Source organism: Phascolarctos cinereus, unplaced genomic scaffold (genome assembly GCF_003287225.1).
Source record: "Phascolarctos cinereus isolate Bilbo 61053 unplaced genomic scaffold, phaCin_HiC Scaffold_726;HRSCAF=1367, whole genome shotgun sequence".
Taxonomy (NCBI): domain Eukaryota; kingdom Metazoa; phylum Chordata; class Mammalia; order Diprotodontia; family Phascolarctidae; genus Phascolarctos; species Phascolarctos cinereus.
Window position 1 is genome coordinate 421562750 of NW_027556098.1, and position 71299 is coordinate 421634048.

The 71299-nt window shown below is 42.2% G+C and overlaps 3 protein-coding genes across 8 annotated transcripts; all 3 read right to left on the bottom strand.

The window, feature by feature from the left end:
* Positions 1-1408: 1408 nt before the first annotated feature.
* LOC110219829 (leukocyte immunoglobulin-like receptor subfamily A member 3) lies at positions 1409-51481 on the bottom strand. The gene is made up of 16 exons (XM_078146271.1): positions 51085-51481; positions 50795-50830; positions 46322-46621; positions 45617-45904; positions 45329-45370; positions 45043-45138; positions 37806-38105; positions 18835-18870; positions 6981-7280; positions 6262-6549; positions 6003-6032; positions 5715-5804; positions 5532-5559; positions 5320-5393; positions 5179-5216; positions 1409-4979 (listed from the first exon to the last, which is right to left on the bottom strand). Exons 1-16 carry the CDS (start codon positions 51116-51118, stop codon positions 4821-4823), a joined length of 2139 nt encoding a protein of 712 aa, XP_078002397.1. The 5' UTR covers positions 51119-51481; the 3' UTR covers positions 1409-4820.
* LOC110220232 (platelet glycoprotein VI-like) lies at positions 34438-37896 on the bottom strand. 4 transcript variants are annotated; one of them, XR_013482660.1, is made up of 6 exons: positions 37806-37896; positions 36822-37110; positions 36030-36059; positions 35736-35828; positions 35171-35246; positions 34438-35087 (listed from the first exon to the last, which is right to left on the bottom strand). XR_013482660.1 is itself a non-coding variant. In XM_078146031.1 (5 exons), exons 2-5 carry the CDS (start codon positions 37012-37014, stop codon positions 34859-34861), a joined length of 339 nt encoding a protein of 112 aa, XP_078002157.1. In that variant the 5' UTR covers positions 37015-37110; positions 37806-37896; the 3' UTR covers positions 34438-34858. The 4 variants fall into 4 exon arrangements, 3 of the variants coding, with proteins under 3 accessions (XP_078002157.1, XP_078002156.1, XP_078002158.1); XM_078146031.1 differs by lacking the exon at positions 35171-35246 and having other exon boundaries at positions 34438-34881; XM_078146030.1 differs by lacking the exon at positions 35171-35246 and having other exon boundaries at positions 34438-34884.
* A 9302-nt stretch (positions 51482-60783) lies between the features above and the next one.
* LOC110220209 (osteoclast-associated immunoglobulin-like receptor) lies at positions 60784-68318 on the bottom strand. Of its 3 annotated transcripts, none has more exons than XM_021004175.2 (11): positions 67947-68318; positions 67664-67699; positions 64336-64632; positions 63378-63665; positions 63085-63114; positions 62817-62903; positions 62602-62629; positions 62328-62404; positions 62197-62234; positions 61842-62009; positions 60784-61096 (listed from the first exon to the last, which is right to left on the bottom strand). In XM_021004175.2, exons 1-10 carry the CDS (start codon positions 67978-67980, stop codon positions 61878-61880), a joined length of 1047 nt encoding a protein of 348 aa, XP_020859834.1. In that variant the 5' UTR covers positions 67981-68318; the 3' UTR covers positions 60784-61096; positions 61842-61877. The 3 variants fall into 3 exon arrangements, with proteins under 3 accessions (XP_020859834.1, XP_020859833.1, XP_078002152.1); XM_021004174.2 differs by having other exon boundaries at positions 60784-61128; positions 67947-68317; XM_078146026.1 differs by lacking the exon at positions 64336-64632 and having other exon boundaries at positions 60784-61128; positions 67947-68154.
* Between the last annotated feature and the right edge of the window lie 2981 nt (positions 68319-71299).

Sequence of the window (71299 nt, forward strand, 5' to 3'; positions counted from 1 at the left end):
AAAAAAAACTAAGTAAAAAGCGTGCTTTGATCTACTTTCTGACTCCATCAGTTCTTTTTCTGAAGGTGGGCAACATTTTCCATAGGTCCTTCAGAAATGCCTTGGATCATTGTATTACTCAGAATAGTGAAGTTATTCACAGCTGATCATTATAAAATATTGCTGTTACTGTGTACAATGTTCTAGTTTTGCCCACTTCACTTTGCATCAGCTCAGGTATCAGTTCATGCATCAGTTTCTAGGTTTTTCTGAAATTATCCTGCTTGTTATTTCTTATAGCAAAATAGTATTCCATCACAATCATATATCACAACTTTTTCAGCCATTCCCTAATTGGGAGGCATCCCCTCAATATCCAATTCTTTGTCACCTCAAAAAGAGCTGCTATAAATATTTATGTATATATAGGTCTTTTTCTACTTTTATCTCTTTGTTGGTCTCAGAATCTTGATATTATCATAAAGAAAGGAGTTGACTTTGTAGCCTGCCACTTTGCTGAAGCTATTGTCTCAGTAAATTTCTTTATTGATTCTTTACATTTTCTATGTAAGTCATCATGTTATCAGAAAATATTTCTGTGTTCTCTTTGCCTGCCTTCGTGGGTTTTTTATGAATTTAATTATCTTGACTTACTGCTTTCATTAGCATTTCTAAAACTATATCATATAATATTGGGGATAGGAGCATCCATATCTTATTCCTATATTTATTGGGAAAGATTCTAATATTATACCCAATGTATATAATACTTGCTTTAGGTTTTAGATATATTGTTTTTGACCACATTAAAAAGACCCCTTGTTATTTGTATTTAGCATAAAAGTATGTTGTACTTTTTCAAAAGCTTATTATCCATCTGTTAAGATAATCATGTATATTCAAAAGTTTCTATGTATAAAATGATTATTTATATTGATATTTTTCCCTAATGTTGAACCATCCTTGCATCCCCAATAAAAATCTAACTTGATATAATGAACGTTCTTTTTTTTCATAAATCGCTATAGTCTTGCCTGGATTGTATTTAAATTTTTTAATTGATATTCATTAATGATATGGGCCCATATTGCTCTTTTGTTGATTTCTCTTTCATTGATTCAGGTGTTAGAACTATACTGGCCACATAAAAGGAGTGTGATAGTATTCTCTTTCTCAAAAACTGAGAATAATTTAAATACAATAGGCATGAATTGGCATTTGAATATTTTATAGAATTACCTGGTACATTCTTCAGTTCTGGGAGTTTTTCACCCTTTCTTTCACATTTACAGCTAATCCAAGATATTTTTCTGAGAATAGATTATGTCACATCTTTCTTTGGTCTTCTGTTACTTCAAGTATTTTATGTTTTTTAGCAATCTCATTTTATATTTTCTCATTTTGTTGTCATGTAATTATGCATAGTAGATACTGATGATCGTTTTTATTTCTTCTCACTTTGTGATTTCACATGGTTAATTTGGACAACTCTAATGGGCTGGCTATGTTGTTCAAATGCAAAGCATCTGCTTGTCAAAAAGACTGTGTTACGGAGAACTCACACAGGGCAAATATTCACATGGTGGTCAGAAGAAGCATACAAAAACACTCTCAGGGTCACTCTACGGAACTTTTGAATTGATTGTGTGATGTGGGAGATACTGACACAGGACCACCCAGCGTGGTGTGCCCATATCAGAGAAGGTGCTGTGCTCTATAAACAAAGCAGAATTGAAGTAGCTCAAAAGAAAAGCTAGATGCATAAATTCAGAGAATCCACCCCAAATGTTGACATGGACTACTTGTGCCCATCCTATGGTCGAGCATTTTGAGCTCATTTTGGTCTGATCGGCGACAGTAGGATACACAGTAACTTGCATAGTGTTGTCATTTTGATCCTCTTTGAGAGCAAAGGACAACGACCAACCATTTTATATTTTTTAAGCAATCTCTCATTTTATGTGTTTTCTCATTTTGTTGGCATATAAGTATGCATAGTAAATACTGATGATCTTTTTTATTTCTTCTGGTTTTGAGATTTCACATGATTAATTTGGTATTTTATTGATTTTATTTTCTGCCCTCTTCCTTTTAATAAGACTAACTCAAGGTTTATCAATTTTGTTAATTTTTTTTAAAGAATCAACTTTTAATTTTATTTATCAGTTTGATGTCTTTTGGGGTTTTCAGCTTATCTATTTCTCCTTTAATAATCAATTTCCTAATTCTTTCTTACTTTTGTTTCTTGGGTTTCTAATTTTACTTACTACATAATAAATTCACTAATCTTCTATATTTTGTTCATGCATTTTTAGGGATGTGATTTATTTCCTCAACAGAAAAAAAAATTCCTTATGTATCACTGTTTATAGTGTGTTTATTTTATTTTTATGTTGTCTGACAGTTTGATTGCAATTCTTTTTTTAATTACCTAATACATAGTAAATTTTGCTCCCACCTTCCATTTTTTATTATACATATGTCTTTGTTTTTAAGAAGTATTTCTTATAAGCAGTAAATTATGGGATTTTATTCTCTTGTCCAATCTCTTACTCTCCCTCTGTTAGATTGTTTGATGCATTCACTTTTAAAGTTATGAGAATTACGCTTGTTTCTTTTAGAATACTACTTTTAATTAGGAATTTTTGTCTCCCTACTTATTTTAAGTAAAAATTGTATTCCTTTCATTAGTTTTACATAATATACTTTAAAATAAATCTGTCCTATACACTCTCTTCCCCTGTTAGCCTCACTCTCATTTTTCACTCCTTCCTATGGTCTCAGAGTTTTATCTGTATCACTGATTTCTTTTTTATTTCTTTTGAGTATTTAGCTAACAAATAATATTTTGTTTTCCCCTCTGAGTTGTGGTTAATTCAAAAACCCTCCTTCTTTACTCCCCTCCAACTTCTTTCATAGCATTTTTGAAACATTTTCACCTTGTTCTCGCCATTAATTTTCTTCCCTTCCTGTCTATTCTGAAATTTTATTCTTTGATCCATTGTCTATATACTTTTTTTATCCCTTCCCTAATCTCTTTGTGTTCATCATAGAATGAAAACTTCTGAAGTTCCCTCTTCTCATCAATTTCTATGTTATTGCCTTGAGATACCTTGGTTCATTTTCCCTCTTTTCTGTTATGTCTCACATTTACAAGTATCAGTTCATGAGCCTAGAAAGAGTATCCTATAGTAGAAAATGCCCTATGCACCAATAGTGTGGTCTAATTATACCCTCTACTCTCCCTAAGATCATTCTCTGTCCCAGCTGCATTGGAATAATCCCTATAGTCCATGTGCTCCCCACCTTCCAGGGAATACTCAAGCCTAGTAACTCCAATTTCTTGTCTCCTGGAGCAAAATGTTGTGGAGGCACATTCCTTCAGAAGAATACATGTTCTCCTGAGGTTGGATTCTCCCCAAACTAGACTCAATGTAAGTTCCCAGTATTTTATTATAGACATAGACTTCTCCCATGAGAGTATTTTCAGTGGAACTCCTGCCACTATGCAGCTGAGACTTCCCCTTTCATTCCCATTCCCTTCCCTCCCTTTTGCCACCTTCACTATTCTCTTGTGGATTCACCCACGAACATGTTGTGGGATATAGTCCCCTATGTTCTACACCTGCTCCTCCACCATCCACCTCTTAGTTCTTTAACTTTTACTTTCATGTTTATTCCCTTGTGTACTTTAAAACAAATAAATAAAAACTTGTCTCTTGCCTTCTTTTCCCATTCAGTTCTGGAAAACTTCTTACCATAGAAAACATCCCACCACCATGTCCAGCAGCCTTTTATCACCCTGGAACATCCCTCCACCTTGTGGCCCCTTCTTCTTGAAAAAAAAATTGATTACTTCTTGGAACTTCCACTGTAAGGAAATACAAAGGCCACCATGTAAACTCCTTCATGTCCCAGTAGATACCTCCCAACCTGGCTTTTCTATGGAGAAGGTGGAGGAGGAAATGGCAAACCCCTCCAGTATCTTTGCCAAGAAAACCCCAAGTGGTCACATGAGGAGCCAGAAATGACTGCAAAACAACAAGGGCTAAGGAAACGGGCAGCCTGTCAGACGTGACTGATGGATCTTGGATTAGGAGGTGTCTGTGGTGAAGAAATGCCAGATGTTCATTTCCCACCACTTAGGAAAACCTAAGCTTAGTCAGAGTAAAGATAAAGAGTATATGAGATGCTGAGAGCCTTAAATGCCAGGCCAAGGAGCTCCATTTCCCTTATTGGGCTGCAGGGCATTGCCTTTCCCCATGCCTCTCCCCACTGAGTTTGATTCTGTGTCAACACCATCACGTTTTATAATTCCCCTTAAACTCACCAGAGAAGAGAAAGATTAAACATACATTGAGTATGACCCTCTATTGGAAGTTATAGGGAATACAATATTATGGATGCTAAAAAGCCATCTTATATTTTTGCAACTCTGGTCCTAAAACTATTGTTCCAAGATGAGAAAACAGATATATGCTTCCAGAGGTAGGACAGCTAGGTGACACCACAGTGCACAGTGCCAGGCCTAGAGTCAGGAAGACTCATCTCCCTGACCCTGGTCTCTTCACCTTGTTTGCTGCAGTTCCTCATCTGTAAAATGAGCTGGAGAAGGAAATGGCAAACTACTCCAATATCTTTGCCTAAAAAATCTGAAACGGGGTCACAAAGAGTCTCATACAACTGCAAAATGACAGAGCAACACCATTCAGACTCCAGGTCCAGTGCTCTCCTCCCCCTTGCTATCAGATGTGTCCTCCCAACCAGATGTTCCATATAGGACAAAGGAATTTATTTTTGATTGTTTCTTCTCCCCTGGCCATGGATGACATGCTCACTTTTCAGGGATGGTCCCGCTCTGCCCCACAATGCATGGCAACAGTAGCATATACGATGGGCTCCAGTAGTGGCTTAGAAGGGAATACTATCTGTGCCTCACTGAAGATCCCTTTATTCAACTGAATGTAGGTAATTTCCTGGGAATCTTCACCCTCTGGGACCTGAAAGGGAATTAAAATGTTGAGTAGTCAGTAAGGGAGAAAACGGGAGTTGAGGGGGTGGGGGGAAGAGAGTTTAGAAAAGGGAGATGAAACAGAGAAAGACAGTTTTTGTGAAATGAAAAAAACAAAAATGAGAGTTTCTGTGATGAGATTGGGATCAAGGATGAGACAGGATTCTCCAGGAACAGGATTAACTCACAGTCATCCCTCTCTGTCTCCATTCATTAGTCTGTGTATCTGATGGAGAAGAGAAGCTTTAGTTGGTTTGTGAGCTCATGGGACAAGCCCTTCCCCAGGACATGCCCAGGATAGCTGCCTCCCTCCTGCCTGATTCACTTACAAGCAGACTCCTCTTGGGGGGATCCAGGGTTGTAGGAAGAGCAATGTTGAGAGAGACACAGGCAATCTGGCAATCTGTAGAGAGAACAGGATGGGGGCGGGAGGCAGGGAGAAAGTCGTGCTGAGATTCCAACGTATTTATTGTGGATGATGCCAGGTCGCATCAGAGTACTAGACCAGCGAGATTGGGGAAAATCAGCCGAGGCTCCTTACCTTCTTGGAATCTGTCCATGTGAAGTCACTGGTGAGGAGTCGGGGGAGGGACAGAGACAGGGAGCTAGGATTAGTGTAAATCAAGTCAAGTCCATAGATTCACAGATTTGGAAAATGAGGCCCCTGGTCTCACCCAAATACTCATTCCCTCCAATCTCAGGAGACCACCATCTCCAAACTCACCAGTCTGGGTGTGTTGATGGACTAGGAAAGCCACAAGGAGAAGGAAGAGAATGGAGATGCAGCTCAGTATGATCAGAAGATTTCTGGACGCTGAGATGTGGGATAGGAGTGAAAATCAATCCCCAAGCATTTCTTCCCTTTCTTCTCTGCCCATCATGACCAGTTTCTCCTGCTCATCAACACCTTCCCATCCTTCAGGACTTAGTGCTGGTCTTGGACCAGTGAGGTCTGGGAACATTGCCTGTCTTCCCCAAACAATGAATGGCTGCTTCTTACCCTGCATCTTACCTGTGTGCTGAGAGGGTATTCCCTGCTCCCCTGAAAAACAGAATGTTTTCTACTGAAAAGGGAACAGGACAAATGCTCATATCCCAGGATCTACCCAATGCCCCAATTGCCCTAGGAAAGACACCAGAGAGGCTTTGCCTCTTCTCCCATGTCTATGAATAAGAGTCGTGGGGAGGTACTGAGGCTAGACTCCTAATCTTGGGGTAAGCAAATAGTCATGGGTATCCTCCAGAGAATCCTTCCTTCCTCTGCTCCTCACCTTGCACTTTAAGTTCCAAGGGATCACTGGGTGGTGCCAAGACATGGCTGTCTGGTCCAAGGTAATAGCAGCAACTGTAATTCCCTGTATTGGTGACGTTCACATGGCTCAAGTGGAATTCAGCCCCACCTTGGGTGGACTCTCTGATGCTCACAAAACTTTCCTCTCCTTCCTTGTAGAGAGCAAATTTCACACCTTGAATTTGCCCCCAACACAGGAAGGTCACATTCCCTCCTGAAACCACCAGCTGGCTGGGTTTCACTGAGAGGAAGGGCTTAGGTAGGATATCTGAAAGTCAAAGCACAGATATTAGAGGGTGAAGGTCCCCTCTGAGGGACAGAGGAGCTGGCCACCCTGGGTAAGATTTCCAGGACCCTTTACTAATCACTCTTAAGCCTTCTTTGTCGTGCCCTTCTCAAGGGACCCCCCCCAAGGGACCCTCCCCAAGAAAGGAGATATGCAAATTCTCCTATTCCTAGGGCCTCCCTGGCAGCTTGGTCCTGTCTCCATCCATTACCCCAGGTACCTGGGTCATGCAGTGTGAGCTGAGGCAGCCCATCCCCATATCCCCTCTGTCCCTCTCAGGGCCCCAGACTCTCTGCTCCACAATGCTCACACTAGCCCCTCATGGTAACCCCTCCCATACTTTCTTGTCTCACATGTAGCCCATAGTTCCAGGCCTTCTGCTCTGTGATTCCCAGTCCTGGAACCCTTCTCACCTGTTACCCAGAGCTCCAGAGTGTCACTAGGTTCTGAAACCCTGTAAAAACCTGTAGTCTCACGGTAGATGCAACTATAATTCCCAGTATCCTGTGGCCTCAGAGAAAAGAGGCAGAAATCAACCTTCATCCCTTCTCCAGGCTTGATTCGTAAGGGCTCCATGTTCTGTCCCTTTTGCAGAATGAATGTCATGGCCTTGAGGTATGAGTGTGGTGGCATGCTGCATTGGAGGGTCACATCTCCTCCTGGGGCCACCACAGGAGCTGGAAGGGCTTGGAGGTGGGGCTTAGAGAGAGATCCTAGGAGAGAAAGATCACTGGGCTAGGAGTCAGGATCTGGGTTCAAGTCCCAGCTTTGTCCAGAATGAACTGAGTGACCTTGTACAAGTCCTTTACCCTTTCCGTGCCTCAGATTCCTCACCTATTAAATGACAAGATTGGAACAGATGGCCACTCAGGTCCCTTCTACTTCTAACAATGTTAGAAGGATCTTCTTAAAAGGTGCACCCCAACCCTCTCTTACCTGAATCTGAGGACTCAGAGGAGGAACTCGTTGGAGTATTCCCTCTCACCCAACCTGGATCATGGAGAAGCTCCAGACAGTCTCAGCTGAGCCTGCATGCAATGCTGAGGGAGTCAGGGCTCCTGGGGTCATGTCCCTAGCTTTGCTGCCACCTGTTTCTTGTTCTGTCACGTGATGAGCATGGACTCCATCACTTCAAAGATTCCTCCCAGCTCAATTCCCCTGGGATTTTATTTCTGACCCTAAACTCTGTCCTCATCCTCAATCCCATCTACCAGAGCCTAGCAAATTTCCCAGCTTTGAGCAGCCTGTATGGACTGCTAAAATCTACTAGATCTGATGCCAGACCCAGTCATTCCAAGGAAAATCTGTAACTGAGGCAAAGTGATCAGTACTTAGCCCAAGGGCACCAGAATTGGAGAACACATTAAAATCACTAGCACTTTTTCAGCCACTAGACACAATGACACTTAGCACAAAGTTAAACAATAAAAAAGACAAAATATGAAGCTAGCAGATGGTCCCTAAGCCTACTTCATAGCCCCATAGGGAAATGAAATCCTGCCTGACCTGCTTGGCTCTCCCCTCCTGCTTCCCTGAGCCAGGATGGCACCTCCCAAGTGGTAGACAAGAGTGACTATCTTCTTCTGAGTCTCCATAGGCCAGTGCCTGGAGCTCACTACCTGCTTTAAAAGTTGATTTAGGGGCATCTAGGTGGCACAGTGGATAGAGAACTGGCCCTGAAGTCAGGAGGACCTCAGTTCAATACAGTCTCAGACATTTGACACTTACTAACTGTGTGACCCTCGGCAAGTCACTTAACCCAAATTGTCTCACCCAAAAAATAAAAGTTGATTTGAGGGCATAATTGTTGCCTCCTGCCTCATGTGCCAAGATGGCAAATTATGACTCTATTCTCAGCCCAACAGTAGCCTCGGGGCTTCACTGTGCTAGGATGCCCTCTTCAAGGCAACCTTCCCTAATAATGGAAGCTTTCTATCCTACCATCATCCTGCATACATAACTCACAGATGCTAGGCAGAATGAAGCTCCCTTTTCTATTGGCCTCAGGCTCAGAGGGAGCTTTGAGGTCACCATGATTAGCATATGGAACTTCCCCTCTTGGAGGGAAGACTGCATCAGAACCAGACCTGAACCACCACAGGACTGGGCTGGACTTAGTGGAGGGGATTAGAGGAGCCTAAAAGAAAAGACGGTAGCAGAGAGATGCCCCAAGTCCCCATTGCTCCCTGACCAGGATGTGAGAAGATGAATTCTCACCCCATTCAGTAATGCAGTGCTCTCCAACCCAAATGCTTCTTGACTGACTTTTTGGTAGGTTTGGTTGGTTATCTTTTCAATAAAAAAATGTTTTGAGCACATGCCCCTAATAGATGCAAATTGATTCACTTATAAATGGTATTCATGTACATGAGCGCACCATGGCAACACTAGTGGTGGGCCTTGGGGATTGCTGTGATGGCAATAGAAATAGCTTTGGGAGTTCTCAGTTCAGAGACAGAAAGGGAATTGGACAACTGGTCAGAAAGACATCATATCAGACCCCTGTGCTAGCACTGGGCACAGAACCTGATGCTGTTTGGCAACTCCGTTGCCAATATCTAGTCCCAGGTCATACTTCCAGGAGAGAGAGGACCACTGGCACTAGAACTTGAAGTGGCAAGGGAGCAAAGACTCTTCCTGAGTAAAGACCAGAGCACAGATCAGGAAAAGAATCACCACACCTTTTGTTAAAAAAAAAAAACACCATAGACAATGAAGTAATATCAATACTAGATAGATAGATGGATGGATGGATAGATAGATAGATAGATAGATAGATAGATAAATAGATAGATAGATAGATGATACATAGATATAGACATATATGCACTAAATGGCAGAGCATCCAAATTCATAAAGGAAAGGCAAATGAATTATAGGAGGAAATAGTAAAAATATGTTATGGGGGGAGCCTCAACTTTCCCCTGTGAGAAACAGACAAATCTAGCCATAAAATAAATCATAAAGAAGTTACAGATAAATAGTTGTGATACACCTCTGGAGAACAATTAAATGAGAATAGAAAGGAGTACACATTTTTCTCAGCTGTGCATATTCACAAAAATGGATGATGTATTAAGGCATAAAAACCTCATGAACAAATGCAGACAAGCAAAAATATTAAATGCATCACTTTCAGATAACAGTGCAATAAAAAATACATTCAAAAAAGGGCCTTGGAACCATACATGGAAAATTAATTAGAAACTAGATAAACTAATCCTAATGAATGAGTGGGCCAAAGGACAATCATAGAAATAATCAATAATTTCGTTAAAGATAGACACAATAATGAGACAACATACCAACATTTGTGGGATGAAACCAAAGCATCACCTTACACAAAATTTTCATCTCCAAATATTCACATCAATAAAAGACAGGAGGAATAGATCAATGAGTTCAGTATAAGAGTAAAAGAACACTAGAACAACAATAGTGTTAGTACCTCCAATTAAACATCAAAATTGAAATCCTGAAAACCAAAGCAGAGATTAGTAAAACTGAATTTTTTTTTAAAAAATTAACTAATAAATAAAACCAGAAGCTGGTTTATTTTTTAAAAAATTAGATAAACCATTAGTTAATTTAGTTTTTAAAAAGAAAGACAACCAAATGACCAGTATCAAAAATGAAAAAAGTAATTTCATCACCAATGAAGAGGAAATTAAAGTAATTGTTAACATTAATTTGTCCTATTATATGTCCATAGAACTGACAACATAAGTGAAATGGATGAGATATTTATAAAATATAAATTGACCAAATTAACAAAAGAGGAAATAGAATACTGAAATAACCATATCTTAGAAAAAAATTGAGCAAGCCATCAATGAGCTCCCTAAGAAAAAATCTCCAGTACCAGATGAAATCATAAGTGAATTCTATCAAACATTTAAGAATAATTCATTCTAATACAATATAAGGTATTTGAAAAATAGGTAAAGAAAGAGCCCTACTAAATTTTTTCTATGATACAAATATAGTTTTGCTGCCTAAACCAGGGAGAGCAAAAACAGAGAAAGAAAACTATAAACAAATTTCCCTAATGAATATGGATGCAAAAATTTAAATAGAATACTAGCAAGGAGATTACAGCTATGTATCAGAAAGAATATACACTATGACCAAGCAGTATTTATATGAGGAACGAAAGGCTGGTTTAATGTTATGAAAAATATAATTGCACATATAGATTCCCTTTGACCTATAATTGGCCATACCGATAACAAAATTTACTGTATCAATAATAAAAGCAACAAAAATCATACGATTATATCAATAGATGAAGAAAAAGCCTTTGATGAAATACAACTATTCCTATGAAAAATGTTAGAAAGCAGAGAGATACATGGAGCCTTTCTTAAAATAAACATTATCCATCCAGTAAATCACAGAAAAATATGGCTGCCCAGAGAAGTTCATCAATATTGTACATCGGGTTCATAATGGCATACTAGCACACGTTCTGGATAATTCACAAGGTTCTCGTGGCTTCCCAGTCATCAATGCAATAAAGCAGGGCTGTGTGCTTGCTCCCATTCTTTTTAACATGATGCTTTCAGTGATGTTGTCAGATGCCTTCAACAAGGACAAAAGTGGCATCAAGATCAACTACCACATTGACGGTAAACTATTTCACTTGAAAAGGCTACAAGGCAAGACTAAAGTAGAGACAAAATTGGTGTGTGACTTTTTGTTTCCAAATGACTGTGCATTCAATGCAGCCTCTGAGGCTGAGGTGCAACAGATTATGGATCAATCCTCCCCTACTTGTGCTAATTTTGGCTAGACAATTCACAACAAGAAAATAAAGGCTCTCCACCAGCCAGCAGTGCACCATTCACACACTGAGCCATCACTTTCAGCAACTGGAGAAATTCTGAATGCTGTGAACAAGTCACTTACCTTGGCAGTATACATTTCAGGAATGCACACCCAGATGATGAGGTTGACACACTCATCACCAGAGCTAGACCAGTGTTTGGCAGGCTTCAAAGGAAAGTGTGGGAGAGGAGAAGTATTAGTCTGATTATCAAGGTGAAGGTCTACAGAGCCACTGTGTTGACATCACTGTTGTACACCAGTGAGACCTGGACAGATACCAGCATCTTGCCAGGAAACTGAATCATTTCTATTTGAATTGTTTTAGGAAGATCCTGAAGATCACCTGGCAAGATGAGGTGCCAGACATTGAGTTCCTTTCTCAAGATGTACTGGCAAGCATTCAGACTCTACTGCAGAGAGCAGGACTCTGATGGGCTGGTCACATTGTTCTAATATCAAATGTATGTTTACCTAAAAGACTATTTTATGGAGAACTCATCCAAAGCAAGCACTCACATAGAGGTCAGAAGAAGTAATAAAAGCACATTCACAAGGTCTTTCTGAAGAGCTTTGGAATCAATTGTGAGCCATGGAAGACACTGGCACAGGACTGACCACCCAGCATGGCATGCCCACATCAAAGAAGGCATTGTTCTCTATGAGCAAAGCAGAATTGCAATAGCTCCAAAGAAATGTGAGATGTTCAAATTTAGAGACATCTCCACTTCAAATGTTTACATGAATGATTAATTCCAAATCAATGGTAGAGCTTTCTGAGCTCCTATTTGTCTACTCATCGTCAGTTGGACACATTGTATCTTGACCCCAACACAGTGATATCATTTCCATCTTCTTCAAACATAAGGACAACAACCAACCAACCAATATCCATCCAAAACCAAGAGCAAGAATCTGTAAGGGGGATAAACTAGAAATCTTTCCAATAAGATAGAGGGGGAAGCAAGTATGAGCATTATCACTACTGTTATTCAATGTTGTACTAGAAATGTTAGCTATAGCAATAAGACAAGAAAAAGAAGTTGAAGGAATAAGAATAGGCAACAAGGAAATAAAATATGAAGGCATACTGACAGAACCCTAGAGAGTCAACTAAAAATTAGTAGAAACAATTAACAACTTTAGCAAAGTTGCAAGATATAAAATGATACCATATAAGTCTCAGCATTTCTATAAATTACCAACAAAACTGAACAGGAAGACATAGAAAGAGAAATTCCATTTAAAACAACTGCAGACGATACAAAACACTTGAGCGTGTACCTGCCAAGACACACCCATGGACTATATGAACACAATTACTAAATGCTTTTCGTATAAATAAAATCAGATCTAAATTACTGGTGAAATATTAATTGCTCATGGATAGACTGAGCCAATATAATTAAGATGACAATTCTCCCTGAGATGGTTTACTTATTCAGTGTCATATCAATTAAACTACCAAAGAATTGTTTCATAGAGCTAGAAAAAAAATAAAACAATATATCCAAAAGTTCAAGAACATCAAGGAATCAAGGTAGAACAAAGATGGCAGAGTAAAGTCAGGGACTTGCCTGAGGTCTCCCTCAAACTCTCCAAATACCTTTTTTAATGACTCTAAACTGATTCTGGGGCAGCAGAACACACAAAAAGATAGAGTGAAACAAATTTCTAGCCCAAGACACCTTGAAAGGTCAGCAGGAAAGGTCTGTTGAACTCAGGGTGAGAGTGGAGCACAGTCCAGCACAGGCCATGCCACCATAGTCCCAGCCTCAGCAAACCAGCAGCAGACATTGGGAGACACTGAATCAGTAGTGGCAACAGCCAATCAGCAGTGGCAGCGTCTGCTTCCAGAGCTCTCAGCCCATAGATGGGAAGGGAGTTGAACAACTGGATGTAAGGAGTTGGGGAGGTCTCTTGGCTAGCACTGAATCAGGACTCTATTGCTTTGCTCATACTCGGATCTGGGTCCCAGTCCTGCGTGACAAAGCAACAGTGAGGAGGAGCACTAGCATGGCAAAACTGGTGTCCACAGTGGCAGGGGCACTCTCCTCACAGTTCCAGGGCAGGAAAGAGTGCTTGTGATCACACATAGACTAGAGCACAGGCCAGGAGAGGAGGAAACATCTCCTTAGATCATACCACCTTGGAAGAATTGAAAACTTACAGGTCCCTAGAAGTATCTCTGAAAAGAGCTGCATAAATACGCTGAACCTTGGGACAGTGTGCCCTCTGCCCTAGAAGAAGAGCCCCATTTTAACAAAAAGCTAAAAGCCAAGTAATATGCTGAGAAAACTAGCAAACAATAGAAAAACTCTAGACTATGTAAAGTTACTATGGTGACAAGGAAGATCAAAACACACACTCGTAAGAAGAAAACAAAGTCAAAGCTCCTACATCCAAAGCCTCCAAGGAAAAAAAAAATGAATTGGCCATGAAAGAGCTCAAAAACAATTTTAAAATTCAAGTAAGAGAGGTAGAGGAAAAATTGGAAGAGAAATGAGAGTGATGAAAGAAAATAATGAAAAACAAGTCAACAGCTTCATAAAGGAGATACAAAAATACTGAAGAAATAATACGTTACAAAACAGACTAGGCCAGATGGGAAAAGAGGTCCAAAAAGCAGTGAAGAAAAGAATGCCCTGAAAAGCAGAATTGGCCAAATGGAAAAGGAGGTCCAAAAAATCACTGAAGAAAATAATTTCTTGAAAATGAGAAAGGAGTAAAGGAAGCTAATAATTCATGAGAAATCAAGAAACAATAAAAATAACCAAAAGAATGAAAAAATAGAAGACAATGTGAAATATTTCATTGGAAAAACAACTGACCTGGAAAATAAATCTAGGAGAGAGAATTTAAAAATTATTGGACTACCTGAAAGCCATGATCAAAAAAAGAGCCTAGACATCATCTTTCAAGAAATTATCAAGGAAAAACTGCCCTGATATTCTAGAACCAGAGGGTAAAATAGAAATTGAATCAATCCACCTAACACCTCCTGAAAAATATCCCAAAATGAAAACTGCCAGGAATATTATAACCAAATTCCAGAATTCCCAGATCAAGGAGGGAATATTGCAAGCAGCCAGAAAGAAACAATTCAAGTATGCTGGAGCCACAGTCAGGATAACACGAGATTTAGCAGCTTCTACATTAAAGGACCAGAGGGCTTGTAATATCATATTCTGGAAGACAAAGGAGCTAGAATTACAATCAAGAATCACCTACCCAGCAAAACTGAGTACAATCCTTCAGGGGGGAAAATGGATATTCAATGAGATGAGGACTTTCAAGCATTCTTGATGAAAACACCAGAGCTAAATTAAAAATTTGACTTTCAAATACCAAACTCAAGGGAATTGTAAAAAGGTAAACAGGAAAGGGAAATCATAAGGGACTTAATAAATTTAAACCATTTATATTTCTACATGGGAAGATATTTTTAAGTCATAAAAGCTTTCTCATAAATAAGGTAGTTAGAAGGAATATATGTAGACAGAGGGCACAGGTGTGAGTTGAATATGAAGGGATGATATCTAAAAAATAAAAGTAAGAGGTAAAAGAGGAATGCACTGGGAGAAAGAGAAAGGAGAGGTAGAATGGAGTAAATTGTCTCATAAAAGAGGCAAGAAAAAGCTTTTGCAGTGGAGGGGAAGAGGGTGGAGGTGAGGAGGAGTGAGTGAACCTTACTCTGATCAGAACTGACTCAGAGAGGGAATAACATACACACTCAATTGGGTATAGAAATCTATTTTAGCCTACAAGAAAGTAGGAGGGTAAAGGAGGCTGATAGAAGGGAGGGAAGATTGGAGGAGGGGGTAGTCAGAAACAAAACACTTTTGAGGAGGGACAGGGTGAAAGGAGAGAGAGAGCATATAATAAATTGTGGGGGAATAGAATGGTGGGAAACACAGTTAGCAATAGTAACTATGAAAAAAATTTTGAAGCAAGTTTCTTTGAGAAAGGCCTCATTTCTCAAACATATAGAAAATTGAGTCAAATTTATGAAAATAAGAGCTGTTCCCCAAATGATAAATGATCAAAAGATATGATCAGTTTTCACATAAAGTAATCAAAGCTATCTATAGCCATATGAAAAAATATTCTTACTTTTGATTGGAGAAATGCAAATTAAAACAATTCTAAGGTACTACCTCATACCTATTAGATTGACTAATAGGACAAAAAGCATTACAGGTAAATATTTGAAGGAATGTGGGGGGAAATGAGACATGCATACACTGTTGGTAGAGTTGCGCACTGATTCAACCATTCTGTAGAGCAATTTGGAACTGTGCCTAAAGGGCTATAAAACCATGCATACCCTTTGACCTAGCAATACCACTAGTAGGCCTTTATCCCAAAAGAGATAAAAACAAAAGAAAAAGGACCTATATGTGCAAAAATATTTATAGCAGTTCTTTTCTAGGGATAAAGAATTAAAAGTTGAGAGGATGTCCTTCAGTTGGGGAATGGCTGAACAAGCTGTGGTATGTGTTTATGATGGTATAAAATAGTATTCCACAGTACTACTATCATACAATAACAAATAATGGGGGAAAAAAATAAAAGAAATGATGAGCAGATGCTCTCAGAAAAAACTTAAACAACTTTCATGGGCCGATGCAAAGTGAAATGTACTGTGTAACAGCAATATTGTAAGATGATCAGCTGTGAATAACTTGGCCATCTCAGCAGTACAATGATCCAAGACAACTCTGAAGGACTTTCGATGGATCCATCCCCAAACAAAGAACTTGTGGTGCCTGAATACAGACTGAAGCATACTTTCTTCCATTTTCCTCATTTTTTACAACATTGCTAGTATCAAAATATGTTTTGCATAATTTCACATATATAATTGATCAACTCGTTGTCTTCTCAATGGGTAGGGGGAGGGCTGAAAGATGGTAGAGAATTTGGAGGTCAATCTTTTTTTTAAAAATACTATTTTTAAAAAAAAGGAAAAAATTTTTCAAGCTCTCTTGCCGAGAGACAGAAATCTATTTCTTTAGCTAAATAATGAAATAGTGAAAATGAAGTTATAGTATAAAAATTTACTTTTCTACTAGCTAGTGATAGGTGCTATATCAAGTCTTAAAAGTACCTAAAAATAAAAATGGAGTGCTTTGCCAAGAAATGCTAACTGCTATTTTCATGGGGTTACCTAGAAAACTCTCCTTCAAGTTTACAATGTCTTTTTGAGTCCCTGACCACAATTGTGAGATTCTGTATGCTGCAACAGACATTCAGAGGCATTCCTCAAATAGCTGACCTCTTGGCATATCTGCCCACAATATCATTGCTTTCACTTGTAATGTAAAGGATGAAGAGCTTGTGCTGACCACAGAAAGTGATCACGTTGGCCACTTCCTGGTCACTGGTCTTCTGGACACCGTTCCTATTCTTTTAATACCGTGGCTTCTTTGCAGAAATCCTTTTGTCCATTTTGTTGCATAGTTTAACTACCACTAATCTTACTGACAAAACTTAATGGGCCAATCAACTTAACAAGTCAATCTACCACATATACTGAAAGCAAATGGATGAGGGACAGTGTCACCATCCCCATCATCCTTCCTTCCAGCTGTTTCTTGTGCTGCCCCATGATCCATGACCTTCTGAGCTACAGACCAAGAGAAAGCACTGGGGGTGATCTGCATATTCCATATTAGTGAAGCTATGACTCTTACTCAATTTTGATGAAAAGAATACACAGAATTCAAAAGGCTCCTATTTTTCCCCAATGCCAAATCATCTTATAACTCTCTGAGAACAAATGCTACTTTGGAGAACATTGGGGAAACTCACATGGGCCTTCCCTAGCTGCTGAGCCACAGCACCCTACCCACTCTCACTGGCCTACAATGAAGCCATAATTCAGGTGCCCATCAACTCCCAAATATGAGTGGAGAAGTTCTCAGGGTCTCCTCCAGGGCTCCTGATGTTTTCATTTTTCAGAGCAGAATTGGCCCCCAGGCTCAGTCTCCTGACTTTCAGGGCACCTGATCAGGGTAAGTGGAGGGAGAGGGCAATGTCAATCAGAGCTAGAGATGTTCTTGGGTGCTGGCCCTGTTTCACAAAGCTTTCCACAACAGCAATGTCATACCTGACTCCTCAGTTGGCCTCAAGCTACATATCCATCAGTTACCAAATCTTGGCATGTCCACCTCCATCTGTCCCCTTCTTTCACTCCCACGGCCACCCCACAAGTTCAGGATCTTATCACAACTGGAATGATAGCAATAATTTCTTCATTGTACAGCCTGCTTCAAATCTCTCTCTTCTCCAATCCACCCTTCACAATTGCACAAGGAAATGTTGCAAAGTCCAGATCTGATGTCATCACTCCCCATTCAACAGACTCCAATGGATCCCTCTCACTTATACTACCAAAGGTCACATTTATTGCCTTTGAAAACCCTTCATGACCCAGCCAATCTTTCCAATCCTATTGTAGATTATTTCTTTTTTCACACTTTGCAGCCAAGCCACACCAACATTCATACCATTCCTCTCACACAATACCCCATCTCCCTCATCCATACTTTTACCTTACCAGTTTTCCATGCCTGAACTGCACCCACATGTCAACCAGGCCTCTCAGAATCCCTCTTTTCCTTCAAAGTTCTGCTTATGTGATAACTCCTGCATTACAACTTCCCTGCTCCCTCCTCCACCAGTAACTAATGACTTGCCCAACAAATATATATTTGCATATATATATATAGCATTTTTAAAAATTATTTCTATGTGTATTATGATTCATGTTGTTTTGCCCAATTGACTCTAAACTCTGATTTCTGTAATCCTAAACCCATTATTTATGTAGGAACAATATGTGGTCCTGGCAGGAGCAAAGACTATGAGGTCTTCACCACTGCCACTTAGTGCTATCAGCCTATTAGGCATGGCAACCTATTATCTCCTACACAGGCTTGGAGGACTCAGAGTTCAGCACAAACAATCCCCCATACCATTAAAAGAGATTTTCAATTACCCTCTCACCTCACATTACACTATGGTCTCTAAGAGGTTCTGACCATCAAGTCCCCAGACTATAGTAGCAGCTCTAACTCCCTACATGGCTCTGACTCCCAGAATCCCAAGAGGGAGATCAGTTTCCTTCCCAGCCACATTTCCCAATTCTCAGACATCTCCCAACTTCAGCAACTGGAAGTCCTCATTCCCTAGTGGCCCCTGGCACCAGAGGGTCACAGCTTCTGGGTGGAGCCCAGGGAGGGAATGGTGGGGAGAAGGCAGAGCTTGGATTCCCTAGGATTTCTCCCTGTCCAATGGCATCCTCAGCTTTAGTTAACTTCTCCCAGAGTCACCCCATGTTCCCCAACCTCATCTTCCTGATGCTCTCTTGGTTACTCCTTGTGACAAGCTGAGACTAAGGGGGAAGGGAAGAGGGTAGGTTCTGGAAGAAAGACTCACCATTACGCACCTCCATTGCCTGACCCAGGCTTAGTCCTGTAAAGCAAGTTCAGATGATGAACAGACATTCACAGCTGCCCCTCCTCACTTCTCCACAGAGCAATTTCTGTGCTCAGTCAACCCTGGCCAGGAACAGGGAGGAGACAGCCAAGATGCCTGGTCTCTACTCTGTCCAGGATACTTCTTGCTAGGCCTCAGTGTCCCTTTCTCTCCCACAGTTTGCTGGCCAAATCCTCCTCAAAGTGGCTTCTCACCCACCTCAAACCCAGCTTTGGCACTCACCAAAAAGGAGTAGGGAGATAAATGTGGGGGACATGCTGGCTCCTCAGACCAGTCCAAAGCTGGTAGCTTTAAGTAAGCAGAGGAAGGGAGACAGGAGTTCTAGAAGCTGGAGCCAGGATGTGGTAGTCAGAACTGCTGTCCAACCCCTGACAGCCAGGCCCCACATTTTTCCGCTCTGAAAGAGCTCAAGTAGAGAATGGCTTACACAAGCCTTACAAAGGCCTAGGGTCTCAGACAGCAAGTTAAAGACCCAAGACATGAGTCATCACACCCAGTGCTAAAGGCCCAGGGCCTCAGCAAGAAGCCTAGTGTCGAGACCACCAGAGCTTCCATGATAAGGCTCAGGGCCATTAGGCCAAAGGTCTTTGAGGTCATGACTAAGGCTGCCAGCAGCCCAGTCTCCTTTACAAGGCCTGAGAGCTAAGAGCCCTCTCAGTGCATCTTCTAGTCTCTGGTCTCCCACCATCTTGGGATGAAGCTCCAGGCCTGGCCCCATGTGGAAGTTTAACCCAGATCCTGGAGCCCCAATCTCCAGTAACCCAACATACCTTGTGGATCACTGCTGCTACTATCTTCAGCTCCCTAGTGTTTGGATGGTGGACTCACCTTCCCAAACCTGCCCTCCCTCATGACAAGACCCCGAAGAGAAGCAGTGGAAGGAGCCACAAGACAGAAGTTTGAGCAAGGAGAGATAAGAGTGGAATATTAAAGGAAGATGGATTCTGCTTGTACTGGCATAGTGAATGGAAGGTAACATGAAGTCAAGGGCTTGGAGTTTTAGAAAGAGGTTTGAGAAGATTTTTTTCCTTTATTTTATTGAGATAAGAAGGATATGAAAAAAGGAGTTGGAGAAGAATCTGTTAGCTATTTCAATCAGTTCTAACATTTAGCAAATGGAAACTATTGAAATAAATTTTGTAACATGGAATTATTTGAGTATAGCATACTGAAAGTCTGTCTTTGAATGATCATTGGGATGGATCCCAATCCTTAGAGTTTCAAGGGCTGCAAAAAGAGATGGACAGGAATATGAGACTGCCACTCTGTATCTTTGAAAGTGAGCTAACTGAAAACAGTGGGCTCTAAAAGTTGAGGTACTAGCAGCTAAGGGCTCTTAGGAAAACTGAGATTTTGAATGTAACCATTTGCGATTGTAAATCCAGTTCTGATTCAGCTAAAGCTTGTCCTGAAATTAAATCATAATATGGTCTCATTTATAATGAGATGTGTGGGATTAGGATAGTTGTAGTAAGTCAAAACTTAATGCAAAATGCTATCACTCTTTGGTACTGATGCCATATGCTTAGAAACTCCATGGATCAGAAAAGGCTGGATTCAAATCCAGTCTCAGACATGTATTAGTTGCATGATCCTGAGCAAATCACTTCACATCTGTTTTCCTCAGTTTCCTCATCTGTAAAATGGGATAATATTAGCACCTATCTCCCACAGTTGTTTTGAGGATCAAAAGAGATAATGATTGTAAATTGCTTAGCACGGTGCCTGGCAAATGTTAAGTGCTATATAAATCCTAGCTATTGCTATTTTCATTAAGTGTAACTCTATGGGGCAGATAGCTGGCACAGTAGATGTGGTGCTGTGCTAAGAATCAGGAAGATTTGCTGGCCTCGGACACTTTCTAATCATATGACCCTGGGCAAGTCATTTAACCCCATTTGCCTCACTTTCTTCATCTGTCAAATGAGCTGGAGAAGGACATGGCAAAACATTCAAGTATCTTTGCCAAAAAATCCCAAAATGTGGTCACAAAGAGTCAGAAACAACTGAACAACAATTACTGCTACTGCTACTACTACTACTACTACTGCTACTACTACTACTACTACTCTATATTGGTTTTTTTTAATGCAATTAGTATAGAACGTCAAATTGATGATGATTTTCTAAATAACAGAACTCAGAAATGCTTTTGAAGGAATTGATATTATTTATTTGGCAAAACAAAAATATGCAATATTTTTAAAATTAATAGTAGCATGTATTTACTTCTAGGTTTTCTTTTTAGGCTTCTAGCTTTTCTGGTATTGCAATTCAGGAGAAAGCATTGTATAAGAAATACTATTAAGTTGAAAATTGATACCCAGGGAGTATGAACTTGTATTATTTGAAAAGTAACTTCTCTTAATCTGGATGTAGTTTGATTATGAATTGAGCTGGTAAAGAATGTGTTCACAACATTTAAAACTATTAAGTATTTAATTTGCCTTTTTGCCAACTTTACTTTAAAATAGACAATAGCAATTTACTCTTTGGGGGAAAAAATTACTACAGACCTCTTAAGTTGTCATTATTTCTGAGGTTCCTTGGGACTTTTCTATTTGGGTGGAGTCAAAAGATCTTATCAACCCTGTGAGAGAAGTTTCAAAATAATGATGTGGTTTGATGAGGCACTGAGACCACCTCCAACCAAAGTGAGAGAACTTACAAGTTTGCTTATAGTAAAGAGTGAATTTTATCTGATAAGGTGTTTTGCCATTGCTTATGAAAATTATGAAAGTGTACCTGAATAATATGGATTGAAAGTTACATCCTTTGAAGAAATGAAAGCTATCTTTAGTTATATAAAAAGTATACTCTGAATTATTATTGATTAGAGAAACACAAATTAAGACAACTCTGAGGTATCACTCCACACCTATCAGATTGGCCAATATGACAGAAAAAGGAAATTATGTCAGAGGGGAAGTGGGAAAATTAGGACACTAGTACATTATTGATGGAATTGTGAACTGATCTAACCATTCTGGAGAGCAATTTGGAACTATGCCCAAATGGCTATAAAACTGTGCATACCCTCTGCTCCCCAATACCATCACTAAGTCTGTATCCCAAAGAGATAAAAAAAAAGGGGGGGACCTATTTGTACAAAAATATTGACAGCAGCTTTTTCTAGTGGCAAAGAATTAGAAAATGAGGGGATGCCCATCATTTGGGAAATGACTGAACAAGTTGTGGTATATGGTTGTAATAGAATATTATTGTGCTATAAGAAAGGAGGAACAACACTGATTTCAGAAAAACCTGGAAAGATTCATAGGAACTGATGCTGAGTGAATGGAGCAGAACCAGGAGAACATTGTATATGGTAATAGCAATGCTGTATGATGATCAGCTGTGAATGACTGAGCTATTCTCAGCAGCATAATGCTCTGAGAAAATTCCAAAGGACTTGTGATGAAAAATGCTACCCAACTCTGGAGAAAGAATTGATGGAGTCTGAGTGTAGATCAAAGCATAATATTTTTCACTTTCTGCATTTTTTCATTTTTTCTATGTATTTGTGTCTTCTTTCCCAAGATAACTAATATGGCAATGTGTTTTGCATAATTTTTTTTAAAAGTTACATATTTGAGTCAACTTAGTAACAATGGATCTAAGACTCAAAGATTTCATTTCTGCCTTAGAGGTTAATAGGCAATATGGGTATCTGTTAATCTGGAGACTTACAGTAGATGATACTTTTCTAGAGTTTGAAGTCAACTAACATATAACAATATTCACTGTATTTGTGAAATTCCAGAATGTGATTATTCTTAATTCCTAATGATTTCTTCTCCAGAATACATTTAAACAGGAAAGGTAAATAAGGTCTTATATATTTTTATATATCCTTATTGTTAATCATGATTTTCACATAAGAAAAATAATAACAACCTAGAATATGGTGTGATTAGTGAAATTTTGCCTTCAAGTAACATCTCTTACGACTGTAGTTTAGTAGTTTTCAGGGTTTTGATTTCTTTTTTATTTTATTTTTAATTTATGGAATAAAACAAGCATTTCCATTACATAATATAATTAAAAAGATGATTATACCTGAAGCCGTAAATCTACTACACACAACTCACTATTCCACTCAAATATACAACAAAATTATTTTGGAAAGGTCATTTTTTTCTTCCCTCTCCCACTGAGAGATGCTTACCATTAGACACAAATAGCTATATATGTGAAATTATTCTGTACATACTTCTATTTATCAGCTCTTTCTCTAGATATAAATAGTTTCTTTCTTCATATGTCCTTTATAGTACTTTTCCTCATAATATGACCACATACTTCTATTTAACCATCACCTCTCTGGATGCAGGTAGTATCTTTCTTCATAGGTCTTCTACAATTAATTTGGGTATTTATAATAGTCAAAATAACTTATTTGCTCCAAGTCATCCTTAAAACAATATTGCTGTTACTGTATACAGTATTCCCTTGGTTCTGTTCATTTTGTTCTTCATAATTTCAAGCAAGTCTTTCCATGTTTTTCTAAAATCATAGAGCTCATCATTTCTTATACCACAGTAGCATTCCATTACAATCATCTACCATAACTTGTTCAGCCATTTCCCAATGGACTAGAATCCCCACCATTTCTAATTCATTGCCACCACAAAGAGAGTTGCTATAAACATTTTAGGACTTAGAGGTTCTTTTCCTTTTTCCCTAATTATATTTGGAAATAGACCAAGTAGTGGTATTGCTGGGTCTAAGGTTGTAGGCAGTTTAATAAATTTTGGGGTATAATTCCAGATTGTTCTCTAAAATGGTTGGATCATTTCATAATCCCACCAACAATGAATTAGTGTCCCTATTTTTCCACATCTCCTCCAATATTTTTCACTTTTCCATTCTATCATTTTGGCCAATATGGTAAGTGTAAAATGAGGTTGTTTTAATTTGTATTTGTCTAATCAATAATGATTTAGAGCATTTTTCATGACTATAAATTGTTTTGATTTCTTCATCATGAAACTGCCTGTTTATCTCCTTTGACCATTTATCAATTAGGGAATAACTTATATTCTTATAGATCTGACAAAGCTCTTTATACATTTAAGATACAAGACCTTTATCTAAAAAATTGTCTATAACAATTTTTCCCAATTTTCTGCTTTCCTTCTGATCTTGACTACATTTGTTTTATTCGTACAAAATCTTTTTAATTTCATGTAATCAAAATTATCCTTTGTACACCAACCTGTGCTCTCTATCTGTTGTTTTATTCATAGATTGTTTGCTAATCCATAAGTTTGATAAGTAATGTTTTCCCTGTTCTTCTAATTTTCTGGTGAATTCTCTCTTTTTATATATAGGCCATGTATCCATTTTTACCTTATCTTGGTAAATGGTGTAAGATATTTGTCTATGCCCAGTTTCTGCCACACTGTTTTCCAGTTTTCCCATCAATTTTTACTAAATAATGAATTCTTATTCCAAAATATTAAGTTTTTACACCTTTGAAATATAAGGTTATTATATTTATTTGCTGTTGTAAATTGTATATCTACTCTACAAACAAAAGAAAAATGAAAGAAAGAAAGAAAGAAAGAAAGTGAAAATAACCCACTTCAGTCTGTACGTAAACAATACCGGCTCTTTCTCTGGAAGTTGTTAGTGTGCTTCATCATTAGTTTTTTGTGGTTGTCTTGGATGATTGTATTGCTGAGAATAGCTAAGTCATTCACAGTTTTTCATCAAACAATATTGCTGCTACTGTGTACAACACTCTTCTTCTATTCACTTCATTATGTAGCAGTTCATGTAAGTCTTTCCTGGTTTTTCTGAACTAATCCTTCTTGTCATTTCTTATGGCACAATGATATTTTATTATAATCATATACCACAGCTTGTTTAGCCATTCTCCAATTGATCGGCATCCCTTTGATTTCCAATTCTTAGCCATCACAAAAAGGGCTGCTGGAAGTATTTTTTTTACAAATAGGTCCTTTTCCAGTTTTTCTTTATGTTTGTGGTATATAGACCTAACAGTGGCATTGCTGGATCATATGGTATGCACAGTTTTATAGCCCTTTGGACATAGCTCCAATGTATGTAGCCAAGGATAGAAGGAATGCAGAACACTGGGGGGGAAACTTTCATAGACAATCTCTCATGCAGGATGTGACTGGGTTGGAATATTGTTGTGGTATAGGAAATGGTGAACTGACTGATTTAGAAAAACATGGAAAGACTAAGACCTATGAAAGAAGATGCTACCCACCTTCAGAGAAGAGATGATAGGAGGAAATAAGTATAGTACAGTCTTACATATATGTGTAAATATATGTATGTTTACAGATATATTTAGATGTAGATATATATCCACACCTAATTGTAGCCCTCTTTAGGGTGCTTGGGGGAGGGAAGGGGGGAAAATGAAGTAAAACATGCACATCAGAGAACAAAAGAAAACCGACAAAGAAGCAAAAAAACACCTGGACAGCTTTGAAATTTCTAGTACTTCTTAGTTAATTTTTCTTGAAATTGAAATTTATCATTTTATATTGAATCCTCTCTTATAGTGTGCTGTGTACATGACAATTTTTTTTTCTTTTCTCATTTGGTATTTAAGTTCAATTTTTTTAAAAAAAAAAAAAAGAAAAGAGGTATGAACAAAGGGGTAATAGAATTCTGGACCTCAAACTATACTAGAGAGCAGGTTTAAAAATAGATAGAGGTCGAGGCAGAGCCAAGATGGCGGAGTGAAGGCAGTGACTTGCTTGAGCTCTCCCCCAAACCTCTCCAAATACTCAAAAAAAATGGCTCTAAACAAATTCTGAAGCAGCAGAACCCACAAAAAGATGGAGTGAAACAAATTTCCAGCCCATGACAGCCTGGAGGATTGATCAGAAAGGTGTATCACACCAGGCTGGAAGCACAGCGTGCTGCTGCAGTGAACCTGGAGCAGGCCTCAGAGGACTGAATCCCGGGCAGCTGTGGCGGTTTCCAGACTCCTCAATCCACAAATGCCAAAGACAACTTAGAAGGTCACTGGGAAAAGTCTGTTTCTGTCAGTGCTGAGAGAGGAAGGCAGGGTTTCAGCTCCATTCCCCAAGAGCATGGCCGGGGGGGGCAGCTGCTTCCCGAGCCTCCGGCCCACAGACTGAGGGGGAATCCAGTGGCTGATCAGAGAGGGATTGCAGGGATAACTTTGCCAGTGCTGAGGTAGGAATCTCTTGCTTTGCCCGTGTGTGGATCTGGGTCACAGTTCTGGGAAGCGGTGCTGAGGTGAGGAGAAGCGCTGGCTCGGTGGAGCTTGTAGTGGTTGTGGAGAGGAGCCCCTCATCACAGTTACAGGACAGAAAGGATTACTTGTAGTCACAGGCCAGGAAAGGAGTAAACACCTTGCCCCTTATCATACCACCTTGGAAGAACTGAAAATTTACAGGTCCCTACAAGTATCTCTGAAAACAGCTGCACAAACCCCCTGAAGCTTGGGACAGTACATTCTCCACATTGGAAGCAGATTTACCTTAACAAAGAGTTTAAAACTCAAGTAATTGGCTGGGATCATGAGCAAGCAGCACAAAAAGAGTCAGACTATATTATCTTACTTTGGTGAAAAAGAAGACCAAAATATACAACCAGAAGAAGACAACAAAGTCAAAGCCCCTACATCCAAAGCCTCCAAGAAAAATATGAATTGGTCCCAGGCCATGGAAGAGCTCAAAAATTTTGAGAAGCAAGTTAGAGAAGTAGAGGAAAAACTGAGAGTGATGCTAAAGGAGACCCAAAAAAATACTGAAGAAAATAACACCTTAAAAAATAGACTAACCAAAATGGCAAAAGAGGTCCAAAAAGCCAATGAGGAGAAAAATGCCCTAAAAAGCAAAATTGGCCAATGGAAAAGGAAGTCCAAAAGCTTACTGAAGAAAATACTTCCTTAAAAATTAGAATAGAGCAATTGGAAGATAGTGACTTTATGAGAAATCATGACACAGTAGAACAAATCCAAAAGAATGAAAAATTAGAAAACAATGTGAAATATCTCATTGGAAAAACAACTGACCTGGAAAATAGATCCAGGAGAGAGAATTTAAAAATTATTGGACTATCTGAAAGCCATGATCAAAAAAAGAGCCTAGACATCATCTTTCAAGAAATTATCAAGGAAAACTGCCCTGATATATTAGAACCAGAGGGCAAAATAGAAATTGAAAGAATCCACAGATCTCCTCCTGAAAGAGATCCCCAAAGGAAAACTCCTAGGATATTGTAGCCAAATTCCAGAGTTCCCAGGTCAAGGAGAAAATATTACAAGCTGCCAGAAGGAAACAGTTCAAGTACTGTGGAAACACAATCAGGATAACACAAGATTTAGCAGCTTCTACATTAAAGGACTGCAGGGCATGGAATATAATATTCCGGAGGGCAAAGGAGATAGGATTACAACCAAGAATCACCTACCCAGCAAAACTGAGTATAATCCTTCAGGGGAAAAAATGGTCATTCAGTGAAATAGAGGACTTTCAAGCATTCTTGATGAAAAGACCAGAGCTGAATAGAAAATTTGACTTTCAAATACAGGACTCAAGTGGAACATGAAGAGGTAAACAGGAAAGAGAAATCATAAGAGACTTATTAAGATTGAACTGTTTACATTCCTGCATGGAAAGATGATATTTATAACTCATGAGACCTTTGTCAGTATAGGGTAGTTGGAGGAAAAAAATTATATGTATGTGTATGTAGATAGACAGAGGGCCCAGGGTGAGCTGAAGATTAAGGGGTCATATATGGAGAATAAAATTAAGGGATGAGAGAGGATTATACTCGGAGAAGAAGAAAGGGAGAGGTAGAATGGGGTAAATTATCTCACAAAAAAAAAAACAGAAAAGTCTCTTACAGTGGAAGGTGAAACAGGGGAAGGTGAGAGGGAATGAGTGAATCTTATTCTCATAGGATTTGGCTTAAGGAGGGAATAACATACATATATTCAATTGGGTGTGGAAATCTGTCTTACCCTACAGGAAAATAGGGGGGAAAGGGGACAAGACAGCAGGGGGATGATAGAGAGGAGGGCAGATTGGAAAAGGAGTTAATCAGAAGTAAATACTTCGAGGAGGGACAGGGTCAAAAGAAAGAATAGAATAAATGGGAGGGAAGGATAGGATTAAGGGAAATAGAGTTAGTTTTTCACAACAGGTCTACTATGGAAGTGTGAAACCCAAAGGATATTGCACAAATAAATTTAATGCAACTCAGATAAGAAAGGAAGTGATAAATCAGGGTAAAACATTTTTTCACCAAATTTCTCTGGTAAGGGTTTGGTATCCAAGATACACAAACACATACTCATACATGTATATGCATGTACAAGTATACATATGTGCATATACACATGTGTTTGTGTGTGTAAAACCAAAAGACATTGGAGCTAGGAATTAATACAACCATTTTGGAAAGCAATTTGGAATTTTGCAAATGAAGTGACTAAAAATGTCCTTATCCTTTTCCTAGAGATTTCATTATTGTGTTTATGATCCAAGTAGGCCATTGACAAGAAAAAAATCCCCAAAGGCACCAAAATATTATAACAACATTTTGTGTGAGACCAGAGTCAAAAACAGAAAAGATGTCCAATTAGAGAATGCTAAAAAAAGATAATAATAATAATTGTGATACATGAATATAACAGAATATAACTGTGCCATAAGATATGATGAAAGTGACGAACATAGAGAAGCACAGAAAGGTCTACATGAACTGATGCAGAGCAAAATCAGCAGAGCCAACAGTGTAAACATAATGATGACAAACATGGATTAAGTTTTTCCAAATCAATCTTGCAAAATTATAAAATATAAGAAAGGCCTGAAAGAAGAGACATGAGAAGACATTTCCATCCCACTTCTATATAGAGGCTGGAGATCCACAAGTGTTATACTACACATTTTCAGACTTTTTCATTGTATTGCTGAGTTATGCTGATTTTTTCCTCTTCATTTTCATTTGCACAAATATTACTTGTTGTGTAGAATAGTTCTCTTGGAGAGGAGAGAGGCAGATGCTGTGGAAAACTGGTGATGTAAAAAATAAAAGGCATCAATAAAAACTCATTTTTAGAAATAGAGTAACACTGGATACTAAAAATGCCATTCTTTGGTAAATATTTTCCACGGAACCTTTGACAAGGAATCCAAAGGAAGAGAAAAAAGAGGAAGAGGCCAATAGAGTTATGCAGCAAGAAATCATTCAAGATTGCTCAGAACCATACTCTATTCAAAAAATTATTCTTTTTCACTTACTGGGCTCTAGCAGAGACCAGGGAAACTTCCAGGTACAAGTATTCCTAGGAACTGTTACCAATATTCAGTTGAGTATTTTTGTAATACTTCTCCATAGAACAGGGAGTACCCAAAGAGATCAATACTTAGACATGAGTAGTAGATAGGAAGAAAGGAAAGGTTGATCAGGGCTTTGATTAATTCAGCGGGTTTTCTTCAAAAACCTGACCAAAGAGTTACAAGAAGTTTCATAAATCAAGTAAATGGATAACCAATCGAGGACCATTATTTATCTCTCATCAAATTGAAAAAATTTCTCAGTCAACTTTCTGAGATAATAGGGCATTGGCCTCATCAACAGATGAGACAAAAAGAATTTCTAAGGATTGGCTGACTAAGATCAGTCCCACCCTGATGAGCTTTAAAAAGAAAGTTGGCTCCAGCTGAAGAATATGACCTTAAAAGGTATGTGTTTGCACTAAGTCTGAAGGTCCAATCCAAGGACACTGATTCCTGAATCACAACCTTTGGTGAAGAGAATAAGTAACTTGGTTCTCCAAATGACACAATTCTCTAATCTTGCCTTCTCCAAGGGAGGAGAAATTTCCAGGGCAAGAGCAGCTTCAAGAGTTGCCTCATGAGTAATTACAGGTTTGAGATTTCCTTTTCCAAGGCACCATATCTTCTAGAGAATGAAGATTTCTTGAGAGTTCTAGTTCAGGTGGCAGTGTAAAAGCAAATAGAAGAAACCAGTTTATTTCATACATACTCTAACAATTACTAAAAATAGTACACCTAATTTTCAATAGTAAAGAAATTAAAAGAGAATTAGTTTGTTCCTTCAAGCACCATCTACCAAGAATGCACAAAACAACTTCCCTAAAACTCAATGATGGAAAAGAGGGCCCTCCAGGAAGCCAGCATGAGCTCAGGCAAAAAGGTAGGAAGATGATGGCAGAGTCCCCAGTGTGGGAAGCCCCAAGGGAGCAAAAGATCACGACAGTACCATGACTGGGGATAACCAAATAAAGACCTTGGACCAGGGACACTCTAGCTTTCCGCCACCCTAATCTCAGGCATAAAAAGAGGGTACAAAAGGCCCTTACAGGAGCTGCCAAAATCAAGATAAGGATCACACATAACACATGACCACCCCATGTAAGAATGGAGGACACAGCAGAATCTATCCTGGAACAAGGTTCCAAATCAAAAACTGAGGCTGGAGATAATAATAACTAGAAGAAGGACAGAAAGCTCAGAAGAAACATTATAGATACAGAGATGCACCAAAGTAAAACTAGAAGACAGTAATTGGACAAGTACAAGTATAGGTAGATCCTCAGGGGAAAATCCATTTTGGCTACGACTATGAGAGTACCTGGAAGAAATGAAGCAAGACATGTGTGTCAATGGCATGAGAGCCCCCAGTGGGAAAATAAATAGCTTGGCAGAGAAATTGGAAAACTTTTGCCAAGAGAATCCTAAATAGGTAAATACAGCTTTGCAAATTGGCCAGGGATCATGATGTCCCTTTGTTCCAGGACAGGAAAAAGAAACCAGTGACTCCTCAAAATACAAATGTCTCAAAGAGTCACAGAAGCAGTAAAATAGATAAATAGAATGATTGTGTGTGGTTTTCTGGTGTCTGTGGTTGGAAGGAAAAAAGAGGGAAAGGCAACACACCAGGGAAGGAATGAGGAGAACAGTGTATTAAAGTATGTGAGAAGATGCAACCATGGAAGACGGAATAGGGGGACATACATGACATGACTATCACTCTTATCTGAACTGGACAAGGAAGGGACAATCACAATTCCATTGTGCTGACTATATTCCTTCTCTTTTACAACTATCTTTTCCTATATAAAGAGGAGGTTGTGGGGAAGACCTTAGCCTCAGCTTCTCTGGGAAGGAAGTGGTGGATCACCAATCCAGGAACAGGAGAACTGGTAGAGGAAATTAATGAAGAAAAAGGAAAAATAAAACAAACAAGACTTCTTAGAGGCCAGATCCAAGATTCCCTTGGAACAGAGAGGGATGAAAAGAAGGATGGAATAAGCATTGCTTTGTCTGCGCAGGTACCTTCCAAAGGGAAAATTCCATGGTCTTTGTAGGATGCCTAAATTGATGTGTATAGTATTGGAAGGAGAAGAGAAATGACTGAAGAATTTCAGAGTAAGCTTTGATTAGCTGATTCAATTCAAAAGACTTTTGTTAAGCCTCTTTTAATTGTAAGGCTTTGTGACAGACACTGCAGATACAAAAATTAAAATGAAATTTTTTTGGTTCTTAATGGTGGAATATTATGTACATGCTTTAGGGATCATACGAAGTAATGAGGCAAGAAGGGAAATGAGCAATGAGCCCAAGTGATCTAAGAATGTTTTATGAAAGAAAACATTAATAGGCAGAGAGACCAGGGATGGGACCCAAAGATGTTCATATTTGAGTTCATCTGTAAAAATAAAGATGAGGAAAGGATTCTGGGAAGATGGCAGAGTATGCCAGAAAATTCCAAGCTTTCAAGATTTTCTTCCACGAAAATGATAAAATAAGCACCAGAGGGTGAACATAGAGCAGTAAAAATAAATAAGAGTAGGGGCAGTACAGTGGTCCTCCTGGGACAATTGGAGAAGATCTGAAGAAAAATCCCAGTAGGAGGTTTCCTCCCTGTGAAGAGTAAACCCCTTCAGGCTAGGGACAGCTTGAACAACAAGCAACAAGTCCTGGGGTTAGCTGGGTTAGGAAGCTGCCTAGGGCCCAGCCACAGGAACATTTACCCTGGGACAGCGAGGGGAGTTGGCTATCTGAGCTGGGGGAGATCCAGGGAATGTCTGCTGACAAGAAAAGCTAGACCCAGCTGTGCTTCAGAGACACATCCAGGAGGTGAAGAGGAACCAGCATATCCCCAGTGAGTACAGAAGCAGTGGGATAGACCCTGCTGGCTTGGGGCACTTATAGGAGGCTAGAGGTCTTGGTTTGAGTTCCAGGTCAGAGAGGAAAACTGAAGAAGGATATGAGGCCAGAGGTACCATCCCTAATACTCCAGGACTGGAGGTGATTACAAAAAGCAAGCTACTGCAAAAAAACAAAAATGCACAGGAAAAGGACAAAAAAAAGTCCAACCAAAAGAGATACTATGGGAATAGAGGAGACCAGGGTTCATCTTCAGAGGAGGATACTTAAGCAAAGAAACTCCCTTTTGCCTGAAACAGTCACCTGTGAAACAGTCACCTGCCCAAAAAGAATTCATAAAAGAACTAAAAAAAAACAGACTTTTAAAATCAAATGAGAGAGACTGACCAAAAAAAAAAACTAAAATAAAAAAGAGCAATCCAAGGAAAGCAAGATTATGAAAAGTAAGTTAACCAATTAGAAAAGGAGATCCAAAATTTTAGGGAAGAAAATGACTCCTTGAAAATCAGAATTGGCCAGGGGGAAGCCAGCAAAGTTATAAGAGATCAAGAAATAATAAAACAAAATATAACGGATGAAAAAATAGAAGAGAGTGTGAAGCATCTAATGAGAAAAACCACTGATGTGGAGAACAAATGAAGAGGAGAAAACAGAAGAATGATCAGACGGCCTGAAAGCCATGATCCAAAAAAAAGAATCTTGATACAATAATACAAGAAATAATTAAAGATTGTCCTGAAACATTAGAACAAGAAGGGAAAATAGGAATAAAAAAATCCACCAATCACCACATAAAAGAGATCTTAGGAGAAAAACCCATGGAAATACTATAGGAAAATTCTGAAACCCCCAGCTCCAGGATAAAATATTACAAGCAACAAGAAAAACAATTTACCTATGTCAGTGCCACAATTAAAACTATCACACAAGACCTAGCAGTGGTAACACTGAAAGATTGCAGGTCTTAGAACTCTATCTATCGAAGAGCGAAAGAGCTGGAGTTCCAGCTGAAAATATCAAAGCCAGCAAAACTAAGAACAACTCTGACTGGAAAAAAAAAGAAACTATAATGAATTGTCAGGCTTTGTTTTTAAAAAAAAATGCCTGAACTTAAGGTTCAAACTTTTTATTCAAAACTTTAAAAGATTTGACACACACAAAAAACAAGAGAAACATAAGGTACACATGAAACACCAGTTACAAGGGACTCAATAAGGACAGAATGTTTACCTTTTATTAAAAGGTAAAATCTATGTCTAACGTGGTTATTAGTAATTGAGTAGTTCATAAGAAAGATTGGGGTAGACCAGAGCATGATATGACTTCAAAAAGTAAAAGCATTTAGGAACCACTAACGAGAGTAATTATCTTATACAAATGAAGTTCAAGAGGAAGAAGTGACACCGAGGGATTAGATGGGGGAGGGGGCTAGTAGTTCTAGAAACCTCCCTTCAATGGGAATGGGTGCAAGAGGGAACAATACACACACACACACACACACACACACACACACACACACACACACACACATATGCATACATATATATATAAAAGAGTATAAAAGTCTTCCAAATTTAGAAAGAAATAAAACATTAAGGGGATAGAGAGGAAAGAGAGGATAAGGGAAGGATCTTTAGAGAGAGGGAGGTTAAGTAATAGCAGGTCAAGGTAGTGGGAAATAATAAAGTGGAGGAATCAGGAGGGATAGGAAATAAATACACACAAGTATAAAAACAAAGATTAGGAGTACAATCTGTTAGGGAAAGCATCTGTGTATGTGTATAGATGTGTATATACATATATGTATATGTACATATCTATATCTATACATAAATATATCTATGCTTAATTATAGCATTGGGGTGGGGGAGGAGGGAAGAAGGAGGGAAAAAGAACAAAGAAGTGTACAGCAGAGAACAAAAGAAAACTTACAAGGAAGCAAAGAAAAGATGGACAGCTCTCAACAGAATGTGTAGCATTTATTACATAGGTGTTCTTTAAATGGAAATTTATTGCTATATATTTTAAATCCTCTCTTATGTTCTGCTGTGCTCATGACATGCTTTTTTTTCTTACTTTATATTTAAGTTTTAACACAAGTTTACAATGTGTGTTTTTTCCTTTCTTATTGTGCATTTGAATTTTAGTATTTAAGTATAAAATTTAAAAAAAATTTTTTAAAAGGTGAGTAAAATGAGGAGGGAATGCATTATAGGCAAGCCCTTCAGCTCGCCATAGTAGAGGAATTTGAGATGTTTCAATTCTTATTCCTTTGTGTGTAAAAATTTACGTACACCCACATACAGAGATATGTATATACATATATATATAAATGTATTTATCCACCTTCCCCACACATTAACCAGATGGAATCAAAATGTTCAGAATGTGTAATATCTTGTAATGGGGAAATTCAAATAATAACATAATACCTCATAAAAGCTACATTGCATTTTCACAACTTTAGATCTTAATGGGTTTTGCCAGAAGGCACACAATTCACTCATAGGTGTGTGCTTATGGTCAGATCAGATGTACCACAGTCCATATAAAATGAGTCAGAGAGACAACTGGAATCCTTTCACCAGATAATCTACATGGAACAAATTAATATGCTTTGTGTTTCTTCCTGCTCCTTGGAGAAGAGGACAAGTTTATGTCTGGGCCTCATTGCAAGACCAGTGGCATAGAATGTGAGTACTGTGAAAAGCTTGGAAGATGCTGCATGCTTCTCACTTGGGGCCCCTCCACTAGGTAAAGGCCAATTCCTGGGGTCTTCAAACTTGGGTATCTGGGGGTCTTCATGAGACTTGGTGAACAGGCACTGCTATGAGAAAGAGGAAAGGAAAAATTATTATTTAGTTATTGAGAAAAGAAAAATCCAGGAGGCAAAGTATGTGGGTATGGGGGGGGGGAGAGTCAGTGAGAATGTTGAGACCAAAGATGAGACAGAGTTCTCCAACTTGAGGATGATGGAATAGGCTTAACACTGTGATGCCTCAGTCTGTTTCCCCTTGGACAACTCTATACCTAAGGTGGAGAGAAGGTCTCATCAGGTGCTGAGCTCCTGGTATCACCTCTTCCCCTGTCTCACATCAATGATCACTACTCACGTGATCATGGTTTCCTCCTGGGCAGATCCAAGTTGAGGGCGAAGGATGCAGACATACTAAGGGTGACACAGGAATCCTGAGAGGGAGTGGGGAAGGAGGAAGATGAGGGGTAAAGATGCTCTGCTAGGGTGAAAGCTCATCATACTCTCCCTGTGAGAGTCTGACTAGTGTAGAGGGCACAGGGTCACAATGAGATGTTAGCCGTTAGGAAGCTGAGCTGTTTCCCTCCTGCTATAGAACTCTTCATGTGAGGGAGACAGGGGAGGAGAGAGAGACAGAGAGATAGAGACAGAGAGAGAGAGAAAACAGAGAGAGAGAGAGATAGAGAGAGAGAGAAACAGAGAGAGAGACACAGAGAGAGACAGAGAGAGACAGAGAGACAGAGAGACAGAGAGAGAGAAAGAAGAGGAGTATAGGAATAACAAGGATCATGGGATTTTGAGCTAGAAGAGAATCTGAAGGGTTCATCAATATGGAAACCCAGGCCCCAGGCTTCATCCCAATATCAATAGATATTAGCAATAGCCTACAATCCATGAGTTCACTCTTTAATTTCCAAACTCACCAGCCTGAGTGTAGCGATAGCCAAGGAAAGCCAAGACGAGAAGGAGGAAGAAGATGGAGCTGCGGCCAATGGTGATCAGAATATTTCTGCATGCTGAGTTGGGACAGTGGTGGTGAGTGTAGATCAGTCCTCACACTCCAACGAACTCAGGAAATCCTTCCCCTTGCCCCTTTGCCTGTCCTGCAAACATTCTCCTGACCATCATGACCAGTCCATCCCCCAACCTTCTACAGTAAGAGTTGGGTTTGGGCCCACAGAGGTGAGCAGATATTGCCCTCATCTGCTCATACTTACCTGTCACCTCAGAGGCAGCATCCTGCATTCCTAAAAAAAAAATAAATAAATAAGTGAAGAAATGCAAATTACTGGGAAGGAATGAGAGAGATTGGTGGGATGAAAGCTCATGTGCTTGCCCTGACATCTATGGAGCACATGGCCCCATAACTGAAGGGAGAGACAAAGTCTTTCATGTGGTTTTTCCTGTGTCTCAGAGCTCACAGATGCTCTCTTAGGATTAGAGAGTCCCTGACCCAAGCACTGTCTTCTGAGGCACCTTGGCCATGTTTACTTAACCCTGAGATACACTTCTCACTCTCTGGATTTCTCTGCCTCACAGCCAGCAATCTTCTTGTAGCCCACTCTTCCCCCTGCTTTATGATTATATATGTGTGTATGTATGTATGTGTATGTGTGTTTGTGTGTACATGTTTTGTATGTATATATATACACACATGCATATAAACACATATACATACATAGAATTTTTAATATATGCCATTTTCACCTCCCTGAGAATAGGGATTGTCTTTATAACTTCTCTTTGTATCCTCAGTGTTTAACACATAATAAGAACTGAATACTTTTCATTCTCTCTCTCCCTATCTCTCTCTTTCTGTCTGTCTCTCTGTCTCTCTCTCTGTCTCTCTCTCTCTGTCTCTCTCTCTCTCTCTCTCTCTTTCTCTCTTTCTATCTATCTATCTCTCTCTCTCTCCCACCCCCTTCTTTCCAACCTCCTCTCCCCTCCCCCTGTACCTGCCAAACACCCAGTTCTAAGTCATGGGAGCTATTCAGATATCTGCCCCTCACCTTGTATTATAAGTTCCAGGGAGTCACTGGGCAGGGCCAAGATAGGGCTGTCTGTCACAAGCAGATAGCAGCACCTACACCTTCCACTCCGATTGATGCTCACATGGATCAAAGGGAATTCAGCTCCATCTTGAGTCCACTCACTGGTGCCCACAGGTGCCTCCTCTCCATACTTGTACAGAGCAAACCTCATGCCCCGCACTGGCCCCCGACATAGGAGGGTCACATTCCCCCCCTGAGGTCACCATAGGGCTGGGCCAGGCTGAGAGAGAGGGCTTAGGAAGGGTGTCTGGAGGTGAAAGCAGACAGACCAGAGCTCTCAAAGTTTTCTCTGGGAAAGAAGGGAGTTAGCTAGCCTAGGATGGATTTCCTTGTCCCTTTTTCTCCCCTCTCCAGCCCCTCTCTGCCCTTCCCCCCTCACGGGGAACCTAACTCTAACCCTAAGAAAAATCTAGATTTTTTTTTCTTTTCTGTTACGATGCTTTAGTTCATCCCCTACTCCAATCCTGCTCAGATTATCAGAGTGCCTTCATACACCACACTGAGTTCCCAGGTTTTCATTAGGAAGTCCTCTGTGGTGGCATCTGTGCATGTCCTCTGCGAGGTGGGAGTGAGGTCATTAGCATGCCAGCATGGCTCCATGGCTGACCCACCTTCTGGTCAGGGCACTGCCTCCATACCAAAGAGTTAGAGAGAAACTAGATATGCCCTGGATGGGGGCAGATATTCCCTGGAGGGGGCAGATGCTAAAACTTCCTCATTCTCTGGGAATAAAGAGTTTGCTCCTGCTTCCATCCTAGCTCATTCAGTGTTGGCTAGGGCAGTCCCTCCATATGTGTCCTCTTCCCTCGGCTTGCCCTCTTTCCTCCCATGGCACTCACAATAGCTCCTCACACTGACCTCTCCAAAACTGTCCTTTCACCCTCTCACCCCAAGATCCCAGCACCTGCTCTGGTCCCCAGTCCTGGACCTGCTCTCTCTCACCTGTCACCCAGATCTCCAGGACATCACTGGGTTCAGACTTGACATGTGGGCTTGACGTCTCATAGTAAATGCACCTATAGTTCCCAGAGTCCTGGACCCCCAGAGACTTTAGGGAGAACTTAGCCTGAGAATAGACTAGGTCCTTCTTCTGTAAGGGTTCCTGGGTCCCTGACTTCAGTAGACTGAATGTCACCAACCAGTCAAATGACTCTGACGGCCTCCTGCACCAGAGGATCAGCTCCCCTCCTGGTGCCACCACAGGACCTGGCAGGGCTGAGAGGAATGGCTTGGGGAGAGATCCTGGGAGAGAGAGAGAGGTGGGAGGGGGATGGGGAAGGAGAAGAGAAAGCCTCAGAGTCAGTGTGGGACAAATCTGTGATGGGGGCACAATGGCCAGGGCTTGGACCTTATGGATCACAACCTATTATCATCATCACAGTCATAGATAATGAGAATAGCTAGCTTTTATATAGTGCCTACTATATGCCTGGTGCTGCATGGATCACTTTACAAATATTATTTCACTGAATCCTCACAACTCTGGATAGTAAGTGCTCTTATTATCCCCTGTGGACACCTCCCCAAGCTATTTTGAACTCCCAAGACCTGAGAAAGGCCTAAAACCTGGATTGGCCAATCGGGCAAAACATTTTGGCCCACTCTGAGTTTAGACTACCGTAATGCTTTGCATGCTGTGACATGGCAGACTTGCTTTGCTTTACTCCTTGAGTGAACTCAAAATGTTCCTTCCTGGGTCAGCAACTACAAGGCCAGATGAAGCTGGCCGGGAACATTCTTCTGTTTATCACCCAAGGCCTTGAGCCAAACAGTAACTCGAATAATGGGACTTTTCTTATCTTGGTATTCTACAGATACATGTTAAGTTATGTTATGTCATGTTAATGATAGGAGAAAGACATCCTGGGTCTATAATTTCAACTGACACTTTGACATTCTCCTATCTTATTGTGTTTCCGTTCTTTCCAGTTAAGAAATTCCTTTGTCATATTATGGTTAACACATAGGGAGACTATAATTTTGGCTAACATAGGCATCCTGAGCCAGGAAGGAAGGGAGGGGTGAGAGAGAATTGCTCTAAAGATATAAAATTCCCTTCTGTCTGTCCATATTTGAGTTTCATTGTCTACAACGAGCTCCCACGTGTATCTCTATAGGCATGTTCCTCCAGCTTTAAGAGAAATGAACATACACGTGAAGCCTAATTTTGTTTGTCATTCTAAGAAGGAACTTAGTAGTGGTGGACACCCCATTTTATAGTTGAGGAAACAGAGGCAGACAAAGGTGAAATGACTCTCCGGGGGGCGCACAACAAGCAGTTGTCTGAGACCAGATTTGAACTCAGGTCTTGCTGACTCCAGCCCAGTGCTCCACCTGCTGTATCACTTAGCTTCCATTTGAGAAGGCACCGCCAGCTCATTCCTTCACGGGGTGCGCACATCACGGGCTTAGCACCTGGCTGGCAAGAGTGATAAGGAAATTGAGAGGTCCCCAGATGACTTGCTATGCATCTGTCCCCCCTCTATGCCTCTCCACTCCCCAACCCCTCAGGGCTAGTCCTGCCCTGCTCTTCCTTCCCCTCCACCCCCACCCACTCAGGCTGGCACCTCTCTAGCCACTGTCTCAGCCGCTCTGACCACCGAGACCGCTGCCCCCGGCTCTCCTGACTCTTAAAAATGCCATGAGTGTTGAAGCTTTCCTCCTGTGTGTGCCCCAACAGCCCCTGCCAGCTTAGCTCTGTTCCCAGGCTTCCTCTGATCCATCCCCAGTGACTTGACTATACCACCCTTCAGAGGAAAGACAGCTTGGGACCCTGCCATCCCTCACAGAGCAGCAGAAACACTGGAGGAAATGTTGCTTATGGTCTCAGCAGGGCTCAGGGACCTCAAAGGGACCTCAAAAGCTCCCAAGTACCTGCCTTCAACAGAAAGCCAAGCATCTCCCTGAGGAGTGACTGGCCCAACGCTGATACCTAGCCCCAGATCTAGAACCACTACTGCCCTTCTCCCCCAAATCCCTCAGGCACCAGAAGACTGGGCTGGGCCCAGAGGATCTGGAAAGGCAATCTCCATCCTTGCCCAAACAATAATATGCCATGAGAGATTGGGAAGGTGGCGGAGGGATGACCTTAGTCCAATGTCCCAGCCCAGGTGGGCCTGTCCACCTCTAGATAACTAAGCTCTGTCTGCCCCACCCTCACAGAGATATGCTGGGCCCTGCAAGGCTCAGAACAAAAATTGTGAATGTGAAGGAGAGAGATGGAGAAAAAGCATTCACACACAGAGATACACATGCATGTGAACATATATACATGCATGCATAAATACATGCAACCACACAAAGCAACATGCACGAGCACAAACCTGTTGAGTGTACATGCATATACTGTACAACACATGCATTTGCATGTACACATGTACTCATATACACAGACACATCTACACTTAAATGCACAGACCCTTGTGTATAAATGTGCATGCAACCACAGGCTTTGTCTGCATGTTGATACATGTCCACAACATGCACATGTCTGCATGCCTACACATGAGTGTGATTCACACGTGCATGTGTGTGCACATATATATGTCCATACATACATACACGCACACCATCTCCACAAGCCAAGCTCTGTCCCAACCAGCCTTGACTTCTCCTTCAGAGGCAGCTCTGATGAAATGTTGACTACCACATCTAGGGTACATTCCAATTGTTTACAAGTGTTTTCCTCACACTATCCCAGGGACTGAGGGAGCTTGAGCTTCTGGTTCTAAGCCCAGGGATCCTTCCCTGTCTCCTTGTGGGTAAAGAAGCTCACCATTTAGCTCAGACTCAGCCTCTGGCCTCAGGGGCCCATTGTCTCCTAGCTGACAGACACAGAAGTAGCATCATTGGTCTCAGAACTGGAGGAACCTTAGACACGGGCTAGGCTGACCTTGTCTTGTTACATAACAGTAAACTGAGATCTAAAGAGGTGCACTGATGGGCCTAAGATCACAGAGGAACCTAGAAGCAGAGCTGAGATTGGAAGCCAGGTCATTAACCTCCTAGGCCTCTTCTCCTCCTACACCTGGAACAGAGAATGATTGAGTGAAAAAGCCCCCCATCATACACCCAGTCAAGAAGTGGAGTTAGGTGTGGGGCTATAAGAAGGCCAAAGGACACAGTAACTGTTGCCTGAGCCCATCCAGGAATGATCCACAGAGAAGGGAGAGCCTCATCTAGGCTTGTTAGTTATTCAGGAACTTGACAGATGCAAGGAAGGAGGATAGTAGGAAAGCAAGAGTGGCTGTTCCACCTGCCCAGACCCAATTAATTTGCTTAATTAGATGTTCTCTACTCAGATGCACTGATCAAGGGAGAGGTGCCTCCATGATGAACTCAGAGAATCATTCTGTAAATGAGGGCTGAACAGCCAACTTAATCAAGTTGGGAAGGAGGAAAGTGAAACCAGGAAGACCTCACATTCTTCAAAGGATGAAATGTATTGGGAGAATTAGGCCAAAAGGAGTGTGACAAACCCCTCCCCCAGGCTACATGTGAGGGTCATTACAAGGCTTCACTCTAGGCTATGGCCAGAATGCTCCTGGACAGATCACCTCTGAGTCACCAGGTTCCAGAAGGGGACCTAATTCTTCCAAACAAGGCCAAGACATTTCATCTTAGATTTCATTCAAAGGTTAGAAATGCTTCACTCCAACTCCATTGTCCACATCTACTCCATGCCATTAATGGCTTATTCTCTACCTCAATCTGAGAGGTTTCTCACCCCACCATCTCGTAGGTTACATTAAGAGGGTAATCAGGTGTTAAATACCCCTCTTACACAGGCCTAGAGGACCCCATGTGTAAAGAACACCAGGCCCAGCCTCAGAAGAGCTGCTTTAATTCCTATCTGCTATTACCTGTGGAACCCAGTCACTTCCTGTATCTGGGTTCAGCGTCTCCATCTAGAAAATGAGTGTCAGACTAAAATGGTGACAATATGTAAGGTCCATTTCCATTCTAAATTCTAGGAACCTATGGCCCTTCTCCACAATCACTGCACCAGTTCATCCAAGACCTATCCCCCTCTTGTCCCACCCTGAGTGCTCTGGGAGCAATTGATGGATAGATGGATTGGACCCACCCTCATCTTCTTCCTCTCTGATCACCCTCAACAGGATTGCCCCTGGGGGAAAGACTCACCTATCTGTGCCCTAAGCATGTAGATGCAACATAGCCCTGAAAGAGATGCTCAGGTTATAGATGATTCCAAAACCCCTCCCTGACCCTTCCCCTAAATTAGAGTCCTTTCCCTCAACTCCTCTGTGACCTCAACAGAGGCAGATTCAGATGATCAAAGAGATCTGGGATCTGCTCACTCCAAGAACCTTGCCTCCAGCCCCAAGTGTCCACCTCTGTGCCATGTCCCTCATCTCCCAGCCCAGCCCAACCCTGGTACTTACCTAGGAAGAACAGGGAAATGGGAGCCAGGGCCATGGTGAGCCTTGGGCCTGAGCTTTCTAGACTTCACTGAGCAGATAGGAAGAGGCCAAAAGCCCCAAGAGAGATCAGCTTCAGGATGTGGTAGCTGGACCCACTGCCTCCACCCACTGAAGCCTGGCCACACACTCTTCCACTCTGAGATATATGAGCTGAAGAACTTCTTGCTGTGATCTCTCCCTCAGAGAGACCCAGGCTCTCATCAGGAGGCCCGTCTTTCAAAGACTATGAGACCAAATCCTCAAGACCTGGAGAACAACTCACCACCAGGGAAGCACTTCAAAGGAAGAAGGTCTCTGAGCCCATGGTCAGTCCTGAAAGGGCAGGGCTGAAGACCAAGGACCAGAGAGACAGGCAAGCTCACCCTCAGACATAAGGCCTGCCTGACCACTGAGCACAAGCTTTCCAAAAGTGTCTTCTGCTTATGCGGAGAAGAACCCAAAGAATTGGCCCCATGTGTGAATTCAGGCCAGTTCCAGAGGAACCAATCTCCAGGGTTGAGTGGTCACTCCCCAGTGCTGGTAGCTGGCACACTGTACCAAGGCTGCCCTCCCTCACCACAGGACCCTGGGGGTTAAGACTGCAGCCCTCTGCTGTCTCCTCAATCCAGTAGGCAGCAACTTCATGCCTCCCACTCTCCTAATCCCAGTGAAACAGAATCTCTGACTGCTACCAGAAATCCCTGACCCACCACAAAACTGCCATTTTCCCCTGGCCTCCCTTACCCTCCCATTCCATTATGCCCACTGGGATCACTCCCTAACCAACTTCTCCTTTCTCCTGAGCTTCTTAACTCCATTGTCTCCATCTGCTCACAGCAAGCAGAGCCTCTTGAGCAGGCCCCAGTCGTGATGCCCTCTGTGGCACTGAGTGCTCCTTCTAGCATGCCCCATGGCACCCTGAGCTGGAAGGAGGACTGGCCATCCTCACTGTCATTCCCAAACCCTTGCTTTGGCACCAGCACTCAGAAACCTCTCTTCTGCTTCTGGTCATACCTTAGGTCTATGTCACCCAGTCCAGATCTTCATGAGGAGCCAGCCTTCAAGATCAGTGCAACAGGTTGGCTCCTTTGCCTTCCTCTCTTCCTCAAACCCTACCCTGATATTGGGCCAGTCAATGTCCATATGGAAGGATTTCCCAATCCCTCTTCATTCTAGTCCCTTGCCTCTGCTCATAATTCCCTATTTATACCGTATATCCAGTGCTTGTACATGGCTATTTGCATGCTGTCTCTTCCCTTAGGGTGGGGACTGTCTTTTGTTTTTATATCCCCAGTGGTTAGCCTTGTGCCTGGAATATAAAAGGTGCCTAATAAATGCTTATTGATTGACTGACTGACTACAAAATAAGGGGCCCCAAATACCTCAGGATAGATGAGTACTTTTCCTATTGCTTTGATCTCTGTTGGGCATAGACAGTACTGTTATGATTGAGTCCAAGCATAGGGATAGCTTAATAACTTCTGAGCCAGAGTTCTAAATTGCCTTACAGAATGGTTGAACCAGCTCACAGTTCTACCAAGAGTGAATTAATGTACCCATTTCCCCTAGCCCTTCACATATTTCACATCTTTCTCTTTTGTCCATTTTCATAATCTGATGTGAGATTGAACTTCACAGTTGTTTTAATTTTCATTTCTCTAATTATTGTTACTTGCAGCATTTTCACATGGTTATTGATAGCTTAGGTTTCTTCTTCTGAAAACTGGCTGTTCATATTCTGTGGCTGTTTATCAACAGGAGATGGATCATATTCTTCTAAATTTGAGAGAGTTCCCTGTGTATCTTAGAAATGAGACTTTTATGAGATAAACTTGCTCTGAAGATTGGTTTTCTTCCATCTACATCCATCTCTTGTAATTTGAGCCCATTTTACCTTCTATGTTCTGCTCTATAGGTCTCATAGTTAATGTCTCCTATAGGCCTTTAATTTGCTTAGACTGTCACCCTTTCTGTCTAAGCTCTGTACTCATCTGGAGCTTATTTTGATATCTGGTATGAGATGTTGGTCTATCCCCAGTTTCTGCCAAACTTCTTTTGAATTTTCCAAGCAGTGTTTTTTAATCGAATAAGAAGTCCATATAGTCAAAGCTATAGTTTTTCCAGCAGCAATGTATGACTGTGACTATTGAACTATAAGGAAAGCTGAGCCTCAAATAACTACACTTGAATTGTGCTAGAGAAGTCCCTTGAACAGTAAGGTCATCAAATCAGTAATTTATTCACTCTTCATTAGAAGGACAAATACTAAAGCTGAAGCTTAAATACTTTGGCCACATAACGAGAAGACAGAATTCATTGGAAAAGACCCTTAATTTGTGGATCTCCACGGTTATGGGAAAAGCAGATATAATGAGAGAGACACAAGCAATCTGGGAATCATGGAGAGAACAGGATGCGGGTGGGAGGAAGGGAGAAGAAAGTCATGTTCAGACCCCAACATGCTTGTTGTGGATGGTGCAGGGTCACTTCAGAATATTAGATCAGGAAAATTTGGGAAGATCGGCTAAGTCTCTCTACCTTCTGGGGATCTGTTCATGTGAAGTCACTGGGGAGAGAGACAGACAGAGAGACAGAGACAGAGAGAGAAAGAGACAGTGTCAGTTAATCTCTTATGGCTTAGCTCTGGAAGGGATCTTAGAGATTATCTAGATCAAGCCCTGGTTTAACAAATGCGGAAACTGAGGAACCAATACTTATTCCCTCCAATCTCAGCATACAACCATCCCCAAACTCACCAGTCTGGGTGTGTTGATGGCCTAGGAATGCCAAAAGAAGAAAGAGTAGGAAGAGGATGCCAATGTGACAGAGTGCAATCATGATATATCTGGACACTGAGATGTGGAGTGAGAGTGAAGATCAGTTCACAAACATTTCTCCCCTTTCCTCTCCACCCTTCCTGAACAGTTTTTCCTGCCCATCAACACCGGAATTCCCATCCTTCAGGACTTAGTTCTGGGCTTGGACCAAGAAGGTTTAGGAACATTGCCCCTCTTCCCCAAACAATGAATGGTTACTTCTTACCCTGGGTCTTAGCTGTGTGCTGAGAGAGTATATCCTGCTCACCTGGAAAACCAAATGTTTTCTGCTAAGAGGGGAGTGGGGCATACAAGGTGGATGTTCATGTCCCACGCCCAACCCAGTGTCCCCGTGACCCTAGGAAAGACACACTAGAGGCTTTCCCTCTCCTCCCTTGTCTACAAATCAGAGTCAATGGGTACGGAGGTGTAATTGGATCTAACTTCCTAATCCTGGGGTAAGGGAGTGGTCATGGGTACCCTCCAGAGAATCCTTCCTTCCTCTGCTCCTCACTTTGCACTGTAAGTTCCAAGAGATCACTGGGTAGTGCCAAGACATGGCTGTCTGGTCCAAGGTAATAACAGCAACTGTAATTCCCCATGTTGGTGATGTTCACGTGGGTCAGAGGGAACTCAGCCCTGTCTTTGGTGGATTCTCTGATGCTCACAAAACTTTTCTCTCCCTCCTTGTAGAGAGCAAATCTCACACCTTGAATTGGCCCCCAACACAGGAGGGTCACATTCCCTCCTGAAACCACCAGCTGACTGGGTTTGGCTGACAGGAAGGTCTTGGGTAGGATATCTGAAAGCCAAAGCATAGATATTAGAGGTCCAAGAGCCCCTCTGAGGGACAGAGGAGCTGGACATCCTGGGTAAGATTTCCAGGACCCTTTACTCATCACTCCTAAGCCTTCTTTGTCATGCCCTTCTCAGGGGACCCTTCCCAAGAAAGGAGATGTGCAAATTCTCCTATTCCTTGGGCCTCCCTGGCAGCTTGGTCTTATCTCCATCCATTACCCCAAGTATCTGGGTCATGCAGTGTGGGCTGAGGCAGCCCATCCCCATATCCCCTCTGCCCCTCTCAGGGCCCCAGACTCTCTGCTCCATGATGCTCACACTAGCCCCTCATGGTATCCCCTCCCATACTTTCCTGTCTCACTTGTAGCCCGTGATTCCAGGCCTTCTGCTCTGTGATGCCCAATCCTGGAACCCTTCTCACCTGTTACCCAGAGCTCTACAGGCTCACTGGGCTCTGAAACCCTGTAAGAATCTGTAGTCTCACGGTAGATGCAACTATAGTTCCCAGTATCCTGTGGCCTCAGAAAAAAGAGGCAGAAATCAACCTTTGTCCCTTCTCCAGGCTTGGTTTGTAAGGGCTCCATGTTCTGTCCCTTTTGCAGAATGAAAGTCATAGCCTTGAGGTATGAGTGTGGTGACATGCTGCACTGGAGGGTCACATCTCCCCCTGGGGCCACCACAGGAGCTGGAAGGGCTTGGAGGTGGGGCTTAGAGAGAGATCCTAGGAAAGAAAGATCACTGGGCTAGGAGTCAGGATCTGGGTTCAAGTCCCAACTTTGCCCAGAATGAACTGAGTGACCTTATCCTAGTCTGCTACCCTTTCCATGCCTCACATTCCTCACCTATTAAATGACAAGATTGGAACAGATGGTTATTCAGGTCCCTTCTACTTCTAACAATGTTAGAAGGATCTTCTTAAAAGGTGCACCCCACACCACCCCAAATCTCTCTTACCTGAATCTGAGGACTCAGAGAAGGAACTCATTAGAAAATTCCCTCCCACTCAATCTGGACCATGGAGAAGCTCCAGACAGTCTCAGCTGAGCCTAAATGCAATGCTAAGAGAGTCAGAGCTCCTGGGGTCATGTCCCTAGCACTGCTATTACTTGTTTCCTTTTCTATCACATGATGAGCATGGACTCCATTTCAGCTGGAATAGAATCAGCACCAGGAACTTTACCACATGAAGGAGCCCAATGGCATTCAAAACCTCTTCTTCAGTTAGAACTCCAGCTGGGGAGGGATTGACTTCAACCAGAGGTAAACAGTCAATGGCTTCAGCATTGATTGATGACAGTCTGTTGACAACATTATGGAAGTGTTCAGCCCATCTCTCCAGGATCATGTCCTTATCACCAATCAATATGTCTCCATCAGCACTGAGTAGTTGAGATGCACCACGGGTCTTTGGTTCATAAATAGCCTTCAGGGCATCATAAAATCTCTTTGATTGTTACTATCAGCATAAAAGTGGATTTTTTTTCTGCCTTCTTCCTGAGCCTACATTCAAGGAAGACTAGTATCTGGAGTGTGAGGGCTGCTTTCGCCCTCAGTGTCCACCTGATTCACACAACTCTCACCTGTGACTCCAAGAAGCTGCAGACTGCCCACTGGACACACCCCAGTATAGGCTAAACAAGGTTGAGAGTAACTGAGAGGTCTCAAAACCTTGAGCAAGTTAAGAAGGTGTCTACCCCACCTCCAGTGGAATGGGTAGATAAGAATGATGTGTTCCAATGGCCATTCAGGTGGCTGAAAGAGGCACTGTGGAACTGGAGAACAATTTAGAACTATTCAAAAAGGCCTATAATATTGTGCATACCCTTTGACCCAGCAATACCATGAGCAGGGCTGCATCCCTAAAAGATCAAAGTGAAAGGAAAAGGATGTATGTGTGTGGAAACACTTATACCAGCTCTTTTTGTGGTGGCAAAGAATTGGACACTGAGGGGATGCCCATGCAGTGGGGAAGGGAAAAACAAGTAGGGAAATATACTGTGAGGGAACGCTATTGTGCTATAAAAAATAATGAGGGGAATGGGTTCAGGAAAACCTGGCAATGTGAAGTGATCAGAACCAGAAGAGCATTGTACACACGGCAATACTGAAACTATGATTGACTGTGAAAGAATTTGATCGAAACAATAGTTCCAAAGGAATCATGATGAAAAATGTTATCCGCCTCCAGAGATAGACAGAGCTGCTGAACTCTGAGTGCAGATTGAACCCACTTTTTTTCCACTTTCTTCATTTTTTGCAAAGTGGCTAGTATCAAAGTGTGTTTTGCTTGATTTCACATATATAATTGATATCATATTGCTTGGCTTCTCAACGGGTGGGAGAGGGCTCAAAGTAGAAAGAGAATTTAGCACTCATTTTTTTAAAAAAGTGAACATTAAAAAAATAAAGAACCAAAAAAGAAAAGAATTTTACAAGCTCCCTTGCTTAGAGATAGAAATCCATGTCTTTAGTAACATAATCAACCAATGAAAATGAAGAGCTAGTTAAGGTATAAAATATTTACCTTTCTACTAGCTGTGACAAGTGTGGTATTAAGAGATAAATGAATTTTAACAAATGAAAATGAAGTGATTTGCCAATTTTTACACAGCTATAGAAATGCTGCTATTATTATGGGGTTACCTAGGAAACTCCTCTTTCAGTTTAAAATGTCCTTTTAAGTCCCTGTCCCAGGGCTCACCTGTGAGACTTGAGTGTGCTACAACAGACTTGCAAAGGCACTTCCCAAATATCAGGCTTCATGGCATATCTGCTGAGAACATCATTGCTTTGACCTTGTAATGTGATTGATAAAGAGCTAGTGGGGCCATAGAAAATGCTCAGCTCAGCCATTTGCTCATCATTTGGTCTTCCACACATAGTTCCTATTCTTTTCATACTGTTGTTTCTTTGCAGAAATCCTTTTGTCCATTTTGTCCCAGAGTTTAACACCAGGTCTTACAATTGACCAATCCATGTAACAAGTCAATCTACCACATATACTGAAAGCAAATGGATGAGGGACAGTGTCACCATCCCCATCATCCTTCCTTCCAGCTGTTTCATGTGCTGCCCCATGATCCATGACCTTCTGAGCTACAGACCAAATGAAAGCACTGGAGATGATCTGCATATTCCATAATGGTAAAGCCATGGTTCTTAACCATTTTTGATGAAAAGAGTACATGGAAACAACCTCCTATTTTTCCCCAATACCAAGCCATCCTCTAACTCTCTGAGAACAAATGCCACTTTGGGGGAACATTGGGGAAACTCACATGGGCCTTCCCTAGCTGCTGAGCCACAACACCCTACCCATTCTCACTGGCCCACAATGAAGCCATAATTCAGGTGCCCATGAACTCCCAAATAGAAGTGGAGAAGTTCCCAAGGTCTCCTCCAGGGCTCCTGATGTTTTCATTTTTCAGAGCAAACTTCACTTCCAGGCTCACTCTCCTGCCTTTCAGGTCCCCTAATCATGGTAAGTGGAAGGGATGGGGAAGTCAGTCACAGCTAGAGATGCTCTTGAGTGCTGGCCCTGTTTCACAAAGCTCTCCAGAGCAACAATGTCACCTGACTCCTCCTCAGCTGTCCAATCATTTACCAAATCTTGGCATGTCCACCTCCATCTGTCCCCTTCTCTCCACTCCCATGGCCACCCCCCTCCAAGTTCATCACCTCTGGAATGATTGTAATAACCTCTTCATTGGTCTCCCTACTTCAAACCTCTCTTCTCCAATCCACCCTCCACACAACTGCACAAAGACATGCTGTGAAGTCCTGATCTGATGGCATCACTCCCCATTCAACAGACTCCAATGGCTCCCTCTCAGTTATACTACCAAGGGTCACTTTTATTGCCTTCAGTAACCCTTCATGACCAGCCCCTATCTATCTTTCCAATCCTATTGTATGTTATTCCTTTTTCCACACTTTGCAGCCAAGCCACACCAACATTCATACCATTCCTCTCACACAACACTCTATCTCCCTCATCCACTCTTTTACCTTACCTATTTTCCATGCCTGAACTGCACTCCCATGTCAACCAGGCCTCTCAGAATCCCCCTTTTCCTTCAAAGCTCTGCTTATGTGATAACTCCTGCATTGCAACTTCCCTGCTCCCTCCTCCACCAGTGACTAAGAACCTCTCTAACAAATATACATAATGTATATATTGTATTCTTAACATATTTCTAATATATGTATTATATGCATTTTGTTTTGCCCAGTTGACTCTAAACTCTTCAATTGCTGTAATCCTAAACCCATTATTTATGTAGGAACAATATGTGGTCCTGGCAGGAACAAAGACTGTGGGGTCTTCACCACTGCCACTTGGTGCTATCAACCTATTAGGCATGGCAACCTATTATCTCCTACACAGGTTTGGAGGACTCCGAGTTCAGCATGAACAACCCACACACACACCATTAGAAGAGATTTTCAATTGCTCTCTCCCCTCACATTTCACCATGGTCTCCAAGAGCTTCTGACCATCAGGTCCCCTGACTATTGGAGCAGCCCTAACTCCTTACATGGCTCTGGCTCCCAGAATCCCAGCAGGGAGATCAGTTTCTTGTCCAGCCACATTTCCCAATTCTCAGACATCTCCCAACTTCAGTAGCTAGAAGTCCCCATTCCCTAGTGGCCCCTGGCACCAGAGGGTCACAACTTCTGGGTGGAGCCCAGAGGGGGGATGGTGGGGAGAAGGCAGAGCTTGGATTCCCTGGGGTTGCTCCCTGCCCAATGGCATCCTCAGCTTTAGTTAACTTCTCCCAGAGTCACCCCATGTTCCCCAACCTCATCTTCCTGATGCTCTGTTGGTTACTCTCTGTGACAAGCTGAGACTGAGGGAGAAGGGAAGGGGGAAGGTTCTGAGAGAAAGACTCACCATTAGGCACCTCCACTGCCTGACCCAGGCTCAGTCCTGTAAAGCAAGTTCAGATGATGGGTGTTTCCTCCTTCGATTCACAGCTGCCCCTCCTCACTTCTCCCAGAGCAATTTCTGTGCTCAGTCAACCCTGGCCAGGAACAGGGAGGAGGCAGCCAGGATGCCTGGTCTCCACTCTGTCCAGGAGACTTCTTGCTAGGCCTCAGTGTCCCTTTCTCTCCCACAGTTTGCTGGCCAAATCCTCCTGAAAGCGGCTTCTCACCCACCTCAAACCCAGCTTTGGGACTCACCAACATAGAGCAAGGAGATGAATGTGGGGGACATGCTGGCTCCTCAGTACAGTCTGTAGCTGGTGGCTTTAAATGAGCAAAGGAGAAGAGGCAGGGGGACGAGAAGCTGGAGCCAGGATGTGGTAGCCAGAAGTGCTACCCCAACCCCTGACAGCCAGGCCCCACATTTTTCCTCTCTGAAAGAGCTCAGAAGAGAATGGCTTACATCAAGCCTTACAAAGGCCTAGGGTCTCAGACAGCAAGTTAAAGACCCAAAACGTGAGTTATCACACCCCGTGCTAAAGGCCCAGGGCCTCAGGGAGAGGCCCAGCTTCGAGACCACCAGGGCTTCCATGATAAAGCTCAGGGACATTAGGCCCAAGGTCTTTGAGGTCATGACTAAGGCTGCCAGCAGCCCAGCCTCCTCTACAAGGCCTGAGAGCTAAGAGCCCTCTCAATGTGTCTTCCTCTCTGGTCTCCCACCATCTTGGGATGAAGCTCCAGGGCTGACCTCATGTGAGAGTTTAGCCCAGACCCTGGAACCCCAATCTCCAGTAACCCAACATGCCTTGTGGATCACTGCTGATACTATCTTCAGCTCTGTAGTATTTGGACAGTAGACTCACCTTCCCAAACCTGCCCTCCCTCATCACAAAACCCTTAAGAGAAGGGCTCCAATCAACCCGTTATTCCCCAGTTCAGTTACTAGCAACTTCACACTCTCTGCTCCCTGAATCCCTATGATTCAAAGCCCCTGTCTGCTGAAGGAAGTAAAATGGAGTGGCAATGCAGTACAGGCAAGCCCACCAGCCCACCCCAGTACTTTTTTCCATACCCCAGACCTCTGGTCCTGCTTCCAGTCCAGCCCTCACAGACATCATCTAGGGAAACAACTCTTGTGGAAGATGGCCAGACATCCACACCAACTGCCAACCATTTGCCAATCAATAGGTAAACATTAAGTGCCTCCTATGTGCCAGGTACTGTTCATAGCAGGGTAACCCATCACACTGGAACTGGAAGGCCCCCTGAGGTAGAGACAGGAGGCAGCATGTGCCAGGCAACTGAAATCCCCACTATCATCTCCCTTCAGACCCAGATGTGCACAGCCCAAGACCCTGAGCCGAAGACCCCTGGGAATAGTCACATAAATAATAACATGAAGGAAGTGGCATTATCGTCCATGGGACTCGTCCATCTGGTCATGGCAGAAACTTTTCATATGTGTTATCTCCCTCATTAGAACGTGAGCTCTTTGAGAGCAGGAAGGCTCCTACTTGGCTATTTGCATCTCTAGAGCTTAGCATGGTGCTTTGCACAAAGCAGGCACTTCAATAAACATGTTATTCATTCATATGTACTTGTGGAGAGACTGTAGCTTGAGTGATACAGAAGCTAACAAGGGCATCATCTTCCAAAAACAAAAGAGGAAGTGTGAGCAGGGAAGTATGTGGTCCTTTGCTCCCCACCCCTGAGCAATGAACGTGGCCCCATCCTGAATTCTTAATGGCTCTTTTTGGCCTAGTCTCCTGTGACCCAGGAAGGAGGTGAGAATTGACACTGATCACGTGGACCTGGACTGTTTCCCTAGACAGTGGAGCACAAAGTGACCATTGTGTGCTGGTCTTATGAAATAGTCAAAGAAAATACCTTCCCTTGGAGCAACAAAACTTAACTCTACTGGAATAATATTGGAGTAATCTTGCAATTTCTTATAGAAAATGCTGGTGTCAACAAGACAGTGGGCACCCTGATTCTGATGTCCAGACCCAAGATATATCACTGCATTGCCATCTCCAATTAGAATCAATTCCAGCTGGTTCCAACACTAGTGGAATACTGAAAGCAACAATGTGGGACACAATACCTGCATACCTTGACTATCAAGTATATATCCAGGCTCTGAAACCTTACTGTAAATGCTGGAATTTGTAGTCTTAAATAGACTTAGCTAACAGTATTAGAATGTGAGCCCCTTGAGGAGAGAGACCGTCTTTCTTTTTTCCTTTATGTATCCCCAGCACTTAGTATGGTGCCTGGCACATAGTAGATACTTAATAAATGTTTGTTCACTATTGACTATTAACTTTATTGACTATACAGTCAAACGTTAATTCACAACGCCATTTATTGCTGTAACATGCACACAATCAAGCACACACACACATAATGCAGACATGGTGTATGAACAGAGGGAATCACTGTGATTGGCTGAGGAAAACTCCGCAGAAGTTGAAGGGCTGACTTCCAAGGTAATCATGATGACATGTATTAGAAGTGTCTTAGAGAGATATTACAGTATACTTAGACATTCTGTAATTTTGTCAAAGACAAAACAAACACTAATACTATACTCTGAATTTCTTAGGCTCTAGTCTTCCAGAAACAATTGAATTTAACATGTCTATATCCAAGCCATTTCTCACACAGGGAGAGAGGAGGAGGAGGAAGAGAAAGAGGAAGTGGTGATGGTGGTGGTGGAGGAGGAGGAGGAAGAGGAGGTGAAATGAAAGAAAAGAAGAGGAAAAGAGGGGGGAGGAGAGATGTACAAACTGGCATTGTTCCCCTGGCATGCCTTCCTACGTGACTCTCTGCCTACAACATGATTTCAAGTAACATTTGTAGGATTCTTGAACAAGGAAACAATCATAAAATCTTGAAATATATCTGAAGACAAACATTCCATAAGAGTTAACATTCAGTTCCTACCTGGAACACTTCCCTTAAGGGCTGAAAGGATCTCCCTCCTCCAGCTACTGCTTAACTAGGATACAGATGTGGACACTTCCATCGAGTGAGTCCAGGTGCCAAAAACTTCAGGCAGGTAGGGAGACCATGATCTTAAAAGGTAAGTTTGGTTATCATCCTTCAATCATTCCTCTAAGAAAGACCTTAGCTTTTATTCTACATTAAGGGGCAAAGATGGGGCAAGATTTACAATGCAATAAAAGAAATTGTTTAGAAGAGGGAACTCAAAATGAGTCCTCAGAAGCTTTAGCTCCGTGAGGCACATACAGACTAAAGCAGGAATTCATTGAAATAAGAACTACGAATCAAACGCCGAAAGCCTAGAAAAGACAAACGGGGAATGTAATTAATGAAGAGAACAATAGAAAGAAAACGAGTATTAGATACAGTCATAGAAAATGAAAACAAAAATAAATAGAAGGAGTGGAGAGGAAGGGGCTTTAGGACTGCTTATTGGAGACAGAGAAAGAGGGGAAGAATTAGAGAACTAGTGTAATAAGAATAAGTTTTCCTACTTTAATGAAAAAAAGTAGGACTCAGTTTGTCAATTTAGCATAACTGATAATTCAATAAGAATGTTTTGTTGGCTTAATAAGATGGTTTGCCAATTTAGCATGACAGATGCTACTTTGTATTAAGCCTCCATTTTGTGATTGAACTGTTTTTAGAAAGTCATTTTTCTATAATTTGGTTTTCAATAATAAGATAAGCATTTTTGTGGTATGATGTAATAAACAACATGTGTGAATTCTTAAATGACTGATAAACATGTGGGCCCTCTAATAAAACAAACCACAGATAGGAAAATGTTACAGTAGTTCGTGTATACCCTCCTTCCCCCCTACTCCCCCTCTCCTCTTCCTCCTCCCCTTACTCCTTCTACCAATCAAAGACTACTATGGCTAAAATCCACTAGAAGCCCCAACCATCAACCTGTTCCTAGGCTACAACTAGAACCAGCTCTTGCCATTCCCCAAACTTGAGAGTCAAGCAGCCCATGTTTGACTGAGGGCAATGCTAATTGATGGAGACTTTCCAGATGGGAGAGACAGAGACAGAGAGACAGAAACAGACAGACAGAGAAAGAGAGAGAAGGGAGGGAGAAATAGATGGAAGGATAAAGAGAGAGACAGAGAAATGGAGAGAGACAGAGAGGGAGAGAGAGATGGCCTTCAGCTGGGCAGAGAGGGAATCCTGTCATAAAGAAACTTATTGGAACCTCTAAGACTCAAGTTGGTGCTTACAGGAGGGTATTGTTTGCACACTTTGATTCATAAAATTTGAGTGCAGGCATTGAGAACTGCCGCGAGCACCTGCATCCGCAGCCGTGGTCTGATGTTGGCTGAGTGTGAAGAGAAACAAATACACAGGCCAGGTGGAAGATGTAAAGAAGAAGCTTCATTTATTGATCTGAGGGCTCAGGCTTATATAGTACTGGATGAAGCAATGGTAACATTTCTTCCTATGAGAAGCACAAACCACAATACATGATTTCCTATCTCCTAGTACCCTATCTGTCACTTTCTTTCCTGCATCCTGTTTTGTACCCTATCCATTTCGTCCCATCCTGCATCCTCGAAGTTCATCCTGTTCTCAAGAGACGGAAAGGGGAAATGGTGAGCCAGCATCCTGTCTTTACACAGCTGTGGGGCTCAGCACAAACTACAGGTAAGACCCAGGCTGGCCTAAGCCCTCCAACTCCCCAGAGCTGGCCCTCAACAGAGAAGTGTAAATCTAATTAGTGTTTCCATCACACTAGTTAGCATCAATAATGGTAAACCAGTTATCCACATTCACCATATGTTACAACTAAGTAAAAAGAAGAAAGAAAAATAAATTAATAAGTAAAACACTAAAACTAAGAAAAAAAGGATGAAAGTGGGAGGGAAAGAAAGCAAGCCCACAGGAACAGAATCATCCTACAGTAGAATAAGCAAAAATAGCTGAAGAGACAAAATAGTCTTTTCAGAGGAAGAGAAACCAAAAAAAAAAAATTCTAATTCAGAAAAAGATAAGACAAATATAAACCTATCATAACTTTGAATGTGAATGAATTCATTAAACCAGTAAAACTAATGAGAATGGCAGATTAGATTAAAAGAGTGAAATCCCATAATCTGTTGCTAACAAGAAATACATGTAAAAACCAAAAACATATTTAGAATGAGAATGAGGAGGTAGAAGAAACATCAAATGAATTTTTTTAAAAAAGCAATCATGCTATCACAAAACAAAAACAAGAATTTACAACATGATAAGAAATAAACAAGACAACTTGTTTGAACCATATTGGTTGAAATGAACCATAAACAACAAACTAACACTTATTTTAAGGCTCCAAAGCCTTAGCATTTAAATTCATAAAGGAATAATTAGCTGAATTAAAAGAAGACATAGGCAGTAATGCAATATATTAGATGTCAATGTCTCTCAGTTCTAGATAATCTAACACAAAACATTTTTTCAATAGAATTGGCAAATCAAAAAAGATTTTTGACATCTTACTAATGGGACTGCTAAATAATATACTTATTTCTCAGAACCACGTGGAACTGTAACAAAAATATTGCACTGAAGTGAAAAAGGGCAGAAGAAGTAAACACATCCTCTAGAGACCACAAGACAATAAAAAGCACAATCAGTTTTGAGGACGCACCAATAAAAGAGAGATCCAAATGGAGACAACAAAAAAACCTTAAAAATGAGGAGTTCAAAGGACAAATTGCAGAAACAATTAATAATTATGAGAAAGAAAATCATAGCAATGAAACAACATGACAAAATTTCTAAGATTCCACTAAAGCAGTCTTTAGGGGGGAAATTATAACCCTAAAAACATATTAACAAAATAGAAAAAGAAAAGACTAATTTACTGATACACATTATTTAAAATTTGCCATGAATAAACCAAAATATTATAATTTAGAAGAGATATTAGAAGATATATTTTAAGTTATTATAATTTAGAGGAGAAATGGGCAAACTGAAAAATATTACATACTAAAAGAGAAACTAAAAGCTGACTATTTGAAGAGACTAACAAAATTCAAAAACTCAATTAAAAGGGCAAAAAATCAAGTCTTTAAAATAGCAAATAATGAACATGAAATCATTGCAAATAAAATAGAAGAAATACAAAGAATTATCAGGACTTCTATGTATGAATACCAACAAACCTAAGAACACAAGAGATAGAGGAATACCTTCTAAAATATAAAATACTCAAACTAACTGAAGAGACCAGACAGACATTTTAAATAATCCACTATCAGCAAAAGAAATTGAACTAGCTACAAAAGAACTACCACATTTAAAAAAAAAATACTCTGGATCCCAGCAAATTCAGGGATGAATGCTATCAAAATTTTAAACAACAATACTACACAAATTATTGTCAAAAACTGAGAAAGAAAGCACACTACCAGATTTCTCTTATGACACAAATATAGTCCTAATACCTAAACCAGGGAAGGATAAACTACAGAAGGAAAACTATGGACCAATATCATTAATAACTATTGATTCAAAAATTCTAATTAAAATCTTGTCAAACAGTCTACAGAAATTCACTAAGAAATCTTTCATTTCGACCAAGTTGGACTTATAGCAGGATTGAAAGGGTGATTCAACATGGCAGGGGGAATCAACATAATTTATCACCTTTAAAACATCCAAAGCTATATAATTACTTCAACAGATACAGAAAAGGCCTTTGACAAAGGAAAACAAAAAACCTACAAAGCATAGGCACAAAGGAGTTTTAACAATAAAGTAAAGTAAGAATGTTCATTCTCTCTTCTGCTATTTGATATCATTCTAGAAATGCTAACAATAGCAATAAGACAAAAGGAAGAAATTAAAGGTATAAAGATAGTCAAAGAACAGATAAAAGTATCACTATTTCATTGATGATATTATGGTTTTCCTAAATAAAAAAAAATACTAGAGAAGCAGCAAAGATACTAAATTGAGACAATAGTTTCAGCAAAACTTCAGATTACAAAATAAATCCACAAAAATTCATTGTTTCTACATAATAACAGAATGCAAGAGGCTATACTAGAAAGGGAAATCCCATTCAAAATAACCACAAAATGCATAAAATATCTAGGGATCAACCTAGAAAAACACACAAAGGACTTGAATAGTTCCAATTACAAAATGATCTTTAAAGAAATCAAGAACTTAAATAGGTGGAGGAAAACATTCAGTTCTCACAGAAATGCTACTGAAGTTAATGTACAGTTTTAATACTATACCAATCAAACTATCGAAAGTATGCTTTACAGAACTTGATAAAATAATAACAAAAATCATTTGGAGAAATCAAAGATCTATAATATCATTGGAAATAATTTTTAAAGAAAGGAAGAGGAAATAGCACTTTCCAGACCTCAAACTATATTATAAATCAATAGTCATCAAAACTATTTGGTACTGGCTATAAATAAAATTAAATCAATTTTACAGAAAATAATTTTATAAGAGAACAAAAAACAATAAAACTCAGTAACCTAGTATTCAACAAAACCAACAACTAATTACTTAGAAAAGAATTCTTGAGGCAGCTAGGTGGCACAGTGGTTAGAGCACCGGCCCTGAAATCTGGAGAACCTGAGTTCAAATCCTGCCTCAGACCAAACACTTGACACTTACTAGCTGTATGACCCTGGGCAAGTCACTTAACCCTAATTGCCCAAAAAAAGAAAAGAATTCTCTATTTGATTGTTTTTAATTACTGCTAGAAAAACTGGAAAGTAGGGATAGCTAGGTGGCACAGTAGGTAGTGCACTAGCCCTGTAGTCAGGAGGACCTGAGTTCAAATCTGATCTCAGACATTTGACACTTACTAGCTGTGTAATCCTGGGCAAGTCACTTAATCCCATTGCCTAGTCCCCCAAAAAAAAAATCAAATAAGTGAGAGCAAGGAAAAATTAGGGGAAAAAATTAGCAATCCAAGAAAATCAAGAAAATTAAACCCTGACTGCCAAGAAAGAAAGAAAGAAAGAAAGAAAGAAAGAAAGAAAGAAAGAAAGAAAGAAAGAAAGAAAGGAAGGAAGAAAGAAAGAATAAAAACTGGAAAGCAGACTGGCAGAAATTAAACTTACACAAGCATCTTGTGCCACACTCCATAGTAAATTCTAAATAGATACTGTGAATTTAATATTAAAGATCTTACAATGAAAAAGAACTAGAAGTGAAGCAGTTCATATACTTCTCTCAGTTCTGGGTAAGAGATATATTCTTTGCCAAACAAGAGACTGAGGCAATTAAAGAACACAAAACAGATAACTTTGAAATTGAAAAACTTTTGCACAAACAAAAATAACGCATCTAAAATAAGAAGGGAAACAGATTAATGGGGAAAGAATTTTTGAATTAAATTTCTTAGACAAGGATTTGGTATACAAGATGGATAGATAAGTAACATATATTGCATTGTGTATATATGTATATATACACATAAACACACATGTGAACAGACAGAAGCACAGAAGTGTATTAAAATTTATTATACATACATGTGCATATTTAAACACACACATATACATGCCAAAAGTCATTCCCCAATTGATAAGTGATAGAAGGGTAGGAACAAAAAGCCTTCAAAAGAAAAATTGTAATCTATTGTAACCACATAAATGAACGTTCCAAATTGGCTCTGTCCTGGACCTTCTTCTCCCTCTATACTACTTCACTCCATGACTCATCAGCCCTCAAGGATTTGTTTACCATCTTTATGCTAACAGTTCTCAAATCTACCTTTCCTGCCCCAGTCTCTCTGCTGACCTCTAATTTCCCATCTCCAATTGCCTTTTAAACATCATCAACTAGATGTTTAAACTTCTTAAACTCAAAATGTCCAAAAAAACCTCATCTTTCCCGCTACAACTTCCCCCTCTTTCTAACTTCTCTATGATTGTAGAGGGCACCACCATCCTTCCAGACCCTTAGACTCACAATGTAGGAGTCATCCTAGATTCCACACTATCTCTCACCCCCGATATCCAATACGGTGCCAAGACCTCTCAATTTCACCTTTGCAGCATTTCTCAAATACACTCCCTTATCTCCTCTGACATTGCTACCACCTAAGTGCAGGCCTTCATCACCTTGTATCAGGACTACTGCAATAGCTGCTGGTAGGTCTGCCTACCTCAGGTCTCTCTCCACTGCAATCTATCCTCCACTCAACCACTTAAGTGATTTTCCTAAAACTCAGGTCCAATTATATCACTCCCCCAACACACTCAATAAATCCCAGTAGCTCCCTATCACCTCCAGAAGCAAATACAAAATCCTCTGTTCAGTATTCAAAGCCCTTTATAACTTAGCCCCACCTCTTTTTCAGTATGCTTACACCTTACTCCCCTGACACCTTACTCCCCTTACTCTTTGATCCAATAACACTGATTTCTTTGCTGTTCCATGAACAAGACATTCCATCTCTCAACTCCTGGCATTTTCCCTGGTTGTCCCCCATGCTGGGAATGTTCTCCCTATTCGTCTCTGGTTACTACTTTCCCTGGCTTTAAGTCCCAACTAAAATCCTACCTTCTACATGAAGTCTTTCCTTTTCTAACCTCTCTGAATTCTAATGTCTTCTTTCTATTCATTATTTCCTATTTATTCTGTATATAGTTTATTTGAATATATTTGTTTGCATGTTGTCTCCCCATTAGACTGTGAACTTCTTGAGAGCAGAGGCTGTCTTCTGCCTTTCTTTGTAGCCCCAGTGCTCATTCACAATTCCTGGAACAGAATAGGTCCTCAGTGCTTGTTGACTTGTATTGGGGAATGGCTCCTTGGGAATGAGAAAGGGGAAGGACACTGAAAGAAACTCTGGTGATATGAAAAATTATTGTAAAAAAATAAAATCACCCCCAAACAAAAGAAAGCTACATGTTTAATGTATTATAGACTCCAAAAGAAAAACAAGGTGTATATATAATAATTTCATATCCAAATCTCTTTCTGCTTTGTATATGGAAGTGTTCATTTTATTGGTGTTTGTTAAGTTCAGTGTTTACATAAATGGTGACTAAAAAACACACTGGCAAGAGAGGACACAGTCCTGGGGAATCTGGAGAGGTCTTGTGTGAGAGGATTTCCTTGGGCTGAGCCTTGAAGGACTCTAAGAGACACAAATGAGGTGGGAATCCATTCCAAGGGTGAGGAAGCAGTGGAGATATCCTTTTGGAAGGGCATGGAGATGGGAGAAGGACTCGGGCTTGAAGAACATTGCAGGCTGGCCAGTTTGTTTGGAATGTATCGAGAGTAAAGGCTAGCAACATATGATGAGCCTAGGAAGGCACGCTGAAGTTAGACAGTGAAGGGCTTTAAATGCCCAGCTGGGGAGGTTGGATTTGATCCTAAAGGTAAAAGGGAGATGCAAAAGCTTTTGGGGCAGAAGAGTGATGAGGTCAGACCTGAGGATTAAGAAATTTCATTTCACTGCTTTCTGGAGGATGAATGGGAGAGGGGAGAAGCCAGACACAGAAACTTCAATTAGTAGGCAATTGAATTAGTTTAGGAGAGAGGTGATGAGGCCCTCCCTGAATTGGAACAGTGACAATGTGAGGAAAGAGAAGGAACTAGATGAACAATGTGCTATGGTGATAGGATGGAAAAGAATTGGCCCCTGACAGGATGAGCAGAAAGACAATTTAAGGATAACTCCCAGGTTTTGGCCCTGGGGGACCAGGAGAATATTGGTGCCTTCAGTAGGAAAAAGGAGATGCTTTGTGGAGGTTTGGAGAGGGGAGAAGTTGAAAAGTTCTGCTTAGAACAGTTGAGTTGGAGATGCCTGTAGGATATCCAGTTGGAAATTCCCAATCAGCAACTGGTGATGTGGGCCTAGAGCTCAGGAGACAGACTAGGGCCTAGACACTAGGATCTGGATGAAAATAGCACAACCCAGAGGAGCTGAGGAGATCACCAGAAGCGTGTGTAAGAAGAACACCCAAACAGAACCCAAAGGGTACCTACATTTAGGAAAGGGAACATTGGTGGGGATCCGTAAAGGATACTAGGAAAGAAGAGGCACAAAGAGAAGTTGTTGTCCATCAATGCAGGGCAAGAGTGGCATATGTTGTTGGATCAGGGCACGTCTTCCCAGGGGCTGTCTGCTGTTCATTCAGGGCTCTTGGATTCAGCTGGATATAGGTCAGTCCGTCAGGGTCTTCAGCCTCAGGGAGCTACAGTAAAAACAAGAGGACAAGGGATCGGCCAGTATCACTCAAAGGAAGAGAGAACAAGCTAATGGGTTGGTTACTGATAAGCAGAGGAAACTAAGGGCCAGAGTATGAGTGGGAAGAGGGGAGAAAGGAGGCGGGGATCCGGGAGGAGAAAGGCTCTTCCCAGAGGAGGATGAGAATAACTCACAGGTGCTCTTGAGTGTCTGCACTTGGCCACTTGGGCATCTGAGTTGGAGAGAAGGTTCTGTCAGCTTGGGGGCTCCTGGGATCAGCCCTTCCCAAGGACATGCCAGCCCTGCCCCTACCTGAATCACTTACATTCGGTCTCTTCTTGGGGAGCTCCAGATTTAGAAGAAAAGCAGAGAAACCAAGAACAATAGGGGCACCTTGGGAATCTATGAGGAGAAAATAGGATGAGGCTGAGGAGCCCTCTCCCCGACATAGTCATTATAGAAGATCCTACATCACACTGAGGTGCTAGGTCGGGGTGCCGAACCTGCGGCCTGCAGGCCACACGTGCCCTTCTACGTCCTTCGTTCCCCACCCCGTTCCAGATCAAGGGGGCAAGGGAAGGTGAGCTGAATCTCCCTACCTTCTGGAGGTCTCTCCACCTGAAACCACTGATGAGAGAGAAAGAGGGAGGCCAGGATCAATCACCCACCTGTGATTTAGAGCTGGAAGGAATCTTAAAGATGATTTAAGGCTAGCTCTCACTTTCACAGCTGAAGAGGCTGAGGTCCCAGTGGCCCTCATACTACTTAATCCCTCAACTCCCTTTGAGTTTCCTTTTTTCCTCCCCAAACTCACCAGTCTGGGTGTGGCAATGACCAACAAAAGTCAAGAAGAGGAGGAGGAAGAGGATGGAGGCACAGCTGAGGGCAGTGGTGAGAATGCCTTTGATTTCCGTGATGGGGGTGGGGAGGGAAGTAGAGACATTAGTCATGAGGCTCCATTATCCTCTCACAAGTTATACTGCCGCTCATTCTGCCACCCCACACCACCACACTCCAACCAAAGAGCTGAGCTGAGACCCGGGGAAGTCATTGACTCCTTTCTCCATCTCAGGAAGCCCTACCTCTTCTGAGAAGGCCTTCATTCCGCTCCTCTAGAAAATAAAATGGAAGAGTTAAGATCACAGGACTGGGAATTCTGAGAGCAAACCCTTGCCCCCCAACCAGCTGTCAAGCATGGTCCCAACGGCTCTGGAATTAAGGGAAGGACAGCGTCTTTCTTTTCTCTCTTCCCGGGTCTCTAGGGGAGAAGCAAAGGGATTAATGGGGCCAATTGCCTGATGCTACAGAGCGATAGTTTGGAGAAGGGCTAAGCCTAGTCGCTCTCCAGGTGGCCTTTCAAGCGGCCGCCGCTCACCTTGTATTACAAGTTCCAGCGAGTCACTGGGCAGGGCCAAGATAGGGCTGTCTGTCACAAGCAGATAGCAGCACCTATACCTTCCACTCTGATTGATGCTCACATGGGTCAAAGGGAATTCAGCTCCGTCTTGAGTCCACTCACTGGTGCCCACGGGTGCCTCCTCTCCATCCTTGTACAGAGCAAACCTCACACCCCGACGTGGCCCCCGGCACAGGAGGGTCACGTTCCCCCCTGGGGCCACCATGGGGCTGGGCCAGGCTGAGAGAGACGGCTTGGGAAGGGTGTCTGCAGGTGAAAGCAGACAGAGCAGAGCTCTCAAAGTCTTCTCTAGGGAAGAAGGGAGTTAGCTAGCCTAGGATGGATTTCCTTGTCCCTTTTTCTCCCCTCTCCAGCCCCTCTCTGCCCTTCCCCCCTCATGGGGAACCTAACTCTAACCCTAAGAAAAACCTAGATTTTTTTCTTTTCTGTTACAGTGCTTGAGTTCACCCCCTACTCCAATCCTTCTCAGAGTATCAGAGTGCCTCATCCACCACCCTGAGGTCCCAGGTTTTCGTTAGAAAGTCCTCAGTGGTGGCATCTGTGCATGTCCTCTGCGAGATGGGAGTGAGGTCAGTAGCATGCCAGCATGGCTCCATGGCTGGCCCACCTTCTGGTCAGGGCACTGCCTCCATACCAAAGGGTTAGAGAGAGGCTAGATATGCCCTGGAGGGGGCAGATGCTAAAGCTCCCTCTTTCTTTGGGAATAAAGACTTTGTTCCTGCCTCCATCCTAGCTCATTCAGCGTTGGCTAGGGCAGTCCCTCCACACACGGCCTCCTCCCTTGGCACCCCTCTTTCCTCCCATGGCACTCACAATAGCTCCTCACACTGACCTCTCCAAAACTGTCCTTTCACCCTCTCACCCCAAGATCCCAGCACCTGCTCTGGTCCCCAGTCCTGGACCTGCTCTCTCTCACCTGTCACCCAGATCTCCAGGGCATCACTGGGCTCAGACTTGACATGTGGTCTTGACTGCTCGTAGTAAATGCAGCTATAGTTCCCAGAGTCCTGGACCCCCAGAGACTTTAGGGAGAAGTTAGCTTGAGAATAGACTAGGTCCTTCTGTAAGGGCTCCTGGGTCTCTGACTTCAGTAGACTGAATGTCAGCAACCAGTCAAATGGCTCTGGCGGCCTCCTGCACGACAGGGTCAGCTCCCCCCCTGATGCCACCACAGGCCCTGGCAGGGCTGAGAGGGATGGCTTGGGAAGAGATTCTGGGGCAGTGTGTGAGAAAGAAAGGAGAGGGCAAAGAGACAGAGGGAAAGAGAGAGAAGGAGAGAGAAAAACAGGGAGCAGGAGGGGAAGAGGAACAAGGAGGGAGACTTGGTGAGGGTCTTGGTAAATGAACTGCAACAAAGCCAGTGTCACCGGATAAAAGAATTTGTGGGGTGGGGGCAAGGGTGGGAAGGTGTAAAAATATCATAAAGGTTGGGGGAAACGGGCAGGGTTAGGAAGAGCTTTGGGTGCCAAACAGAATTTTATAGATGATTTTGGAGGTGATAGGGAGCTACCGGAGTTCACTGAGTGACCTGGTCAGACTACTTTGACAGCTGAGGAAAGAATGGATGGGAGTGAGGAGAGGCAGGCAGACTCCCCCCCACCCACCCCCAGCAGCTATTATAATAGTTCAGGCATGAGGGCAGAGGAGATAAAGAGATGTATTGGAGAGATGATGGAGCTGGCCCCCAGAACACCATGCTCAATCCTCTGTAGAGCCCCATCTGTGAGAAACAGAGATCTGCAGTCTAGACTCTGCTTCTCAGCCTCCTCCTACCACACTGCTCTCTTTCACATGGTACCACAGAATGGTAGACTCAAAATCAGATTAGACCCTACATTAGGTGGCAGTCAGAGTCTGAGGAACTTCTGATTTACTAAACTGGGAGACCCTCCAAGAACTCCTAGACCATGTGAGACTCACAACAAAGGCTTGGGAGCTGAGATCACTTGAAAAATCCCACCCTCAGGTGAGAAACCAAACAGTTCTGGGTGAGAATTACACACACACACACACACACACACACACACACACACACACACACACACACTCACACACACGCACTATTGCTACCTAATAATAAACTTCTTCAATGGATTCCAGTAAATGCAGAGAGAGGTTTGGACTCACCCCATGCTAGAAAAAACACACTGGCTCAAAAAGAAATTGAGCAAATCCAGATGAACCACAAAGACTTGTGGATCTTTCCCCCCAAAGAAATAAGAACCAAGCATTGGTTCCAAATCAACCCCTCACACCCCAGAAGATTCCCCAACAAGGGATTCACACAAGCTAGGTTCAGTCCTGGCATCAGGGGTACTAATCTCAAAAAGGAGGTGGTTGCCAGGTTTCTTTCTGACTGACTTTACCCTGGATTAGAATTCTGGCAAAATGTCTCAGATAAAGCTTAGGTATCACTCATGTCTAGAGTCTCCCCAAAAGCCAATCAAAGGGACCCTTCTGGATAAAGTACTCACTATGGCTGTCCAGGGGGAACAGCTGTTTATTTCTCCCACTGCTGAGACTGCATGAGAAGCAAAAGATTCAAAGAACAGTTGGATGAGTCATGAATATCTCAATAACCCATCACTGGCATACTCCAACCAGAAGGCTGTGTGAAACTCCCAGACACCGAGTTCATATTCACTTCAGGCATGCTCTATGTGAGCAGCTCACAGACTCCTGTGCCTCAGCCCATAGCAAGAGCACACATTCAGTACCATGGACTGTGATCCATGCTGGGGAATCCAGGCTTCCCTGATCTCCCCTGCTACCCTCTGATACAGAACAGAGATGCAACCAGCAAATCTTGGAAGGACATGGTCACTGATGAGAGCCCTCAAGGAAGGTCATAGGATCATCGATTTGGGGCTGGTCCTCAAGGCCAACTGCTACATTTTACAAATGAGGAAACTGAGGTGTAGAGAGGGTGAATGACTTGACTAGGGCACCAGAGCTAGTAAATGTCTGAGGCAGGATTGGAACCCAAGTCCTCTTAACTTCTCATCCAGTTCCCCATCTACTGTCTCATGCTGCTTGGAAGAAACAGAACCTGAGCTGGGCTCTGGTGATAGGTGGGATTGAGGCAGACACAGCTGGCAAGGGCATTCCAAGAACAGGAAACCATGGGGGTCAAGGCAGAAGGTGAGGGAAACCGGGAAAGACCATGAAACCAAGCAAGGAAAGAGAAACATAGGGGAAGCAGAAGACAACAATGGCCCCCAGGATGCCTGATATAGAGCTAAAAGGCCCCTCTTGTCCCATCCCTTTGTTTTACACATGAAGACATTTGCCCAAGGCCATACCAATAGTGAAAGAAAAAGGGAGGCTTTAGACTAAGGGCCCCTAACCCCAAATTCACTGTTCTTCCTACTACACCACATTGCATCTCCCCCCAGGAAAGGTGGGCTATAGGGAGGTGACAGGATTCCTGTGATAGAAAAGGACTCAGTGGAAAGGTTTGCTCTTCCCAGTAGACAGGGCCTGAGGTTTAAAAGAAAGACTAGTTCTCTTGGGTCCCTCTGGACTAAAGGGGAGCAGTGACTTCCTTTCTCTTGGGCTACAAGAGATGGGGAACATGAGGACCAGAATACACAGAGGTGGGGATTGGGAGTTAGGACAAAAGGCTGGTGGCAGGCCACAAAGCCTCAGGAGTAACCACCCCAGGAAGTCAGGGCTGGGGGCTAAATCATTGACAAAGCAGTCTCTCGGGCAGAGTTCTTAAGAAGGGCAGCCAGCACTGTCCAAGAAGGTTCTAAGCTCATTTGCCTTCACATGTCACCAGGCACTGCAAGGGGTCACTTAGTTCTAACCATCAGGTCTCCTGCCCATAGGGGCAGCCCTAAGTCTCTACATGGCAGTGATTTCCTTTCTTCCAAGGGAGAGGTCAATGTCTTGCCTACTGGAACTTCTCTGGCCTCTGCCATCTCCCACCTTCAACAGCTAGAAGCTCTGATTCTCTAGTGGTCCCTGGCACCAGTGGGTCACAGCTTCTCCCAAGAAACCACAGAGCTGGGCCTAGCCCAAAGGGAGGGCCTAAGGGATAATGCCTGGGAGAGAAGCTGAGCCTGGGTTTCCTGGGATTGCTCTTTCCTCATTGGCTCCTTCAGATCCAGTTTCCCAGGCTTCTCCCACAATCACTCCATCAATTCATCCCACATGCCTTTGTCCTACCTTCCCGATGGCTCAGGGGCTGCTCTGGGGCTGAGCTAGGCTATAGGAGGAGGAGTTTGGGGAAAAGGACTTACCACTCTGCACCTCTGTCAACTGGACGAGGCCTAGCCCTATAAGAGAAGGCCAGATTGCAGATGCCTTGCCCTCCAGCTGCTCCTCCACACCTCTGCCCACAAGGCTTTTTCCTCATTAATTCATCCTTGGTCAGCGACAGAGGAGCGAGCCAGAAATATCTGACCTCTGTTCTGTCCAGGACACTTCTCTCTGTGACTCAGTGTCCCTCTCGACCTGAAATCTCCCGATGAATGATCTTCCCCCAATGTCCTCCTCCCTGCTCTAGCTTAGGCCCAGACTCACCGAGGCCGAGTAGGGAAATGAGTATGCAGGACATGCTGGGCCTTCCATCCAGTCCAGAGCTGCTGACTTTAACTGAGCAAAGAGGAGGAGGCAGGAGAGCTAGGGGCCGGCCCAGGATGTGGTAGCCGGAACTGCTACCTCCTTCCTTGTCACCCGGGACTCACTTTTTTTCCACTTTGAAACATGTGAAATGGAGAACACCTCTCATTGAGCCCTCCTGTGCCAGAAAGGCCCAGGGTCTCGGGGTAGTAGGCCCCACCACTAAGGAGCCAGGATGTCAGCCTTCCAGCCTACTGGCAAAGGCCCAGGATCTCAGACACCAGGTGTAGCCTCCAAGACCAAAGACTAGTGTGAAGAGGTCCAGAAGGAGCCACGTCTGGGAAAGACTCCCCCAGAATTACCCCTGCAGTTTTAGGCTGCCTGAAATCCTCAAATCCTTCGTTCTGTCACAACTTTCCTCTTTCTAAAGTCCAGCCCTGATGCTCCCACCACCTGCCTTTTCCATTTCTGCCCCCATGCTGCTGAGCCCCTTTGGAGCCAACCACCCAGCCACGTTGACCATGTCCACCATAAATCAGCCATAAGTGATCTCAACTGGACCTTCACCACGGCAGAGCAGTCCTTTCACTCTTTCCAGTGTTGGTTATCTCCCATTTCTCCTGTCTATCTCCTGTTTGTCCATAACCGTTGTGTTATTGTCTTCCCCAATTAGACTATGAGCTCTTTAAAAGCAAATATTGTCTCTTCTCTTTCTTTATATCCCAGTGCCTGGCACACAGTAGGTGCTTAATAAATGCTCACTTACTATTGATCTCACTCCCTGCCCAGACACACAGCTACAACCCTAGTTCTGACCATTATCACTTCTTACTTGGGATGTTGCAATGGCCTCCTAATGAGGCTCCCTGACTCTGGTCTCTCCCTGTCTCCAATCCATGCCCTGCAGAGTTACTGAAGGGAGATCCCTAAATCAAAGCTCCTACAATGTCACACTGGTCTTACTCAAGAAGCTTCAGTAGTTCCCCAGTTCCCCGAGTATAAATTACAAATCCTTCCGTTTAGCATTTCAAGGCTTTCATGATAGGAAGGGCTGCTGTGGCAACAAAGACGTGGTCTGTGTGGTTCCAAGGGGCAAATGAGGAAGAGGAAGATTTCAGAGCGGCAGATTTCAGCTTAATATAAGGAAGAGCACCCTAACCATTAGAGCCCTCTGACCAAGAAGCATCTGAGTGGTGGTGAAGGGGCCCTCCAGTGGAGTTTGAATTGGCACAGAGGGCACGTCTGAGGGGGAAATTCTATAATTCTATTAATGGCTCAGCAGGATGGCTTCCCCCTCCCAAGTGAAATATAGCCCACTCCTCAAAGGGAGGTATTTTCTTCCTCTCTCAGGCTGTCCTAGAACAGAGCCCCCGTGGTTCTTCCTGGGAATGGAGAATGGCATCCCCTCCACCAAGCCTTTGCTTCCATACCTGAGAATCCCAGACTGGTAGCGCCGGGAAGCCTTCTTGGGTATGCAGTCACTTCTGATTCTCTAGGGCTGAGATGGGTCAATCCCAGTGCCCAGAGAGGTCTTGGTGCTCAGGAGGGAAAGGGGGCAGCCTGGAAAGGTCCCCAGGACCTGAGAGTGGCAGGTCCTTGAGGAACACTGGCTCAGGCTGCCAAGGCTGCAAGGTGAGAGCTCGATTTCCTCCAAGGACTTTCCCAGGCTGATGGGGAAGGCCAGTAAGAGAAGGTGAATCATGGTTGAGGACTGCTTCAGAGAGGGCCAGGAGCCCTGGAGGCTGAGACAGCCTCAATGGTAAGCTTGGGGCACTTTGGGCCCGTACTGTGCAAATGCATCAGGTTCCACATCCTGCTAGGGTTAACATCAATCACTGGAGTTGCTATTGCAGCTCTTGTGGGGAGAAGGCATGTGATGCAATGCCCATTGGGTTCAGTGGGAGACAGAGATACCAACCCCCAGCACTCTCTGCTACTGGCTCATGTCCTTATCAAGTCTCTCATTCCCTGGGTTCAAAGGCATTTTAATGGGCATGCTAGGGAATACACTCTGGAAAACTGCAGAAACTATACTCATCTCAGCCCCATCCTGGAATAGAATCAGGGAAACCATTTCTCCCATGAGACAATCATCTCTGAATCTCAGGCTATGCACGGTGGGGGGACAAAACCACCCACTGTAATTCATTGACAGTGTCAGGTAACATAAAATAGATAAATAATATTAGTATATGTAGCATTTTAAGTATGGCATTTCATTTGCTCCTGATGACAACTTAGGAGGCAGGTGTTATTACTATCCCCATTTTGTAGATAGAGAAATTGAGTTTGGGAGAAGTAAAGTAACTTCCTTAGTGTCCCACAGCTAGTAAGTGTGAGGCAGGATTTGAACTCAGGTCTCCCTAACTCTAGGTCCAACAGTCTATTCACTATGTCATCTAACTGCCTCTAATTAATCACTCCATTGTGCTTCTGGGAGCTTCACTGGTTTCTCTCCCCTGGGAGGGTTTTTCCAATCAAATCAAAGCAGACTGGAGGAGGGAGCGGTAGGTGGCTTGGTGGATAGAGTCAGGAAGATTCAGACACTTATTAAGCGTGTGACCCTGGGCAAGTCACCTCAGCTCTGTCAGTGTTCATTTCCTCATCTGTAAAATGGGGTTGATAACAGTACCTACTTCCCAGGACTGTTGTAAGGAATAAATGTAAAGTGCTCAGCACAGTTGCTGGTACTTACTAAGTACAATATAAATGTCAGTTATTATTATTATTAAGTCCATAGAACCTCTGAAATATTGTGATGCCCACTCCATTGTACTTCCTCTTCAACAAAAAAAATTACATATACATAATTCCAGACACACACACTTTTTCATTGAATAATATTCTTTATTGAAGATTTTATAGTAAAATCTTTTAAAAGTAATATCCTTTATTGAAAATAAGCCTTTGCTAAATGTTCTTAGTAGCAGAAATGGGCCCCACATGAGTAGAGGTGCCCGCTAGTGGTGAGGAGCTCTCCTTGTGCATGCGACTCGAAGGAAGGAAGCATAGACAGCTTGTCTCTTCTGCCCCCACCCACATTGTCACTTGCAGGATCCTACAAGAATTTTGAAAAGACTAGGAATAGTTCCAATCAGTGCTGGTATTCCAGTGAGTGTTAAAGAGTCTGGACGTACCAGAGCCAGAGTGTCCACTTCTCTATTGACACCAACAACTTCCTTGTGGAACTTCAAGCTTACCAGAATGTATCCCAGGTATGGACAGTCTTTGTTGTGAAGTCCTAGCCCTGCCGTAGACTTTAAAGGCATTTTAGCTGAACGTATATCATAAAAAAATTGAAGATGACAGTAACT

Coding starts and splice junctions, on each gene's coding strand:
- LOC110220232 (XM_078146030.1), bottom strand. CDS start 37,014: ATGAGGTTTGCTCTGTACAAGTATGGAGAGGAGGCACCTGTGGGCACC. Junction 35,829..36,029: donor TGCTGCCTCTGAGGTGACAG/GTAAGTATGAGC, acceptor GTCCCAACTCAG/CATGCAGAAATATTCTGATC. Junction 34,885..35,735: donor CTATCGCTACACTCAGGCTG/GTGAGTTTGGAA, acceptor TCTTTCTCATAG/CAGTGCCTGTTCACCAAGTC.
- LOC110219829 (XM_078146271.1), bottom strand. CDS start 51,118: ATGTCCCCCACATTCATCTCCTTGCTCTATGTTG. Junction 18,871..37,805: donor CCTGGAGATCTGGGTGACAG/GTGAGAGAGAGC, acceptor CTTGCTTTACAG/GACTAAGCCTGGGTCAGGCA. Junction 7,281..18,834: donor GGCAATGGAGGTGCGTAATG/GTGAGTCTTTCT, acceptor TTTCTCTCCTAG/GATCTCTCTCTAAGCCCCAC.
- LOC110220209 (XM_021004175.2), bottom strand. CDS start 67,980: ATGTCCTGCATACTCATTTCCCTACTCGGCCTCG. Junction 67,700..67,946: donor CATTTCCCTACTCGGCCTCG/GTGAGTCTGGGC, acceptor CTTCTCTTATAG/GGCTAGGCCTCGTCCAGTTG. Junction 62,630..62,816: donor TCATTGCCACACCCAGACTG/GTGAGTTTGGGG, acceptor CTCTCTCATCAG/TGGTTTCAGGTGGAGAGACC.